The 59606-nt window shown below is 38.8% G+C and overlaps 1 protein-coding gene across 1 annotated transcript; it reads left to right on the top strand.

The window, feature by feature from the left end:
• Positions 1-23398: 23398 nt before the first annotated feature.
• Positions 23399-56986, top strand: LOC120503286 (sodium channel protein type 5 subunit alpha-like). Its single transcript, XM_039711679.1, has 27 exons — positions 23399-23653; positions 24648-24766; positions 26741-26845; positions 28400-28528; positions 29285-29376; positions 30101-30304; positions 32856-32913; positions 33600-33741; positions 34807-35004; positions 36126-36305; positions 36931-37320; positions 38027-38156; positions 39917-40155; positions 40499-40699; positions 41450-41803; positions 43520-43957; positions 44821-44967; positions 46101-46221; positions 47317-47471; positions 48138-48311; positions 48536-48643; positions 50073-50351; positions 51342-51395; positions 52308-52449; positions 53004-53104; positions 53531-53801; positions 55176-56986. Exons 1-27 carry the CDS (start codon positions 23399-23401, stop codon positions 56369-56371), a joined length of 5982 nt encoding a protein of 1993 aa, XP_039567613.1. The 3' UTR covers positions 56372-56986.
• Positions 56987-59606: the final 2620 nt, after the last annotated feature.

Here is a 59606-nt window from a genome sequence, read left to right as displayed (position 1 = left end):
GTTGTAGGCACTTATTTATAAACGCACAAGGATATAGAATAAGGTATATGTTTTTAAGGAAAACCAAATTTCCAAAAAGGCTTTATTGTAGCAAAATTAAGTAAGAACTGCACTTCTGTAAAAGAGCTCACTGAAGACACTTGGGTATAATCAGCCGCTAATTTTGATGGTTTTGGTACCATCCTCTTCCTCATATCTTTGAATAGATTTGTTTATTTCTAAGAATTTTTGAGGTGCACCTTAAGGGATTTAACAGATCATCCTCAGTTGCCTGTGCCTGAAAGTTGTACATGATTTGTTCTTTGTATCATTCAGTGTATGAAAATTGTTGTAATCACAATTAAAATCAAAGAGCATTGTGCAGGAGATATTGTTTCCAGAAAGGAATAATTGTACGTAAACTTCCATCATTATACTTTATCCCTAGAAAGCACTACTTACTAATCTGAAAAGAAGTTCATGGTGTATCTTGTGAGGTAGCATTTATTAAATTTAGAGAAAGCATTTATTTCATTGATTCTGAAAAAAAAAGTATGAACAATGTGTAATAATATTTTACTGGGTTTTTTTTTCAATTTGGAATATGACCGGTTTAGATTCTCCAATAAAGACTTCAGATGCTTAACATGTTTTTGTCTATTTTCTAAGAAGTATCTTCAATTTCATTTATTACAAGATAACCTATTATTGAGGGGCAGAACAACAGTAATATAATTTCCCCAAAGTAGCCACCTATTAGCACAAGAAAACTGAAAATATTTTGCTGTTCACAGGGAGGCAGAAAAGATTTATCATTTTCAGGCCAAGAATATAAAGAACAATAAGATAATGAATTTTTGCTGTCATTTAGCTTCTTAAATACTCCTAAAATAGGACAGATTTAGTCATAATGAAGCTATTTTTGGGACAAATAAAGGCACAGGCAAGCTAAGAGTTAAAGAGCTCAGATATAGTATAACCTGAACTAGATTTATTATGGTCCAACATTGGAACAACCTTTCCAGGGAAGTGGTCAAGTTCCTGCCCCTGGAAGAGCTCAAAAAATGAGTGAATGTGGCACGTGGTGGGCATGGACGTGTTCAATCAAAGGGTGGACTTGATGATCTTGGGGGTCTTTTCCAATCTAAATGATTCTGTGGTTGCTTTCAGAACCAGCTTCTGTTCATAAAAAAAAAATAAAATCTGCAGAGCTCTCAGGAGGACTCGGGGCTCAGTGGGATGCAGGGACACCAGGAGGGTCTGTCTCCTGTCCAGCCTGGATTGTTCCATGCACAGTGATGCTGGTCAGGTGAAACTATAAATTTTATTCAGTGTGAGATGGAGTGAGCTCTGGAAGGAGCCAACAGCTTTTGTTGAGTGATCAGGCTCCATTAGATGGCAGCATTTACTGTGGTTTGGGATGTGGCCACTCTTCAGTGGAGCAGGTAAAACTCGCCCACGTCAGCACACAGGTACTACATTCATTCCAAATTGTTCAGAAGAAAAGTGTCACAAGTCTTTTTTTCCCGTCCTGGGCTTTCAAGTTAGCCAGAGGTCTCAGTAAGTGGTTGTTTGCTGACTGTTATGCTGTCTGACAGACCTTAATTGTTGTGGGGGAAAAAAAAATAAAATATTGTTCTCCTGTGCTTGGAGTTTCCAGAGGGGTAGTTCAAGCATTTCTCTATAGCACTGTAAAATGAAATGTTTTTTAGAGAAGAGGTAAGACTGCTTTGTTCTTGCAAAATAAAATATACTGTAATAGAATAATTAGAAATAGGATAAAAATAAAAATATATTAATAATAATATTAAATATATTATTAATAATAATAAAATATATTGGAAAGGAAGGAAAGACTGCAAAAGCCATGTAAGAGAATTTTAAACGTTAATCACTCTGATCTTTGCAATTAAAAAATCTTTGAATGCAACACCGGGTTCTCTGTCCATACCTAGAAATACTTCAAAGATGAACACTTAGTTTCTCTTGCAGAGGCAGAAATTTTGGCAAAATCACACCTGGCCTGAACACATCCTTGGTGATTATGTCACCTCAGCAGCATACAAAACCACCTGAATTCTCCATAGGGATAATTTAAAAGTCTGACTAATTCTTTAGTATTGCTTAAGGATTAAAATTGCCTTAGCAGGCTGTTGCAGGGTTGGAGGGAGAATGGTGACATCCAGCTGCTGCAGCTTCTTCCTGCTGGATTTGTCCAAAAGCCAGTTCAGCTCCTGAGGGAATGCAGAGTTCCTTTAATAAGTCTGTAAGTGGTGATGAGTTAAAGCAGTGAACAGGTGGGAGCTTTTAACAATTCTGTTAATCTGGAACTGTGAATTCCTCCAGGTAAAACTCCCTGGATTTCTGTGAACTCTGTGAGAAATTCAGGAATGCTTGGAACACAGAGGAAGAATATTCCTTTCTGTCTGTGAAGTTTGATACTTAAATCAGAGAACAGCAGAAACAAAGGAATATTGGATCTGTCCAGTGAGCAAATACTGTGAATGTGGAGCTCCCGGGGAATTTCTGAGGGTCAGCTGTAGAGTACAAACCAGCACTGCCTCCTTACTGATCGTGCAGATTTCTGTTTTACATCTCCATGTGTCACTGTCCTTGTGTGGAAACAGAATGAAACAAACCCCTGGGAAATAAGAGTTTTTTCCACTTTTGTGGTAGCACTGTAATCCTCAGAGCAGGATCCCCCAAGGTTTTGTGGAAATTGTCCTTTTACTTTCTGTAGTTCCTCAGTTATTGCTCACCTTGCAATGTTTGCACTACCCACTCTTTCCTCAGGGCTCAAAAGAGACCCCATGTGTAAATAAATAAGTTATTTGACAAGAAATAACCTCTAATGGAAGGCTCCTTGCAGGGAGGTGGGAACTAGATGATCTTTAAAGTCCCTTTCAACCCAAATCATTCTGTGATTCTACGAAAGGTACCAGAAAGAGAACATCATAATTTCATCTTATCCCTGAACATACCAGAGGTTATTGTGCTTGACAAGTGTGTCATCTGCAATGTCACTGCCCAAAGCCATCAGGGAGCTGAACATTCTCTCTCAACATGAGAAATCCTCACAACTTAGGTGGTGCAGGAAGACATCCCAAAATATGCTTTTATAATTCATGTTTAGAGTGACTATTCCCATAAGAAGAGCACACCAAGCAACCTGAGACATTTAGGCAGAGGTCAGGGTCATGGCTAGACATGGATCTGTTGTGTTGGAAGTAAAACAAATTATTCAATATTTATGATAAAAGTTTCAAAGATGCAGGAACTGTATTTAAATACTTTCATCAGCTACCACCAGCTAAAAGCAAGCCTGACAGCAGCCAGATGCTTTTCAAACTTGAATATTATGGCTAAATAGACACTTTAATTAACAACCTGTGAGTCCATCAATTGATACTGTTTGGACATGCACTTGTATTCTCTAGTCTAAGGCAAATTACCAAGAGATTTCTCACCTGCCCACCCCTGGAAACTAAATTATGAGTCTTTGTGACATCTACAGCACATCAGATTTCTTTCTGCAAGTTTCTTCAGTACCCTCATCCATTAAATATATTTGGATGAAGGTACTGAGCAGTGTCAGAGCTGAATGTGGTGGCACAAGTTGTTACTCTTTTCTCTGCCAGTTCCAGGGAAAATGTGTGAAGGCATCAACTTAGTAAGTGATTTTATTGATCTTCAGAGACTTTTGAAAGAACAATAGAGACGTTTTGGCAACTCCTCAGGAAAAAATAGCTGTTTGGGCAAATCTGTTGCAGTTATCTGCTTTGTGGTTCCATGGAGTTAAGGTAAGGCAGGCCAAGCTGATTTTAATGACAGTCCTTACCTTAATGCAGAGCTGTTCTAGTTCTGGGCAGACTGAGAGCAATTGAAGTTTCCTCTCCAGTTTCCAGGGAAGTTGGGTTTGTGAAGGAGCATTCCAAAGTTAGTCATCCATAGGTTAGATTACAGACAACAGCCACCCTACCTTGCTGCCCAGACATTGGGTAGAATTTGTCCTTTGGGATAATTTAAAGTGGTCACCAGAAAGAGCAGCTCTTTTCTAAGTTTTCCTTTATATATTCATACCTTTCTTGAAATGCAGAGGGAAGAACTGGAGGCAGTGTTTTAGTAATGCTACCAGTCCCAGCAGAATTCATCAGCAAAGATTTCATACCCTAACTCAAATTATCTATTTTTTTGTGCTTGTGGCTGAAGTAATAACACAGACATGATGAGGCAAATATAAAGCCATCCCTGTGTTCTTCACCTGGGATATTTTTTGCTGTTGCTACCAGTGAAGCCTGTAACTGCTGCAGCCAGAAATCTGTGTTTGCATGAGAAGACAGTTTCTCCAACATCTGTGCACAGAAATTCACCAAAATATTTCCAGCTGTTCCTTCCCCCCAATCCCATCCTGAACGGAGAGTACAGAAAACTTCTCCCCCTTTCAATGAGGTAACAGTAAGCTTCAATAAAAACAGCAGCAACAGGATTCCACCACAGCATCTTCAGAGAATGACATTTCCTTCCTAAACATACCTGGTGCCCATCACTCATTTCTCAGGCTCTCTGACATCCCATTCAATAAAACACTTGTGCTTATGTCCATTATGTCCATTGCACTTATCTTCAGCTTCCTTCTATGAATTGTTTTGTCTTTCAGCTCTGCACAAGACAAATCCCATGGCTGCCAGAATATTAAATATGATAGGTAGTAGTTAATGTTCCTTACTCTCCTAATTGGGGGCTTACCCCTTAACAAACAGCCAATAATACAGACCCCCAAAAATCCAGATAGGAAAGAGAGAACTGGGTAAAGATTGGGTAAAATTTGGCACAAGATTGGGTAAAATGAGTGAAAGCTGCAGTTTCTAATACACCTGGGAATCCACCAACAAGGGGGCAATGGAGCTCACACAGGTATTGTGACTGAAGTCTTATGTCGCTGTATTTTGCTAAGTGTAACCTTATATTTGCACTGTGATTTTGCCATAAATGAGTGTTTTAGGCTGCTCAAAGAATCACTGGCAAAAGCAGGTTCAATATGAGAGTGAAAGCGTGATGAAGTTCATTAGCAAGGTTCTCTCTACTACTTAGTAGGTGGTTAAAGCACACAGAGAAAAATCAGGCTAAAATCTAAAATCAACCAGTCTAAAACTAAAATCAGTCTTAAATGACCAGTGTGAAGGCTGGGGATGGAAGAGAGTAAGGCTGGGAAAGCATAAGGATAAAAAGGAATAAGGGAAATCCTCCCACTGAGTCACAAGGTTCATAATGGCTCATCCTGCCAAACTCAGCCCAGGACTTGACCAACAGTTTAGGCCTAAAGGTTTCAACAATATTTGAATTTAGCAGGGTTTAACTGATAACCTAATTTAAACAATTTAACAAAAGATTATAGAATTTTCTCTAAGCACAACAGTAACTCATTTATGGGCCTACTCAGGACTCTGCTGAATCCAAGAGAGCTCCATTCTTGGTACATTTGTGTATCATATTCACAGTCACACACACACAAACCTAAAGGAGTCTGTACAAGCTGAAAATTCCCACTCTGGTTCAGTGAAGTGCTCAGGGCAGAAGCCTTTGCATCTTCTCAGAGGATGAATTGTTGAGCCTTGAGGAGTGGGGGTGTCAGCCCAGTCTCCATCATCAGCTTTCAGCAGTGATCCTCTGAGCACAGCAACCTTGAGAGTCCACAAGCTACACAGGGAGATCCTGGTCACAGCCCTCTGTGACCAGGAGAGCCCAAAGGGTCTCACTTTGGATGCTGCTTAGAGGGTTGCAAAAGTTTTACCCTCAGTCATAATGATTTTCTGTCCTGGACAAAATTGGGTTGGTAACTTTCTTGGAAAGTTCAATAGCAAACATGTTGTTCCACTTGGGCTGTTATCCAGGCAAGGTAAATAAGTTTCCAAGGCTGTTGGTTAAAAAGCAGGAGCTCATTAGACAGCCCAAGTTCTGGGAGCCCAACAGTGCTCCTGACAAGCTCAGCCCAGGAGCTCTTCATCAAGGCTGAGCCCTAATGAGCATTTCTGAGATCTCAGTGCAGCCTGAGGGAGTGGGAGGGGAACAGATTTCAGCATATTTTGTATCATTCAGGTGAATCAAAATCCCAAGTAAAATCAAATATATTGAAATAAATCAATTTGACATTAAACATCTCATGCTCCTTGCTTGGAACAGCTGAAAGAATCTGTTTGGATTATTGGACTCTGAGAACCAGGCATGGCTGTTCTTCTCTCTGAAATTATCCAGGGTCAAGAGTACAAATGAGCAAACATTTAGAGGAAAGGAACTCTAAACAAACATTTAGAGATAGGAACAAGGCATGGCTGTTCTTCTTTCTGAAATTATCCAGGGTCAAGAGTACAAATGAGCAAACATTTAGAGGAAAGCTTTTCTATTTGTTAAAGACAGGGCAATGGTAAAAGCAGAAATTATTATTTTAGAACCTATTTCCTCATCTCAATGCTTATAGAAACAGTGACAACAATCATTTAAGATTTTAAATTTTGCATGTTTACTTATGTACACAGAAACAGGTATTTTAATTGCAGTGCAATTAAATTAACTCCATAACATTTCATAGCACGCCATGAATAATAGATAAGAAGTAAATTGAAACCTGTCTCCATATTTCCAGGTTTGGTGATGAGAATTAATGGATTTGAATGCCACACTCAGCTGTATTAAAGGGGAAACAGTGGGCTGGGTTGGCTGAGGCTTTCATTTCCTGGTGCCACCTCATTGCCCCACTCCTCTCATGCCAGTGCTCAGTGCCCAGTGGAAAATTCACATTTTCAAATCTGGCTTTGTGGCCACAGTGCCCATCTCTCCTGGGTTAAAGCAGAGAATGGCTGTAAATGGTAAGTGAGGAGCAAAAGCCATTTTCTCACAAAACACTTTCTGGATTTCTGAAGCTGATTTAGAAAACCTGCTTCCCTGCATAATCAAGTGTTATTCTATCTTTCTATGGTGTGGAAGAGCATAGAGGAATTTACTGGGTTTGTAAGGCTGGTGACCTTTTTCTAGGGCCAGTTCTCCTAAATTCAAAGTTGAATTTTCATGTCCTTTACCCCAGTAGAGCAGAAAGGCTTTGAATGGCCTCAGACTCCAGGCAGCAAAGTAAATCCCCAGGAATCTTGTCAAGTCTGTCCTTCCCAAACACTTAGGAACCACATGATTATATATCATGTACCCCAAAAACGAATAAAGAGAGTCCTTAAGTTGCCCAGCACTGTAAGTGAAAGGTGGGAGCATGCTTGCATGTTCCCATAAATCCCAATAATTTTGAGATTTTTGCATGTGATCAAACCCAGCTATTAAGACCATACCTTTAGCTTTTGCTTGAATTTTAAACCAAAGACTTTTGATGGCCTCAACATCTCACAAATAAAAGTTTTTATCTACTGAGATAACATTGCTGTAAGGATTCCTATGGACCCTTTGTGTGTGTGTATGAAAACCGTGGGATTTTACTACCTTAAAAAGTAATCCCTGATGCACCAGCTCTGGCATTGTGAACTGATGATATTTTGCAAAGGAAAAGATCCTTTATATCAAAAGTCAATCTCACACTCAGAGAAAAAGAAACTGAATCCAGTTTCAGCAGAACTGAGTAGGGTCAGTAACTGAGTGGGATGTTGTACGAAGCTTGTGGATAAAAAGATCCTTTATATCAAAAGTCAACCTCACACTCAGAGAAAAAGAAACTGAATCCAGTTTCAGCAGAACTGAGTAGGGTCAGTGAGTGGGATGTTGTATGAAGCTTGTGGATAAGTACAGGCATTTCCTTCCCTTTCCCTTTCACCTTTTTCCATAGTTTTCCCTTTTACCAACCTTAATTTCTTTATATTTTATGTGTTGCAAGAAATTTCATGATGAAAACCTGATGGACAATATATGAGAATTAAACCAACCTCTACAAATCTTTTGTTGAATGTGTTTCATTTCTGGCACCCTTGCTTGCATTATTGAAGTATATAAGAATAAAAATACTAATAACATAAAAGTGTGCTCACAACTACACAGCCTTTGATTTATTTGGGAAGAAAAAACCCAGTTTTGGCATTTATAGGTGTAAATAGGCTCATGTGTCCATAGTATGTTATACCAGCTACTGACAACAGGAGCCTTGAACTTTCTCTTCTATAGGACAGTGAAGTTCAAATCTTGGAAGAAATGTTAGGATGACTTACACAGCTGAGGCACTGATGCTATTTCAGATTATTGCTTCCTCCTGCTTTTATATTATTTTGACACAAAATCACTTGTGGCAGGTGATTTGAACATTACATATTTCATTGTAGGAGAAAATCCCTTTGACCCTCAAGCTGTGTCTTCCTGTTGCCACAGACTCAAAGCTCCAGTTTCAGCTTGAAAAGGTGAGAGTGAGATGAGTAATGAAACAAATTCCAGACATTTTTCCCACTCTGTTTGCTGAATTTGATAGACTTTTAAAGCCTGGCTTCTGAGAGGCAATTTCAGACACTTCTCTTAGCATCATCCAATTATGCATTGGCTGCAGCTCACTTCATCTATCAAAGTGTCACAGATGCTTTCATGTAGGCAATATATTGCTTTTTCAGACCCAAGAGAGGGGAAAAATCAGGCACCCCAGCATCTTCTCCTTAAGTAGGTGTTGAGCAAATTAGCCCCATTACAATCCAGCCTGCATTAGTCCATTAAAGAGCTGGAGGAAGATTCCTTTGTGCAAATGGCTGGATGGTTTCACTGTATATTTGTATTAGTCATTTCCTGCTGTTCTTTAAAGAAAGTTCTTGATAACTGATGTTTAAAAGGTCTTAATTTCCACAGAAGCATAACTTCAAAAAAAAGAAAAACAAAGACAGGAAACATTCTCATATATTTTAAAAGGTAATTAATTATTTTTAATATAGCAAATTAAACTTTGTGGCTCAAAGGACATAACAGTTTGCAGATACCCAGAGAATTATCCTTTGATTAGGGTGTCTTCTGGTACACAAAACTTTTCTCCTTTCCCAAAGCATTTATGCTGCTGTTCCCAGATTTAATGGTAGATTATGCACAGCAGGTATTTGGGCTCTCATTTAGAGGATTTACACATCCCACCTGGAATGAACCTGCTGAATCCAACCCAGCAGCACTGGCTGGGGCTCTTCAGCTGTTTTGAGACACTGGAAAGATTTGTGGTAATGAACTGATGCCTTGAACATGAATTTGGCTTCTTTTCACACTCCTGTTACTCAAGAAGTTTAAAGACAGACTGAAAATGTACAAAAATTGAAAAAAAAAACTTTAAAAAATATATGCACACTCACTTCTGTTCTACCACAGACTACAAGAGCCAGCGAGGTCACAATTGGACAAGAAACCACAAAACCAGAGGTGGAGAAGCTGAAAAAAAAGGCCTCACAGAAACACGTCATAGGTGCAGAATTACAATATCAAGATTACTAAGAAAAAAGTGAAAATTCCTGCAGAAAACTGTTGAAAAGAGCAGGCAGGGAGAAACTCTTCTGTTCCAGGTAAGGTGGAAAGAATAAAGGGTGATCTATTGGAGGTTGTGCAGTTTAGATTTTCCTTTACAATTGTTCTGTGTTGTAAAAGAGGAGACCTCTTTTCTAGACAGTGCTTGACACTCAGGTTTTTTTCAGCTCTTCCTGTCTGATAAATAATACAGTCTCTGAAAAACCACACTCTGCCAAACAGATGCTTTAGTCCATCATCTTATTATGTATTAAATAGCTCATCCACTGTACTCTGTGTTTAGGTCCTTAAAATCTGCCTCTCCTGAAGGCTGTGGTTTATTCTCACTCATCTGGACCTTAATTTCAGGGTGTGATGTCTTCAAGTACCTAAAGCTGCCTCTGGTTTACCTCAGATAATCAAATTTTTGTGTTTTTCTTCTTCATTAAAAAAAAAAAAAAAAAAACCTAAAAAAAAAGATATATTGGGTATAAAAAAAAAAAGAAGGTTTTTCAACATGTAAATATCCAATGTCTGGGACATTGAGGGATTGAGGGAAATTTCCAGAGACACTTAATGCTCCTTGATGAAGCAATATTAGGAATATTAATATTACAACTTTATTTCCTTCACTACTCTAATTCTCTTCGTATTATTCTGATAGGCCACTGAGGAGAGAGAGAAGAGCAATCCATATTTTTCCATCTGAGTAGGTGATAAGCAAATTTCCCTGATGGAAACGTGCACTGGACCATTTAGCAAGCTGGAGATTACTGTGTGTAACAGAATGATTTTAATACACACTTACAGAGAAAGCAATTTCCTGTTACTCTGTAATAACAATTATCCATACAAAAGAGTCTGAATTTTACATCAGCATGAATTTTTTTAAAAATATAATTTCATCCTCTGACAAAAGGAAATGAGATTCCTTTATCCTAGGTCTTTTATTTTGACAAAAATGCCAATTAGCTACTTTATACCATTTAAGACTTCACTATTATGTGGGTCAGAAAATGGCTTCAGCTATTCTTTTGAAGCAAAATAGCAATGTAATGTATGATAAAAGCTATTCTAATCTCTGTGCAGTAAACAGCCTCCATAAATCACTGGAAGCTCTCTGCAGCATCATTCCCTCAGTTCTCACTGGGCCACAAATCCCACATATGTTAATACTCATCCCATAAACAGCAATTTATGGGGATTTCCCCTCTTGGCCAGGAGGTCTCAGTTTCTCTTGTGCTATAAAAAAATCTCAAAACATGGAAAAGCTTCAACATGCACAGCTGAATATAACTCCTGAGCTGACAGGCAGCATTCGGGAGTTTTCATACCATGATTTCATTAACCAAATAAAATCAACAATACATCTCCAAAAAATGGGAAATTTATCATAAAAACCTCATCCTAGTAAGGGGAAAAAAAAGCATAAGGTGATCATTACTGTGTCAGTTAAGCAATTCTAACTTTACCATAATTTTTATACTGAAATATTACTTGCACCAAAGTTGCAAAATAATTTGTTCCAGTCTGTGCTGGTTGGCACTGGAAATTACAATGCTTTCAATTAAAAAGCTATAATTTATTATTTTAGTTAGAAGGACGCTGTTCAGAATGTGAAAGATTCCTCTTGATTAAGGACTATGTAATTCTACATTGAATATCCCAAATAGCCAAAAGGGAAGGCAGGACATCACAACACTGATATTTTTCCTTTTCCAGATGATCAGAATTCAGGCCTGTTTTTACAAACTAGATATTAACACTTCTTATTTGGTTTTCATCACCTTTCTCCCACATCATGCAGTTGAAATGGCTCTGATTGATGAATCCTTATGCCATGAAAAATGAGGGTCAGCTACCAAACAAAACCCCACACTGTATCCTTAAAAGAAGGGGAATGTGAAATGTAAAAGGATTTTACAGCTGAGATTTCCAAATCATGTCTAACTTCTCAGGAAAAGCCAAAAATTAATCTTTACCAAATCTGGTGATGTTGTGAGAGTTCAGAAATATATTAAATATATTTCACTCATGAAACTTATCCTCTTTCTCCCAATTAAAGCTGCCATTATATTCACCATTGTGTTTGTTACTATAGTGATGAAATCTCTGTAGAAACCTGGAGAGATACTGATTGCTGCTTTTCATGTATAATTTTTCACAATCTACCTTCCATTCCTTACTTCCTAAATGGCCATAAAACAGCACCATTTATCATAACAGATGGGTGTGTACACACATATCAATTACAGCATTGTCAGGAATCACACAGAAATAAACTGGCAGTTATTTTTAAAAGAACCAAGAAATGAAATTATTTTGTGTTGGTTTCAAGTAACCATTCCCTACCTCAAAGTTATTGCTAAGCTGTGGAGGGTAAAACTGAAGGAAAATTTGACTCTCACTTGAAGCTGAGCAGCTTTATTTTAGTTTAATCTTCTTTACACTTAATGAATATTCTTTTCTAATAGCAAGCACACACCACATCAATATTTCACTTGTCTTTAAGTATTATTTTTCTTAAGTTCAAATATCCATTATCAAATATTTGCCCTCTTCCATTAAGCCATTTCTGTATCATTTGTGAATGCAGATATCTCTCAGCTCTGTAAATACCTCTCCATATTTTCCCTCTAAACACCTTATTTTTTAATGGACTATTTCCATATTTATTCTTCACAAATGGGGAATGCATTTTGGTTTTCTTCTTCATTTAGCAAGGTTTAGATTTTGTGATGGCAGCATTCACATTTCTACTTTTTAAAGTTTCTTTTAGCTTGAGGTTTATTTCCCTCCAGCTGCTCTCTGGACTTGAATTTGCTGGGGGTGGAGATTCTTCACTTTTCCTATTAATGGGGTAGAGGGGACTCAAACAGCTTTGCCCTGAGTCCAGTGGGAAAAAAATAAGGATTTAATTTTGAACAGGGAAGGAAAAGTCAATGCCAAAGGTTCCTCACCCTTCCCTGTCCAGCAGGGATTGTCTCTTTTCTCTCCACACATTTAAGAGGAGATGGGACACTTCTAAATTCCAGTTTATTCCCAAGGCAGATTTCACCAGCACAGCCAGGGGAGCTCAGAATTCTGCTTCTCTCACCTTCCACTAAATTTTTTTCAGCTCCTGCAGTTCAACAACTCTGCATTTTTCATGCATTTGCTGCCTTTTTCAGGGAGCTGTGACCCAGAGCTACTTTACCTGACAGAGAACACAAAAAACCTGCTTTTCCAGGGAGCCCCTGGGATAAACCAGGCAGAGAGGATTTAGTGACCTCCTCACCACGAGCAGTCAGTGGGCTTGGACAGCTCAGTGCACACAAGGATGTACCTGTAAAGGAACCTGAAAAAGAAAGTTCAGTTCACAAACACCCTGGGATGTTTTTAATTACTGAGAGCTAATCTTATCCCTGATTCAGTCTGGGCCATCTCGAGGTTAGCACAAGGACCTGGGGAAGCCAGAGATAAACATGAGAAGCCTTCCTGCTTTCTTCACCCATGGGTGACAATAATTATTTCTTGCCTCTTGAAAGTGCAGGTTCTGTTTCCCCCTCAAGTACAGGAGATTAACTCACAGGGAGGAGGCCAAGTCCAGCTGCTGCTTCAAGTCTTCTATTCATCTCTAACTTTGGATGAAATGTAAGGGACTTCAGGGGAAATCTCTAAATTTATGTTAAGTGTAATTTGAAATTAGCACTGGAGACGGATAGGAAAGCTGTCTATGTAACTGGTGCTAGAGACACTTTATAGTCTCATTCTCAAAAGTGTTTAGGAGCTTAGGTCACATTGATTGCAATGCCATTCTCACTGAAAATCCAGTTTGGCATCTATGTATTTCTTTGGGGGGCATAAATATATTTTAAAATCTACCCTTATTGTCTGTTCTTTTCCTATGAATGGAGGGTGCAGATATTTGTACAAAGGAGGTGAACTTAACCCACCTTCCTTGATATCTAAGCTTCAAGCAGCTCACACTTCATAAAATTAATGTCAGATGGTTTAAAAGCTATATTAGAGCTATGACAGCTTGGAGGGAACAAGAGATGATATGAGTTGAATTTGTTCTGTACCTGAAATCTCACTTTGAAGTGGGGTAGTGGTGCCAATTTGGAAGTCAGCAGGATTAGTAAGTGTTTTATCTCTTTAACCTGCCACAAAATTTCCTAATTTCATTTGTGGATAGTCTTCCTCACCATCTCACACGTGCATCTTCCAATGAAATCAAACTTTCTGTGCAGTGCCCTGCCCAAAGCCTCCTAAACAGAGTTTAACTTTCTACAGCAACACTCATTAAATTTAGAGCCTAATGAAGCAAAGCTCTGCACAAAAGACAGCAATTTTCCACAGCACATTAAAGGTAGAGATCTGGTGTTTCACCATGAGTTCTTTCCCCCCTTCCTCACAGCCCTGGGTGTTTTGAAATAAGGTAACTTTAAAGATTCAGCAACAAGCCAAAATTCAACAGAAAAAAAATAGAATTTTTCTCAGGATATTCCAGAACTACTTCTTCCTTTGAAAGTTTCCCTTCTACCTCAACCTCTACTTCAAAGCTGCCAAGGATTAAATAAGAAAGAATTAACAAATTATTTTATTGATCCTGAGAGTGTTTGTTATAGGGAAGGATCCAGCACCATGACCTTCTTTTTCAGAACTGTGCTCACATTTTTAATGCATTCTCTTGCTGGAGAGGCAGCATCACAAATTCCACCCAGAGGTCAGCTGGCTTTCCTTGGATTCACCTCATTTTAACTAGTGTTGACATCCTGAAAGGGAAGTACTATCTGTAATGATTGTATCATTCTTAGCTTCTCTCTGTAGTGTCTAATAATTAATCCTTTTCTTGTGCAGCCAATGCTTAATGCAGAGACAACATTTTTCTGTCTCAAAAGTTCATCAGCCAGGGTAATTCAGAAATACTGATCCTTTGGACCAGACTAACCATGAGATCACACTCTCTGTCCCTAAGCAAACCACATGGAGAAACAAAAAGAGAAACCCTGGTTCCCCTGCAGGAGAGGGAGGACCCTCTAAAATTGCTGGAGTTCCTCCTTAGAGAGGTGGGCTCTTGCTTTCCCCCTGTTTTTGAGGGATAAGAAAACTTAGTTTTATGGGCAGAAATTTACTATGCTATTAACTCCAGGGCCAGGGCATGAGCCCTGTCCCATTTTTCTAGGAGAGCAGGTACAGCTGTAAAGACAAAGATCTCTCCCATCCTACCCAACAGGGGCTTCAGCCAGGAGGAGTTGCAGGTCCCAGGAGTGAGTGAATTTTCCCAGGCTTCTGTCCTACATCTTGTTAAAATCCTCATCTGCATAAAATTAGCATGAATCTCAGAATCATAGTATGGTTTAGCCAGGTTGCTCAGAGCTCCATCCAGCTGGTCTTGAACACTTCCAGGGATGGGGCAGCCACAGCTTCTCTGGATAATCTGTTCCAGCTCCTTATCACCCTCACAGTAAAGAATTTCATCCTCATATCTCACCTAAACCTGTCCCTTCTCAGTGTGAAGCCATTTCCCCGTGTCCCATCTCTCCATGCCCTTGTCCCAAGTCCCTCTCCAGCTCTCTTTAAGCACTGGGAGAGGCTCTAAATCTTCCTGGAGTCTTCTCTTCTCCAGGCTGATCAACCCCAGAACAACCATTTACACCCTGAACAACCCATATATATAAATCCTACATATATACTGACATTTTCTTTATATATGTGTAAATGTTCATGCACACACACATACATTTACACACACACAGAAAGGTAACAGCCACCAGTTTTCCAGTCTTCCACTCAGCTCCAGTCATAGTTGTTTCATCCACTTTAGAGATCCACCCTTGTATATTTTTGGACTAAAGCAGAGAATTGAAACAGAGATAATCAAAGAAAATACAAAGGCCAACACCTTTAACAGACAGTGTGTTAGAGTGCAGACATCCCCCACTGTGAGGCTGACAAACACATCCTCCTCCGTGTTTCCCACCCACTTTGTCCAGCCTCACTCCTGATTTTCTGCGAAAGACTCTCAGAAACCCAGGGATGAAACAAGAGCAGGGAGAAACGCTCAGCCTGGAGCCTCCCCAGCTGAGGCTTCTGCCTCTCCCAGGAGACCCTGTGCAATCACTTCAGCTCCTTCCCTGGCTCACACAGACACCTCCCTCAACTCCCCCATGTACAAATAGCAGAGTTCCTGGAGGAGCAGCATCTCCAGAGTGGTGAGGGATCACTACAAGGGGATGGCAAAGCCAGTGGGGAGGTTTTTCCAGCTGGGCTGAGATCATGCTCCTCTTGCACAGAAAGAAGTGACTCCTTGAACCTTCACTTAGAGGGATGGAAAATAATGTAAGTCCTGTGGTTTACTGCACTTTCTCTTCGTAGGAAAAAAAAAAGGTGGTTTGTGGTAGGCTCTTCTATAGGATTCAGTCACCTTTTACTTGCCTAAAAATCATTTAAAAACCTGAGCAGCAAATTTTTCTTCCTGAGTGGCATGAAAAAAAGTGGAACTGGGGAGGAGTGAGTATTTATTTATTCCTTTGCACAGGCGTTTCCCCAGTGTTTTTGACTTGTTACTTTGCTGAAATAAGTTAACTAGGGTAAAAAACAGAATCCTACAAAAGTGAATAGGCATATAAGAAAGTTTTTTTCTGAGCATGAAAATTGCAGATATGTATATTTAATCTACAAACATCAGATTTTCTAGTTATAATATTTATTTCAAAGCAAAGACAGAAAAATTTCAATAACCTTAAGTTTTATAACATTATTCTCTCTTACATAGGTTTATGCTTAGTAATATTGTTCTGATACAAACTAACATTTGGGTTTTTGAGACTTAAGAATGAGAGACTGATTTTAAGACTTTTTGAGACTTATTTTAAATAGATTTTTGTGTGTGTGTGTGTGTGTGAATAAGGCAGAATTGCATCTGTTTTATTTGTGGAATATGCTGTACTGTGCCTTGTGAATGCTTTTATCATGATAAACTGTGGGGCAAAATAAACTAATAAGTGAGACCTGGGAAAACTAGATGCTCTGGAGGCTCTTCCTGTGGTACAGGTGCTGCTCCTCTTCCATGTCTCAAAGGTTTCAATTTTTTAGTTGTTTGTGTTTCTTTGTAATCATTTGACTTGATCTGAGATTATTTTCCATATCCACAAAAAAATTTTTTTTGAAAATTTGAGATTTCAAAATTTCAAAAGGGCAAATAGTGAATTTAATAAGGAAAAGTGAGGAACTGAGTGACATTATGTATGTCCTTATTAAGTGACACTATTAAATGACACACCTAATGCAAATGGTTTGTTCAGAACTTACTTCTGATTAGATGCTTCTTTAATATATTTAGAAAACTGTCAGACAAAAGACCATGTAATTTGAATATTTCATTAAATTATGGAACTAAATTATTGACCTTTGTCAATCCAAGTTAGAATTGAGATTGTGCATTCAAAATAACTGTTTTCAAAACTTATAGTTAAAAGCATTTTTTCCACTGTGTTTTTGTGATGGATGAGGGATTTTCTTTCAGGTTTTCTTTCATGGACCAGCTAAATTTTGTTATGGTCTTGGGAGAAATATTTCTCTTGCACTTGTTCCTAAGTTTTTTCCTCGATATATTTAGCTGCTGAGAGACCTTTCTATATGAAAATGTACACAATTAAAGGAATCTTCAAAATGACAAAATGGCAAGTCTGTGATACTTCTGGTGCATTTACCACTTTCTGTTAATGGTAACAGACCAAAATCAAACCATGACTTTCTAAACTTTTGTTTGTAGTAATCAAGTCATCTTAATATGAGTTATAAGTTTATAGAACCATTAATCACTTTTGAAACACTGCTTACATGTGGAAACACAAAAAAATCTGACTTATTGTCAGCCTGACCTATAAAAACCTAAATCTCAAAAGCAAAAAAACCCTTAAGTTAACATCTGCAGTTCTCACATGGATGTGCTTTAGCTCATGGATGTCAGAGGCAGCAAGAGCATAGCTCTCATTCCTTAGAGGTGAAGACAACTCAGAGTTCCCCTGTTTGCTTCAAAGCTTGGGTATCCATAAAATCTGCAGATGGTTCAGTAGAAAATATATGGTTAAAAATCAGAGCTTGCCCCTCTCCTGGCAGCCAAGTGTAACCTGCAGCACGTTCTCCTTCCTCCCACTGTCATCCTTGGGCAGGACCCTGCCTGCCAAGCTTGGTGAAATGAATGAATTTCCCTTTCTCCTTCTCTTCCCCACTTCAGAGTGATGAAAATGAGTGATTCACACTGTCTGGTCACACTTCTTAAATCAATATATATTCTATTTCTTATTCAAGTTGAGAGGGCTGGGTCCTGACTTGTTTCTTCTCTTTGTTCTGTAAAACCTCACACCTGAGGTTTACCTCCCTGCCATCTCACCAGCACCTGACCAGTTTCCTCGATAACAGCAGAGGAAAGAGACTATCTCAATTAACCTCAATAAGAGATTATCTCAATTCTTTGTGCAGTTGCCACCATATAAAGCCACAGTGTGGAGGATGAGTGGATTCAGATATTATCACATTTTAACCACAAATACATGCAATTTTATAAATTAACTTTCCTTTAGGACAGCACCAACCGTAGCCCTGAGCTGTGGGGATTCCTTGGGTTCTTCTCCACTCCCCGGGCTCCTCAGAGGTTGGAGAGATAATTCCAAATCCTGCTGTTGGCTCATGGATTTTCTTTCCTTGTCTTCTGATTACACCCACTATCCTTAGGGACAGGGATGGGCAGGGAATGCCTGGATGATGATGATTCAGTGCAAATCACATTGTCACATTTGCTGTTGGCTTTTACAATTTTGTTCTGGCCACTTTTGGAAGCTTTTGTGCTTCTCGATGACCAACAGATTGTTTCCATGCTTTGGTTATTTCCTTGGGGACACCAAGGCTACCAGTTAGAGTTCATGGGCTGATGTTAATGGCCAGGTGATTACACCTAACTCATCCTAACTCCAGCAGCAATGGACTCACCCATGGGCATTAACAGCTTTTCAGCTCTTTTCTCTCAGGTTCACTCCTGTCCTGCCACTGAGTTTCCCTGCTTCCTCAGTGCTTGCAACTGGCCATTTGACAACTTGTCAATTGACTGCTCAAGCACTTACAGAAAGTGATCTCTGCACAGATTTAAATTATTTATGATGGCAAAGTAGCTGAAAATTAGTGCCCCCTTACCAGGCAAAAGAAAATGTGACTTAACGCTTCACTAATTGCTAAGAAGGCTTGTGCTGGAAGTAATCATTAATGAGACAATTCAATATTAGGCAATCATAGAATTTTTATGTGTTCACAGTGTGCTGGTGACTAATGATGTTTGCCCAGTCCCACCACTGACTGTAGAATCACCAATCTTTGGAAGTTTAGCAGGTGTCCATTAGTAGGGGCAGTGAGAAGAGTAGGTGTAATGGATGCAAAGAGTTTAATTTATCTCGTCTCACTTGAGACATCTCAGGTCATCAGTTGTAGTCAGCTGGCATTTCTTTCCTGAAATAAATGTGAAAAGGGGTCTCAGCAGGCAGCTTGGGAGCTCATGGAGCTGTAGCTGTGTAACTCCAAGATGTCTGCACTGAGGTGAAATGAAACCCACCCAGAGGGGCTTTCTGGATGAATGCTAACTGGCTTTACCAGGTGAATTATTTTGTGAATCTCCACACTGTTTGCTACCTTCATTCCCCAGCCCAGAACAGTAAACTGTAAATCCCAGTTTGAAGAGTGGGGATTTATCTCATACTAGCGAGAAAAATCTGTTTCATTTATTTTTGATATTCTCGATGTGTCTATGTTAGTCTCTGAGTTTAGTCATCATTAGCTGCTCTGAATTCACAGTTTTGCTGATCTCAAGGAGGGTGTAGGGTCTGCCTCCCTTGGCAATCTCAGTGGAGCTGCACAGGGTGGTGGAAATCAGAGCTGGGAGAAGTTCCTTGAAGGCTGCAATGGAGGAGTAACTAAATGGGCTGAAGAAGGGGTAATGTGTGCTCTCCTTATGGAGAGGCATTTTGGGGGGTGCCTTTTACCTTTCAAATAAGAGACAGACTGAGAGAGCTGAGGCTGCTCAGCCTGGAAAAGAGAAGGCTCCAGGGAGATCTTAGAGCTCCTTCCAGTGCCTAAAGGGGCTCCAAGAGAGCTGGAGAGGGACTGGGGACAAGAGAATGGAGTGACAGGACAATGGATTTAAACTGAAAGTGATTTAAACTGTAAAGGAGGGAGAAATTCTTTCCTGTGAGGGTGGTGAGGGCCTGGCACAGGGTGCCCAGAGAAGCTGTGGCTGCCCAAGTGTCCAAGGCCAGGCTGGATGGGGCTTGGAGCAATCTGGGATAGGGGAAGGTGTCCCTGCCCGTGGCAGGGGATTGGAACTGGATGATCTTAAGGATCCCTTCCAAGCCAAACCACTCAGTTTTTCTATGAATACAATATTTTCTTTCCTTTTTATTGTGACAGTTTTGTGTAGTGGGAAGACAAGAGGGAAGAGGTACAAATCAAAACAAGGGGGATCCAAATGGGTTGGGACAGTCAAGTATTGAAACAGGCTACTCAGAGAGGTTGTGCCAACTCTGTTCCTGGAGATTTGTCTGGGTAAAGCCCTGACCACATTATTTACCCATTTGGAGGAACCTCCTAAGTTCCCTTTCAACTCAAATTATTCTCTGATTAAAAAGTTACACCTGTTAAGATACAAGTGTATTTTAATATGTATCTTAAGAGCCATTAAGAAAATGTCAGCTTGGTTTGATTAAATCATCTGCCTCCAAACACAGAAATGTTTTTGGAGGAAGAGTAGAACAGTTCTACAGAAACTTTGATCTCCTATAATTTACATTTTTATTTATTTAGTTCTAGAAAAATTTGACTTCTCCTCTAGAAATTCAGGTGTAGAAAGATGCAACACAGCCCAAGTGAAGCATAGTAACATCTGCCAAGTTATAAAACCAAACAAACAAAAAGAAATAGGGTAATCCTGGCCACTCTGATCATACTAATTATTTTGGTCATGCTGAACACAGGAATAATCAACATTTTTTACCTCTTTTATAACAGATGATGAAGCCATAAAAGCAAGTAATTGAGAACAATTTTGTTCATTAACTAGGATTGAATTGGGGTGACTGTTATCACAATTAAAGGAGAGAAAACATCTTTGACAGTAACCATGTTTCCCAGTTTATTCACAAAGAGTATTCCTAAAGAGGAAAACAAATTTGGAAGAAGGCATCTTTATTCACTTTGGAAATATATACAGCTACATATTTTGGTATTTGAGAAATAATGATTATAAAGTATGTTTGATAGCTGATAGAAAAAATCATGAAAGGGTTTTTTTTGTTTGTTTCTTTGTTTTTTTAAATTTAAATAATTATTCTTTGATCATGATGATTTCATTATCGGTGTTTGGTCTTCAGGAATTCCAAGGATAAGAAAAATTTTCATTTTCAAGAGATATTAAATGTCACACTGTTTTGTAGGTATTTCAAGTCTTGAGAAAAGGCCAAAATGGTACTTTATTTCCTCTGTGACATGAAGGAGAAAAATGGTTTTGAATTAACATTTTTTTCTACTTTAGGTCAAATTGCTCCATTGACACCTGCTCACATAAAAATTAAACACATCTCAACTGTCTTTGGTGTGCCACCCTCCCTGAGACTATGTGTAACAGAAATTATTTTGGGGATATTTTTAAAGATGCTTGAATGGATCAGGGACATTTTTTCCCCAATTACTCAATTTCTAACAATTGTTAGATTTTATTCAGCATTAGGCTGATTTGTTCAGAATTGCCCATGGCTGAAAAGTGTAGTTTTAGCCTTTTGCTCCATGGCTTGCAGCTGTTCTCATGGAAATTTTGCTGCTGACATGTGAGACAACAAGCTCAAGGCTTGGTTTCTTTCCCTTAATGTTTGAAAAATTAATTTTTCCATAATTGTTTGAAGCAATTTATAAAACCACCAGGAAAGATCTCCCTGCCTGCTCTCCAGCTCTGGCAAAGGACTCCAGGCTCTATGTGCCCTCGTGCTTCCTTCTAATTCCCCGTCCTTAGCCAGCAACCTCTTGTTTTCCTAGAATCTCCTCTGCCCAGAAATGGTCTTGAGGGAAAATGGTGGGAGAATCAAAGTTTATTTTCTGGAAGGTTACAAGATGGTTTCTTGGAAGGGAAGACATAAAACCACAATGAAATCTGCAACAAACACAGAATTTTAATGGTCAACTTTTGAGATCAGGTAAACTTTTATGGAAGTGGAGGGATGGGTATGTTTGGAAAATTTGGCACAAAACCTAATAAAGTAATTATTGTATTCCCTCTGTGCATTGCACAGAAATTGCATCTTTTCATGCATCATTCACAGCCCCCATTACTGATACCACAACATCTGAATTACTCTGAACATCAACAAGACAAACACTGCTTTGTCCAGATGAAGGCTTGAAATCTTGTCAGTTGTAGTTTTTGTTGTTTTGTAGTTTTGTTTTGATGTTGTAGTTTTTGCTTTTGCTGTAACACTACACACAGCTTCCAGACTGTTAACCTGATATTGAAAAGTATGGAATAATGAATATTCTTGCCTGACTGTCCTATTTCTCTTCCAGAAATGATGTTAATTTGTGCTGGGAGCAAGGGTTACTTCTCATATTCATAATTTCTTGTGCTGCTTTAATGGGAGAGGCAGGCAGACTGCAAAAATGGAGCAATTTCACTGCAGTTAGTTTGTCACTGGCCTCCAGCTGTTGTTCTCACAGCAATGGTTTCCTACAGCTCAGCAATGTGAGGTCAACTGAAATCATGTTGTATCTGGGGAGAAATGAAAAGGAAGACACAGGCAGTCAGCACATACAGAAAAATTGTTTACAAAGTAAAACAAAGCCTCTTGGCTCAGGCTGTGTTTTCCTGGGGTGTTCCATGTAGTGATGGAAAGGAAAGGTGGAAGAACAGGTTGTCTGGCAGCAGGACTTAAATTTCAAGATTAAGCTCTCACTGCTGTTATGGAGTGAAATTTGAAGCACACTTGAAGGGGTGATGGCAGCTCCTGAATGAAAAATTCTGACTGTGCCTCTAAGGTGATCTTCTGTGCCTGCTCAGCACAGGGAGAGCCCTTGACCAGGTGGGGTCATTGCACAGGGTGCAGGTGGAGCTGCACTGGCTCAGGAGTTCCCTGACCCCTTACTGAATTAACGCTATCTTCCCAGAGATCATAAGCAAAGAAAATATTTTGGAGAAATCTCCTTGCAGAGCATGCACTCAGGTTGTGTGTGGATGAATTCTATCCAAAACCTGGCCAGATTTCTCAATCAAAAATGCAAAATGTTTTTCTAGCTTATTCTCAATATTTTTGTTCTGAGAGGAAGGCATAAAATATAAACTCTGTCAGATCAAGCATTTCTGTGCTCCATGCTCTGTGGGTCACAAATTAAATCCTCTTGGATGCTACTTGTTCCTGTGCTGGCTCCACCAGGATGGACTTTCTGTCTGAGTATTCCCATTGCATTATTTAATTCAATACTTGATCCTCCTGTTGCTGACAACTTCCCCACGTTTGATGTTGCAGTTGGATGAATTTTACTGTCACATTTCCAAATATTGGGCTGAACCAGAAGAGTAGGGTTTTGTTGTTTGGTTTTTTTTTTTTTCCTGAGCAGCTGAAGAGCATTTAGGATAATGTGTATCTTACATGAAGTGCTCCAAATACACTCCTAAGTTTACAGAGGTTTGCTCACATCCTATCTGTGCATATAATTCAAAAAATACGGAGATGACATCTCACTGAAAAAAGTATTTATCATATATTTTCTTCCTTTTAATTTTTTTTTTTAAATTTACTTTTGTAGAAGCTGATGGCTTAGAAAGTTGATGTTCTTAGCCATACATGAGCTAACAGTTGTTTCATTTCCATAACTTGTCTGTTTTGGACTTACTTGACTTCCTTCCTACTTGTTTCTATTGTTTGGACAGAATCAGTGACAGGAAGAGAAGAATGAAAAAATGGCTGAATTCTTGCTACCTGGAACCAACAACTTCCACAGGTTCACTCAGGAATCCTTGGCAGCAATCAAAAAGAGAATTGCTGCCAAAAAGAAATGTCAAAAAAATACCACAGAGCAGAAACCTGAGGAGAAGACACGTCCCCAGCTTGACCTAAAAGCTTTCCAGAAGCTGCCAGCTCTCTATGGAAATCCTCCTCCAGAGCTCATTGGGGAACCACTGGAGGATCTCGACCCCTACTACAAAGATCACAAGGTTAGAGCCAACCAAGATACTTGGATTTTATTTTTAATTAATTTAATTTAATTTATTGCATTGCCAAAAGTTTCTGTGGGCAATCTGTCAAAGAGTTTTGCTTCCATCCCTTTATACAAACCCTCATCCCTTTCTAGGTTAAACAATGCATGCAGTTGGCACAGCTGTAATCTTTTGTGCTGTAATCTTTTTTAAAAAAGCTTAACTTTAAATTTTAATAATGAATCATATGAAATCAATTAAGATTTGAAGCAGAAAAGAAGCAGAAAAAATAAACTGGATAAAGGAAGAAAAGGGGAGTTTAGAAAGAAATTATAATAATTAGGAGTTATAGTAATTTTGTACATTTTCGTAAATTCCACACTTTTGAACAACGTGTTTCACTCCATCTCAATGCTTATGTTCCCCTTACATATACAATAAATGATACTTAAGTACAAAGATTATTTTAAAATGATTGCTGATGAATCCTTACAATCTTCTAACTCAAGCTCCATATTCCAGTTGTGACATATTGAAGAATATGATTTTCAATAACAAACAGAGAAATGGAAACTAATCCATTGGGAATTAAGATTTTTTGCTTGAGAGGAGGTTAGACATTGAACTAACTTCTACAGTCTAAGAGCTAGAGGATCACTGTCAACAACAGCAAACAAAGGAAAAAGCTGCAGTTCTTCCTTGCACCTCTTGTATATCTTGACTCAATGAGGGGTTTGTTCTATTTTAAGAGAATAATCATAGGCAAGATTAGTAATGTGCACAGCTCTTTGCAAATCACAGGGTTGAAAAAAGAAGTTTGTTCTAAGGAATATTTTGCAGCCTGAGAGTTAAAGTTTCTGATGAAAGGATAGAAAATTTATTCAGCCTTTCCAGTTAACCAGGCTAAAGTGAAATTCAAGCTCTTGCTTATGACTGACGCAAGAGGATATAGCACAAAAATAAGTTTTGTGTTCAACTTCCTGATAAATTCTTGTTTGTTTATTTTTAAAAGGTTTTCATAGTGCTAAACAAGCAGAAAACAATCTACAGATTTACTGCTACACGTGCCCTGTGGATCTTCAGTCCCTTCCACCCAATACGAAGAAGAGCAATTAAAATTTTGGTACATTCATATCCTTTTATCAGCTTTATTCACTCTTTTTGATTATAAAACCCTACATAATCCCGTATTTTTGTATTTTACAGCATTGAGTCAGTCTGGTCTTTTCTTCAATACAGAGAGATTCTAATTATGAATCACCTTAGATATTATTAGTGTTTTGTTTATCAGCTTTATTCACTCTTTTTGATTATAAAACCCTACATAATCCTGTGTTTTTGTATTTTATAGCTTTGAGTTAGTCTGGTCTTTTCTTCACTACAAACAGATTCTAATTATTAGTGTTTTGGTGCTCTTGTGATATTTGGAAATAAGTTTTGTGAGTATTTTGCTTATTAAGCCTGATTTTCTACAGGTTTGTATTTTGAGCTCTGATATTGATTTCTTGATGTGTCATAAACAAGTGTCTCATTCTGAAGCCTTTGCCAGTGAGAAGATTGATAAGATCTCTATATTGATTTCTTGATGTGTCATAAACAAGTATCTCATTCTGATGCCTCTCCCAAGCAAGAAGATTGCTAAGATTTCCATCCTCTTTTTCATCTTCTGCTTAGCCAAATGTGGGAATTAAATTCAGCTCATGTGCCAAAGCTGATCAACCATTGGCCAGTTTTGAGAGAAAAGGTTGAGATAGGCAAGCACACACAGGAAAACACATAGAAAGAAACTCATGTAAACTTAGTTTCTCTGGGAAATAAGATTCAAAAAGTGTACCTGAGGTATATGAAAGTAAATCTTTCCAGGAATTCTGTTGCAGGGAATGCCTTGGGAATATAAAGGTAATATAGATCCCACATCATATATCAAATTTAGGGGATGGGAATCACAAGTGTATTACTCCAGTTTGGCACTGGGGAAGGACACCTGAGCTGTGGCTTCAGACTGAATCAGACCCAGAGTGGAGTCTGTGATGTCCCTGTGTGGATTTCAGATTTCCAGCCATCTCCTGGCCCTGTGGTGGGAGGTAACTTCAATAGCTCGAGGTTGTCATCACAGCAGTGTGCAGACATCCCTGGAACAGCAATGCCTCTCATCTGGGGCTTTCTCTGGGCAGAATTTGGCTGACATTGGCACTTCCATGAGTGGCTCAGCTCCTTCTAACAGCTGGACCATGCCTAGAGCTAAAGCCAGGATTTATTTTTTTTTGTGAGGATGGAGATGATGGATAATGGCAAGGATGGATGTCTTTCCCAAACTCCTCTACCCTATGGATTGCCCACATGTGTGATTGAGGGGAGACTCACTGTGGTCTTCAGCTTCATTGTGAGACACAGTGGAGGGGCAGGCCCTGATCCCTTTGCTTTGGTGACCAGTAACATGACTTGAGGAAGCAGCTGGAGCCAAGCCAGAGGAGGTTTAGGCTGGATATCAGGAAAAGGTTCTTCACCCAGGGGTGGCTGGGCACTGCACAGGCTGCCCAAGAGAGTGGTCACAGCACCAGCCTGAAGCAATGCTCCAGCACATGATGTGACGTTTGGGATGTCCTGAAAAGGGCCAGGAGCTGGCCTTGATGAACCTGATGGGTCCCCTCAAACTCAGCATATCCTGTGATTCTATGGTCTAGAGTTGTTTGAGACTCCTGCAATCACCTTGTCAGATTTAGTGCTGTCCTTTGGAAGAGAAGAGCATTGCCAGGTCTGAGGTAGGTTTGGGCTCCACCTGTGTGATTGGGCAAGTGTTTAACTTGTAAGCCATAAAATGAAACTAAAATTGCATCCTTCCACCCAATCCTAAAGTGGTTGAGGGGACTTTTTCCAGGCTAGAAACACTTAGAGCAGCAGATCTGTAATCAATACAGAAATCCCTGAATAACAGCAGTAGTGTGTTGTCATCTAGCATGGCTCAAAATCACTGAATACCTGTGCATGCTGTTCTTGCATGTGCTTTAAACAAAAAGCCAGATACTGTCAGCCAGTGACTGATGCAATATTTAGTTACATTTCTGAATCCATGTCATATTCTTTGCCTTCACTCCCATGCCTTACATTGTTCACCTGGTTTATCATGTGCACCATTATAACTAATTGTGTATTCATGGCCCTGAGTGAGTCATCCAAGTCTTCATCGCCTTCATGGAACACATATGTTGAGTAAGTATCTGTGGGTATGTATATTTTTTTTATTTATGTAGTTGTATTGAGTTATTGAGACTTGCCTCTTTCACTTGAGATAATTTGTGGGAGATTAAAAAGGAAAGTTCCTGGTCTTAAGGGTTTTTTTTAAATTTAGATTTTATTTGAGGAAGTTTTGTCTTTAAGCCCAATATATACAATAATTTTGATGTTATAGGAGAGAGTAAGTGCAGATTAAATTCCACTGTTGAACTGGCTTCATGTCTGTTCTGCTGCTCCAGTTTTCCCACTTTCTGAAGTTATTCAGTAATTATTAACTCTCTATCAAGATGTATTTCCTGTTGTTACTGATGCTGATTTAGAACATGAGAGTTGCTGTCTTTCAAAATTATGGCTAATTATATTGAAATGCTGAGTTTTGCTCTAATAAAATGTTCTGTCAGAAGCACTTGGCCTGCAGAGTGCTGTTAGAATGGAAAGCTTTTATCTTCAGTGCTGCCAACACCTGCAATGTTAAATCACAATAAACCCATGTTTTGCAGTCAGTCTTGAAACATATAATGCCATGAGTTTGCTGGTTTGGGGTTTTTTTAAGAGACTATTTCAGCTGTCACTTTTTCACTTTGGTAAAAATGCTAGAATATGAATACTGATAATTCTAACACCTAACACAAAGGAGAAGATTCCTAAATACTTAGTATTAAAAACAGGTTTTAAAGTATTTTTTACTATATCATGTTAAATGGCACTGAAACAGCTTGGAATGGCAAAGTGTCATGCAAGCAGGAACAAGACTCTGCGTGGTATAAAACACCAGAAGATGCTGAGGAGCTTCTCTACCTGTGAGAGAGTTAAAGCCTGGATCAGAGCTGTATCTGCTGTTGACATCAGCTACCATTCAAATGCATTTCAAGAATAATTTCAGAATACTTCTTTCCAAATAAAAAGGGAAGCATTACATCCATATAATTTCTTAGTGCATTTGCTGACTACCAAATGAAAGCCTTTTGAATTCTGTAGGGATATCACTGCCTCCTTGAAATTATAAGTGCACTCAGTTAAGTCCAGAAGAGCTTTTACTGTTAATTTTCCACTAATAAGAATAATTGCCATCTTAAATTGAAAACCCTCTACTCTTGTATTCCTCTAAGTGTTTTAAATAATCTACACAGAAATGGTTGCTGTGTGCTCAAAGGAAATAACACAACATATCACACATTCACTAGGCCAGTTGAAACTGGAGGAAGATAGAAATTTGGATCTTTATTTTAGCTAGTAACTGGGAGTCTGGTGTTTCTGAAATTATGGGGTCTCACATGGAAGAATTGGGAAAAAATTGTTGAATTCCAATAAGTGTGTCATGGGTTGCACATTAATAGCCATGTCCAGGTTGCAGTCAGCTGCTTTCTCCAGGTCCATGTGTATACTGATGGAATACACTGAAATCCAGCAGAAATCTGTTTGTTCTCTCCAGCACTGTCTCAGTTTGCTGGCCCAGACATTAAATAGTCTGACTGTGCCTCTTCTGTTGAGTGCTAATATTGCTCTTTGGCTCTTTTCTCCCCTCCTCAGATTTACTTTCACTGGCATTTACACTTTTGAATCATTGATAAAAATACTGGCAACAGGATTCTGTCTAAATGAATTCACTTTCCTTCGGGATCCCTGGAACTGGTTGGATTTCACCGTTATCGTCATGGCGTAAGTGGGAACAAATAAAATATGGATTACCTGCCTTCTTTCTCTGTGCTAGAAATTCTCATTGCTGTGGTGCAAAAGGCTGTCTGTGGTTTAAAAACCAGCCCATGGCTCCTAATTGCACCTGAAACTATCTAGAACATTGACTTTTCCCCTCGTTTAGCACTCCCTGTATTACGACAATGTTTTAGTCTTTCAAGAAGGGAACAGAGCTGTGCAGAGCAAGATATTCCCAGTGGTGTGTATCTGTGAATGGATGTGGTGAGACTGGTGAAATGTAAGAGCTGGGTGTAAAGAGAGACCTGCTGACCCCATGAATGAAAGTATAATTTTGCAGTAAGGGTGATGAGTATAGACACCGGAAGAGTGGATTAAAATCCACCTCCATCTCCAAAAATTGTAGTTAAAGCCTGATTTTCTGGTAATTAGCAAGTTTCTATATACTGGTTAAATGCAGCTACAGAAGGGAGATCAAAACAGCTCAGCCAGCATTTGTAAATTCATAATATTGAGTGGTACCTTAGTATTTTAAATGAATGATGTTTAAAGATGCTCACAGAAAAGCAGCTGTGCACAAGCCAGGAGCCACCTCAGAGGGAAACTCTAATCATGAAGAAATGCATTTCTATTTATTCAGACAAATCCTTGATATGTATCTTTTTAATGCTTGGAAAGACTGACATCCAAGAATGACCACTGGAAATAACTGCCCTGTTAACTCTGTTCAAGCACTTGGTGTTTCACATCTGCTCTTTACAGGTATGTGGGAGCATTCAGTGACTTGGGGAGTGTGTCAGTCCTCCGGACTTTCAGGGTTCTCAGGGCTCTGAAAACCATTTCAGTAGTCCCAGGTGAGAAATCTTACTTGCTGAGTACGTTCTCCTACTTACAACTCATTCTTTGCTTCATTCAAAAAGGCTTTTGCTTTTTTTTTTCCTGTGTCTTTCACAAGTTGCAGGCACAGCTGAATTTGTGCACACAAAAGGTGTCTCAGTTCATCTGTCCCAGTCAGAATGAATCAAGTGTTAGAAAGAATATTGAATATAGTTTGTTTTTATTGTGCTTTTCAAGATACTTCAGAGTTTATAATGTCAGTTTTACAGAGTGTGCTTTTAGCTGATGCGTGTGTTACGGGTCCACAGAAATAATTCTGGATATTCAAAGGACCTTACCACCACTAATGATTTTACATCATCAATCCCTGCCAGGAGAGGTTCAGATTGGATATTATCTTCACAAACAAGTGCTGGAAGTATCATTATGGAATTATGCATGAATAAAGAAAACTAGACTATCTCTGGTTTGTCACCTTTGCATGAATATTTTTCAGAGATTAAAATTAATTAAAACTGTAGGGTCAAAGAAAGGAGGAAAAATATTTCTCTCATATTAGTCACCCTCACCCTAAATATACTTGTAATACAAATATATTTGGCACATATCCCAAAATTCTTATACTTATTTATCTCATAATTCTTACACTTTGGCTTTTATACATTGTTTTAACTCTAATCAAGTGTGGTATTTGAATCTCAGTTTTTCATCTTGTTTTTCCTTTTTATATTGTCTTTTTAGGGCTCAAGATCATTGTAGGGGCCCTTATCCAGTCTGTTAAGAAGCTTGCTGATGTGATGATCCTGACTGTCTTCTGCCTGAGTGTTTTTGCCCTCATAGGCCTCCAGCTGTTTAAGGGCAATCTCAGGCAAAAGTGTATCAGGAACACTACAGAGTTTTGTAATAAAACATGGGAAAGTTATGAAAAGTTTATTAATGATTCAGGTAATTTTTTCTCAATAATTCTTCTTTAGATGATGCCATAGACACCCATGCACACATGTATAACCACTGCTGTGAATTAGGATGTTTTGATTTATGTTTTGATGAGTAACTACCTGATAATGGCCTTCTGATTGCCAGAGCAGCTCACAGGCATCCAGGAATGCTCTCCTTCCCTTCATTATAAGAAAAAGCACTCCCAAATTTTCCAGTAACATCCAGATCTGTTTCCCTGAATGATATGACAATAACTGAAACATGCATTAGCTCGTTCTCTGTTGTAATTCCCCAAAGTTCACCTTTTACTACAGGCTGAAGAGCCCATGCATCTTCATTTTCCTGCTCAGTGAGAACTGCTCCTCAGCTTAAAGCAGAGGAATTTTTTGAAAAGACAAATTACTTACTTCTTGACATCAAATATATCTTATTTTATGTCTTATATTGAGATATCTACAGTACATGTTTCATGTTTACACCTTGGCTGAGACTGGTGATGGAACCATGGAGCAGAGATCTGAAAATGCATCAAAGCATTCTCAGATGAACAACTGTAAGATGCAGTTCAGAATAGCAAAGCAAACCCTTGTGTTAAAGGAGAAGCCTCAATATATGTGAGAAAACCAGACTCAATCAATGTCTGAGCCAGAAATATGAAGAAAGCTTCATCACTGAAGAAAATCTCCCCCACTGAGTTCAGACACACAGCAGTTGCACAGGGAGAGAAGAATTTTCCCAGGGGAACTCTAGAAATACATGAAAAGTCACCCAGAATTGAATTGCTGTTTGTCCACACTCTGTGCTGGAGATTTGTTCAGACAGGATTTCTTCAACAACTTCACGGTCCAGGGGAAGAAAGTACAGAAAAGATTTTTGAGTGAAACCTTTTTTTTTTCCTGCTCCTACCAAAAGACTACAAATAAAAACCAAATAATTTACATGTACGGAATGCTGTAAAAATTGTAATTGAAAGCAAACTTGAACAGGAATAAATCAGTGACTAGAACACCATAGCAGAGACCATGGATAAGACAAAGCTGGGCTAAAAATGCTGATTTTCTGTGCTGAAGAACAAGAACCAAAAGGATCTATATTTAGTATATGCAAAACATTGAAGCTGTACAAAGGAAATGATATGGAGAAAACAGAGAAATATAAAATCTGTGCTGCTTCACAACCTTTGTGTTGTTCAAATCCTATGCCAAAATAACAGGAGAGCCCAGACAGGTTTAATGCTTGGTAGATGACTTTCTTATAGGATTTAGGATGTGCAGCCCTATAAGCTCAGTTTTCTGTAAAACTATTTTAATATAGTTTTATGGACTGCTTTCTTCCTGATTTTGTGGGAAGTTCCCATCTCCCACATGGAGAACTATATGTTATTGTGATTCTCTGAAGTTCAATCACTGAATCTTTTTTAAAAACCTTTTTTTTTCCAGTTTTCAGGAGTGGAGCTGAGCAAAATTCCAGTGGAAAGTAGCTCAGATAGGATTAATTGGTTTATGGGGTATTTACATGGTATGGCAGAGCTGATATCAAAGGTTCCTGGTGCCTCTGAATCATGCTGACTTATCTGATGAGCACAGGAGAGGCTTGAGAAGCATCAGGGAGATGTGAGACCTCCCTTACATCTGGGATAATAAATCCAGACCTTAATGGAGATAATTAGCTATTAGCTAAAGCTTTTACTTTGATTCTGCTGATAACAGAGTAACTAATGCTAAGAGAAATAGGAGAAGAGTTCAGAGAGGGCACAGCTCCAGCAACCTAATGGATAAATCTGCATTTCTCAGCTAGGTGGGGTTAGGCTCAGCAGTGGTGGATATTCACACAACCAAATACTCTTTCTTCCCCCTCAGAACTGAACTTTTTTATTGCTCATTGGAAACAGAACTGGTCTATTCTACTCCTAGCAATGTTTGCACACATTCAGAGGGGTAATTGTATGGGCCAGAACTCTGCCAGTTTGTGCCAACATTTTAAAATATTGGAAAATATTTTAGCAAATATTGGATTGGTTTAACATTTCAATTAGATATTAGGGAGAAATTCTCTATTCAGAGAGTGGGGAGGCCCTGGCACAGGTGCCCAGAGAAGCTGTGGCTGCCCCTGGATCCCTGGAAGTGTCTCAGGCTGGGCTGGATGGGGCTTGGGGCAACCTGGGATAGTGGAAGGTGTCCCTGCCCATGGCAGGGGGTGGAATGAGATGAGTTTTACAGTCCCTTCCAACCTGAACCACTCTGGGGTTCTGTGACTCTCTTTGAGCCACAGAATTCTTAATTTCCTTTACAGAGACGTAGCCAAAGTGATAATAGCTGTAAAAATTCATCATTAAAGGAGTGCCTTCAGTCTGAAATTCATGCATACACATATGCATGTTTATAAATGAGGCCAGGGCATCCTGCAATCTGGTGCAGTTAATGTGAGCATGAGAAACCTGTGTACTTGCTCTTACAGGTCACTGGTTACTCATCACTACTAATATTAAATGATAGAGGATTCAGGCTAGAAAGTGCTCTGGGTTTAATTTCCCACCCCCCTTTTTTTTTTTTAATAGATGACTTTGCTAGGAAAAATGGTACTGTGGACATTTTGCTGTGTGGTCCTGGTGCTGGGTGAGTGATTTAAGATTATTTTTTCCTTGGAAGTTTTCTCTGCCTCAGTGCTCCTGTATTTGCTCAGTCATGTGAGACAAAAGCAGAAATTCCAAGCTTTCCTTGAATGCAGAAACAGGAATACAGAAAACAAAGTATAGCAAACAGTCATACAATTTAAGTCTTGCAGGGAATGAAGTATGAACTTGCAGTTGGCTTATTCAGATCTAGTCTTTTAGACTTTCTTGAAGTGTTGTCTTCCTTTTCTCCATGGATGTATGAGGCAACTGAAAATGTGAAAGTATCTGGGGTATAGCACAGGACAGACACTCCTCTCTGTGAAGGCTCATGAGCATTAAACTGGAGAAACAAAACATTAATTTTGGAGGGCAGGTTTGGGCAAGGAGGGAGATGTGGCTGCTTTGCATGAGGGGCAGGGGATGAGGATTGGTGATGAGGGGGCTGTCCTGGGATGGTGGTCCACTCCAGCCTGTCTTGCTCCTTTGTATATTTTTTTTTTCTGTATTCTGGATTATGGGTGCTGCTTTTTCCATCCCTCCTTCCAGCCAGTACTACCTGGAGTAGAAAATTTTTTGCACTCTAATGAACTGCAGACCTGAAACATAATCAGAACTCTTACATAAAGCTGAAGTTTTCCTTGAAATCTGCACATTTATAAGAGTTCCACTTTTTGCTATTAATTCTAGGGACTGTCCTCCTGGCTATAAATGCTGTAAAATTGGGCCAAATCCTGATTATGGTTTCACCAGTTTTGATACATTTGGCTGGGCTTTTCTCTCCTTATTTCGCCTGATGACCCAGGACTACTGGGAACGTCTGTACCAACAGGTACCAATTTCTGTGCATAGCTCAGAACTGATCTTCATTAGTTGAAGCAGAAAATGTGTAGAGAGAACAAGACACCTCAAATAAAAGCAATAGCTGCAAGTCATTGAGCCCATGTCTTCCCTTCTGCCCATGACTCCTGGAAAAAAGAATGCTGAAGTGCTTCCCAGCCCTTTTGCTCTTGGAAAAAAGTCCTAGAAGGTTTCTGTACTGTCCTTCTAAAATGTAAAGATGCCTGCTTGATTGTCTTATGGGATGTACAATCAATGACTCATCTGTGAGGGTGTTGCTGGAAAAACCTCGATGCCAGTGGCAGGCACAATCCCAGGACCGGGTTGGCTGGGGGCATGGCAGTAACTAAAACAGGGACAGGTACAACAGGAGTGCTAGAAAATAAAAGTTTAATAAAGGAAAATAAAAGGCGCACTAACAATAAATGCACGACAAAAACATAAGCTGTACGCTGTAGAGAGCTACTCCAGAAGACCACAAAATGAGGCAAACACAAATTTATTTAGAGGGCAGGGAACCAAAGAACAAAGAGAAACAGAAACTATACCTTATATAGAACACAAGAGTAACCAATCAGAAAGCAGGGTTCATAACAGCACCTTATATGGAATAACCTAATCTGCATAGCTGCTCCCATCATTCCTTTCTTCTCACCCTAACTTTGGGAATGTCCAGAATCGATGGTGTACTCTTCCAGGGCATGGTTCTGGTAGGTTCACGTGCCTTCCTTCTGCCTGCAACTCCTGGGAAAGGGATGCTGAAGTGCTTACCAGCTCTTTCACTCTACTCTTGGAAAAAAGTCCTAAAAGGATTCTGTATTGTCCTTCAAAAATGTAAAAATGCCTCCTCCACTGTCTTCATAGGATTTACAATTTGAGGGTAACGGAGGAGGGAGGAAAACTGGGAAGAATAGCAAAGAAATTTATAATTCCATTTAAGCTTCCTGAAGCATTGGGTGTAGGAAACTCAGTGCTTTTGAGGAATTTCAGAGACACATTGAAAGCCTGCCTGGTGCTTTTTGTGGTAATGTTTATCTCTGGGGTGTGTTGCTTGCAGACCCTCAGAGCTTCTGGGAAGGTGTATGTAGTCTTCTTCATGATGGTCATCTTTCTGGGCTCATTTTATCTAGTCAACTTGATTCTGGCTGTAGTAACAATGGCATACGAGGACCAGAACAAGGCCACCATTGCTGAAACTGAGGCAAAGGAAAGGAAATTTCGGGAAGCTATGGAATTACTGCAGAAGGAGCAAGAGGTATGTAAATTATTCACTTGCAAGTGTTTGTCTCATTGTTCTGTTTTTGGTCAGGTTTAGGATGGAAGGGCAGGTTTAGGTTTGGTCTCTTCCAACCTGGTCATTCTGGGAATTTTGTGAATTCTGTGGAAGGGACCTTAAAGATCATCTCACTCCAAGCCCCTGCCATGGGCAGGGACACCTTCCACTAGACCAGGTTGCTCAGAGCCCCATCCAGACAAGAAAAAGCATTGCTCCCTGTGTACGGCTGTATATAAAAACCACTTATGGAAACAGGAACAAGTGGAAATTTATTGAAATTAGTGATTCCTGGAGCAGCAGAACAATTCCTTGTTCAGCTGTGAACAATATTTCCTGTGAAACAATGACTCTTGTTCTGCACAAAAAGCATTAAAGAGTGATGTTGCTTTAAGAAAAGCAGTATTTTTAAATCTGGAAAACATAAAATTCCATCAACCAGCAGCTTCCGAAAGAAAATTTAGCTTTTTTTAAAATTAATTTTTATTCTATTTTGTCAATTGGGCTGCTGAGCAAAGAAACATACAGTAATTCTGCTGCATTAACATCTGAGCCAAAAGCTATTGTAGTTGAATGAAAAGTCTCTTGGTAACTTAAATGGCATAGAAGCTTCTGGAACAAGACACTCCTGTGTTTTAAAAATATCACCCTAAATTCAGCATTGGAAGGAAAATCCTCCACACTGTGAATAGAGTCCCAAGGATCCCCAGTGAAAAGAAAGCCTTTTATTACAGTTTGAACATTTCTTTTGGGGAAAGGAAATAGTCCACTGCATTATTTTCAAACTGAGCATTTTTTTTGTAAGCAAATTTGCCATATGGAGGAGTAGGAGCTATAATGTGATTATTTTGCCTCTGGCAGGCCCAGTACTTGTAATCATATAACACACTACAAATAGCAAATTGTTCAGTGCTCCATATGTTGGGGAAATTCTCTCCTCTTTCTTTTAGTATTATCACGTATTTGAAGATTTTTAACGAGTTTTGTGAAAGACAAATTGTTATCAGGAAATAATAATATAGAGCATAGAAGAGTTTTCTTTCTGCTTTTACTCAAAGCACCCAGCAAAATTATTATCCATGTTTTTTTTTTTTTAATTTCAGTCACTGGGTATTAAAGGGATTGATATCCTGTCACTTAGCTCCTTTGAAGCCTCTTCTCTGTCACCCAAAGAAATCAAAGAAAGGAGCAATAGGAAAAAGAGAAATAAGTCATTGGGGAGAGAAGAAAATGAAGAAGAAGAACTTCCCAAGTCACAGCTCCCAGACAGTCAACGAAAGTTGGTAATCTATTATCTGAATCTGAGATCCTTACAGCTTTTCTAATTTTAATTTAAAATTAATGGCTTGAAAGCATAAACAAAATTCCATTACAAACACAGATCACTCTTAAGTCTTTAAAATAAACAAATGTTGAGATAAAGATGAATTAGATGAAAAAATTAATTTGAAAAGGAAGTGTTATAAATGAAGGATGAAAGCAAAGTTAAGATAGTTGAATAAATTTTCTATAACAAAAAGAAATAAAAAGAAGTGAAAGACTACCAGAACTTAGCTTTTATGCCGTCATTCTCTGTGAAAAAAATATTTAAAATGTAAGTATAAAATTTCATACTTTAAATGTAAGTACAAAATGTAAGTATTATCTCAAAAATACTTACATAAATACTTACTTACTTTATGAGCTGTACCAGCAATCTCAAAAATAGCTGGTACAGCTCATAAAGTTTTATTATCTGCCGTTGAGAATCTAAACATAATCCTTCCCAGAAAATCTAAATCAAGTAGGAGTTTTGGACTTGCAGTGGTCGACAGTAAACATTACAAAGCTCTAATAATTTACAGCTCCCCCAGATTTTCTCTACGATGTTACCCTGCTCTCTCTGTTTTGCTTTCCCTGGGCTTCCAGTCTCTCCTGGGCCTGGTGTACGGCCCCAGCTCCAGCCAGGCCAAGCGCCGGCTGAGCCACGGGAGCGTCTTCAACTTCCAAACGCCCGCGGTGGAGGTGGCCTCCAGAGCGGATCTGGGCGACGAGGACACCCCGGGAGCTGGGGGACACAAACCCCGCTGCCAGTCCCTGTCGGGGGCGCAGATGGGACGACGGCCCAGCCTGCAAAGCCAACGGGGCCCCAGCTCCCACCCCGCCACCCCGAACTGCGCGCGGAGCGGCAAGGGGGGCAGCCTGGACGACCACCTTGGGCTGGGAGGAGGGAGCAGCAGGGTGCACAGCCAAGATCCTGTGTCCTCTGAAGGAGCCGTGCTTCCACCAGTCATGGAAGATGCGGGAAAGGGGAATCTGGTGAGGAAAAATATAATATTTTAAATATATGCTTTATACGGTGCTTTGTCGATCAGCGGCAGGGTTGGGTTTTTTTGTTGTTTTAAGGGTTTTTAAACAGTGATGTGAACTCAAACATGCTGACGTGGGAATTTTTCAATTGTCTGTAGAAACTGGTTTTTAATTAGTCTGATTCTTCCTGAAAATTAGATTTTGGTCTTCCTGTTGTAAACCTTGTTTCTGCTATTCATTAATTGCAGTAACATAGTTTGAAAGGTTCCTAGTGCTGAAATTACAAGTCACCCTTTTCATCCCAAATGCTGCTCAGGGGTGTAATTTTGAATAATACCCATGATTTTTAATTTTTTTTTTTTTTTTGTTCATAGCCCCTTTAGCATCATGCAGCAGCTTTGTTTGTAAGTTCCCTTTATTTATCCTTCACTACTCTCCTATTCCATTAGTTTTTTTAATAATTCTTAGGCCTATTTCCCCTCATACATTCATTTCCAAGGCTGTGCTTGCCCCATGTCACATGCTTGCAGGATCCATTCACTGCAGCCCCATAAGAGAGCAGGGCCTTCAATCTCACCATCTATTACATCTTGTAAAAATGTACATTTATTTGGCTGCCTGTCATTGTTCCTATTAACTCTCACAGTTACCCATCATCACATCCTGGCTCATTTCACCCCCGTGGTATCTCCCTAATCGTGTTTACTTCTCTGAGCAGCCAGCTGTGCATGATGAGAGCAGCATGATGCATTTACCTCCTCATCTGTCAGTGGAGTACTTTAATGAGGCTCTTCAGAGACAAAGGGCAGCAAGTGTAGTCAGCATAATTACCAGTGTCTTGGAGGGTAAGTGGTTCCTCATTAAGTTTATTTCAACCCTAAAGTAAGTCTGCCATGAAAGAAAAAAAACATATTTCTTAAAGGTTAGCAGAGATTTGTAGGTGTGTATTTAGGAATTTCATTGTTAATTTGGACTTATTTTAGAAAAAAAGGTGTTACACAGTCTGTGTGTTTGGAACACATTCTTTACCTATTGTAAAAGCTCATTTTGTAGGACAGAGAGTGAAGAGGGTTGGGGTGAGAATGGGTGGAAGATATTTCTGATCATCTGACCTGCAGGATTGGGACACTTTTCTTCTGATTTCTGTTGTGTCAGTGGCAGAATTCAGAGGATTCACAGGCATGCAGAATTCAACAATTAATAAGATTATGAAACTAAAATTAGTTGTGGCAGTTCTTGTATTGAATACCTTTAATTTACCTTCCCAAGGAAATTTTTGGTGGGAGTTAATCAGTGACAATTATTTTGATGACTGGTAGTTTTGTTGCAGATCTTGCTGAAAAATTTCAGTCCAAGTTACTCAGGATGAGTAACTTTTGTTTTCTTTTGGCCCTTTTGAGGAGCTCTACCACCAGTTCTTGGACACAAGTGTGGGATTGAACAGGGAGGTATCTGTGACAGGAAGGTCCCTTTCCTTAATTTTTTTAAAAGATTTTTTTCCTGGGAGAATCACAGTTGCAACACATCCAGTTGAGCTTTGCCTTGCAGTGTAATTCATCAAAGATCTGGGGTTTGTTGCACAGTTTCAGCTGTGAACTGAGGGGGAACAGGACTTGTAGCCCTAGTGGAAGACAAGAGCTAGGCCTGGAGTGAGGATTGAGTCAAAGTGATCACTCTGGACTAAGTGGTGTAGGGTGCAGATGTAGGTATTGAGCCTTGGGGAATAGAAATTAAAATTAAACAGAGGGAAGAAATAAGGATAGGTCCAATTAAGAAAAGGATATGAGTCAGACCCAGCTCATCTATTTCTGAAAAGCTTCCAGGTCCCTGAAAACCAGATGAGTAATTCCTACTGTGCTCGTATTTAAAGCTAGTTCCAGGTAGTCAATGAATTTGCACAGGAATTAAGCTGGGTCAAAAGTATTTTGAAGGGCTAATTAATTATTAATGGTGAAGAAAGAAAAGCTATGAGATTTAGATTTGATTAAAAAGATGAGAATGACAAAGACAAAACAGCTTCTGTCCCAAGTTCTACTTGAGGAAAATGGAGATATGTTGAACTTTCATCAGCTGGGAAGTGGTGGGTGTGACCTTTCCCATAGAAAAGGCCAAAGGCCAAAATTCAGGAAATTTGGATTTGCCAGAGTCAGAATTCTCATATCTACCATTGATTCTTTAAACTGCCTTGAAGGTCAAGGGAGACAAAAAGTTGTTGGTTGTGACACAGCTGTTGTCCCAGACACCCATGTGAGGACAAGGTGGGAAGTGCTGTAGCTGCTCTGTTGTCCTGCAGGAGCATGAGAAGCTCTTGGTGAGGCCCCTGAATCACAAATATCTGTGTGATAGATGGTTGTAGTACCAATCTGAGACAAATAAAACCCTTTCCATAGGCTTCTGAAGGAAGTGCTTCACAAAAGAATTTTCTCTGAGTTTTTATTTTCATGTTTATCAGCTGATGTTAGAACCACATGAATGGTAACATGTGCAGGGAGGCTCTATGAGAGATGAGAGATTTCCTTTGCTGGTCTTTTGAATGCTTCAAGTTGTTATTTCACTATCTTGTTCAGTGATAAGTAATGATAGAATGATTTTCTTTTTCATTTAGAACATGAAGAAGCTCAGCAGAAATGCCCACCACGCCTGAAGAACTTTGCTTTAAAGTATCTGATTTGGGACTGCTGCCCACTTTGGTTGAGAATCAAGGAAAAAGTGGCTGCTTTCATAAAGGATCCTTTTTTTGATCTCACCATCACAGTTTGCATTGTGATGAACACTCTGTTCATGGCACTGGAGCACAATAATATGTCACCTACTTTTAAATTCATGCTTAAAATAGGAAACTTGGTAAGCAAATTCTCAGCTATGTGGCTTTTTATAGGATTAATTAATTGGCTGGTGTGTGTTTTCATTTGAAACATAAAAAGTAACAGTAAAAATTAAAAATGGCTAACCCTGCATTTATAAACTTTGTTTCTAATACAGACAATTCCCAGATTTTTTTTATACACTTTGTTATGCTCCTGAAAAGCCAGAAAATAATCCTTCCATTTACATTAAAAGTGCACCAGGACTTTATAAATATGGGTTTTATGAACCTGTCTATGAATGGTATTTGAGGGAAGGTGACCTAGAGATAAGATAAATTCTTGGCTACTTTCAGGCTGATGCTACTGTTTCCTTGTCACAGGTTTTTACAGGAATCTTCACTGCAGAAATGATCTTAAAAATCATCGCTCTAGATCCCTATTACTATTTTCAGCAGCCCTGGAATATTTTTGACAGTGTCATTGTCACACTGAGTTTAATTGAACTGAGTTTCCCCAAACACAAAAGCAAGAAAGAAAGGAGGAAAGGAGGAACCCTGTCAGTTTTACGATCCTTCAGACTGGTAATGCTTCACGCATGCTCAGTTGTATGAAACTTTATCTTGTGAATTTCATAGAGAATACTTCTGCAGTTAGGAGGCAAGAAATTATTTTTTTTTTACCCCAATTATTTTACTGCCTCGTCTTGGCTTTAAGAAACACACTCAAACTCATAGTGATGCTAGAGTCAGAGTTTAAGAAGTGTATTTCTTTTGAGTTCACTGAGAAATATTCAAAGGAAAAAATATTCCAGAATGGAGATGTTGTAAAACTGATGCAAATAATTAAAAACTAGCATAGGAAATTAGGAAAAAAAAGTGTTGGAGTACAACAGAAATAAACAATATTTAAAGAGAGATGTGAAATTATGTTAAGGTATCCACTTCATATACCAGGGACTGATTGAAATTGCTTTTTCAAAATATAGACTCTTTTCATAGTGCTCTGGCAGCAATCCCTGAGCTTTTGGTCCTTTGTTTTACATTAAATTAAGCACCATAATCTACATCAAGAGAATTGCATGGACACCTGCCTGCATTTATCAGGGTGTCAAGTTAGTTTGGTCCTCTGTGAGGTGATTCGTTTATGTGTGCAGTGTTGCCAGCCAAGACAAAAAAAATCTATAAATATTTTAAAAAGTATTAATGTGCCACAAATGTTGCATTGATGGAGTAGTTCAGAATATCAGTAATTTGGTTGTTGTAGGATCTGCATGGTGCAAAGATGAGTTATCTCTACCAATGTCTAACACTATGTTTTATGTTGCTACGCAGCTGAGGGTCTTCAAACTGGCAAAGTCCTGGCCAACTTTAAACACTCTAATTAAAATAATTTGTAACTCCCTGGGAGCACTGAGTAATCTGACCCTCGTCCTGGCAATCATCATTTTCATTTTTGCTATAGTAGGGGTGCAACTTTTTGGGAGAAGTTATGTGCTCAACTGCACTAAAATAAGCAAAGACTGCACGCCACGCTGGCACATGAAGGACTTTTTCCATTCCTTCCTCGTCATTTTCCGAATTCTGTGTGGAGAATGGATTGAGACCATGTGGGACTGCATGGTGGTTGCTGAACCATCACTGTGCCTTGTTGTCTTTCTGCTGGTCATGGTGATAGGAAATCTAGTGGTAAGTTGCACAATGTGTTCTTCTCTTCACCCTGTCTGTGGTGGACTCCAGTTAATGGCTGTTCTGACAACAAAAGGTAGCTCCCCTAAAAACAGGTGGGAAAGTTACCTGTGTATGTTATAGTCTCTGAAATCCTCTTTTTCCTTTCACCTTTGAGCCATTGTCTGTATTTTCCCATTTTGTGAGCTTTGCTCACAGCACCACTTGACCTTTCCATGTGACAATGTGACAAGAAACACCTTTGCAGTAAATACACCACAGCTAAGTGGTGTATTAGCTTTGCAGTAAATACACAGCTAAGTTCCTCCACATCTTGGGATTTCAATGTAAATAATCAGTGAGGCTTATGGCTCACCTGCTTGAATTAATTAGGCCAAGTGCTTAAGTCCCTTTATAAATAAATTTTATTTATTTTATTAAGACCTCATGCAAGTACTGAATTCTTTGTTAGCAAATGGCAGAATCCACAGTGCTACCACAAAAATCAGGATTATTTTTAGGCATCTCAAAGTACATTTATATCCAAGAACTAGATCTTGCAATGGCATAACCTACACAGCCTCAACACACTATGCTGGGACAAAAGGGACAGCCTGCCTTCCTTGGTCCTGTGCTGTCCTTTCTTGATGCCCAAATCATAAATATCTTCTTTTAGAACTTTGTTCCTCATGTCCTTCATTCATATGCCAAGCTCCTCTTAATTGTAAAAAAATTCTGAACATATTAAACTCTAGGCAGACCTTTGTGGGAAATCTCTGCTCTGTGGCTGAATCCTAAAAATGTATTTAATGTCCTGTCTGTTCCACACTGCAAGGATTGATGACAGTGATGAAATGCTGTGAGGGAGATTCATATTGCAATTTAATGTTAACTGTCAAGCAATGAAGTGTTTAGCCCTCACTTTTTGTCCAGGCTTTCTTTTGGTCCAAGGAAGCAGAGAGAGGTATCTGGGACTGAGATTTATTGCAGCCTGAAGTCAATAACTAAGACAGATGGGATGAATTGATCTCTGGAGAGCTGAGATTCTCCATTGCCTGTGGTCCTTGGATGGCTTGGGGGTGTTATCTGCCCAGTTCTGCCATGACAAAAATTAAGATACACAGATCCCATTAGTAACCCAAATACTAGTGAAAAAATTGAATTCTCACATTGCCTTAAAAGCAAGCAACAACAAAGAAAAAAAAAAGGATATTTAAAAATTCCTTTATCTGAAGGTATTTAAAAATGAAAAATTTGAGCTTCTCTTGGTTTTGATTTTTGTGATAACGTGGCAGATTTGAGGAAATTTCTGGGTCTGAATCTGATCTCACAGAATTTTGGAAGTTGCTCCACAGAGGCCTGATTTAATTCTAATTTGAAGAATGAAGAGACAATTACAAAACTGACAGGACATGAGTCAATGTTACTGCTTTAACCTTTGAAAAGTTGCTTTCACCAAATAATGCATTTGGCACACAGTTCTGTTTTCTCCTGTAGATTAAATTACATTTTTTTTGAGAAGAGAGGAATGGAAACATTGAAATTTCTGGTAGAGAAGTTGGTTTCACCAATCACAATGTCATCAGTCACTGTCATTTCCTTATCACCTTGTTTTGGTTTGCTCAGGAGAGACAGAACTTTGGTAGCATTTGTATTCTTCAAAGCTAGAATTCAGAATTTCCAATGCTAGTCTCCGGACTTTAATTTTTTTAATATTATTATTTCAATTGCTTTCAGGTTCTCAACCTTTTCATTGCACTGCTGCTGAGTTCTTTCAGTGCTGACAGTCTCCAGACAACAGAGGATGATGGAGAGATGAACAATCTTCGGATTGCCTTCGCTCGGATCCGCAAGGGATTCCGCTTTGTCAGGAGCGTGACGTGGGACGCCTGCTGTAGGAAGCTCAGGCAGATAAAGAAAGTGCACAAGAAGAAAATCAAACTGACTGCACAGAACTCACTTGGGTTCAAGAGTGAAGAGCCAAAAACTCGTAAAGAGAATTACAACAATGAATGGATTGAGAGAAACGGGGACAAGTGCCCAGGTCTTGAAGATTTTGTTAGAAGTCCCAATGTGTTTGTTTGTGTCCCTATTGCTGAGGCAGAGAATACAAGTGAGGGTTTTGAGGATGATGATAAACTGAGCACATTTACTGACACAGAATGCAGCAAGCAGGTAATGGATTTCTTCATTTGTGTTGGAGCAGTAGAATTGTGGAGAAAGATGAGGGGAGGGGGAGGGATGGGTGGGAGAAGTGTTTCTACCAGAACAAGGTGGGAGATGTTGATCCATTTCCAGAGTTACAAAGTTCTGAAGTAGAGCCAAAAGTAAAAATATTTACAGCAAGGGTAAATCCTTGGAGCCTTTTCAAATCAAGATTCTTTCGTAGTTTTAAAAGAAGATTTTTGCAGGATTTCTAGCTGATGTGCTGTGGTGCACACACAGGTAATTGTGGCAGTCCTTGGTGAACTTGTATTTTTAAATGTAAATATTTATGCATAATGTCAACTGTTTTGGTATTATTTGCACAAAAGAGCAAAAATTATGTTCTGCATATCATGGATTCAGAATATGAATTGATAGCTCTGATCCTTACTTTGTATTTTTCCTTGCTGTGTGTAGTATGTAGTAATTATTATAAGTACATGGGATTAAGTATGGAGTGGCTCTACTAAGGACATATTTTTGATACTACATCATATCTTTACCCTATTTCTTTGTGCTCTATGAATTTTTCAGTTCTGTTTCAATAACAATTGTCATTCTGGTATTACAATTTCCCACATTAAATTTCCCCCTTAATTCCTATGTAAGAATTCTCATTTAAGTTTTGAATGGATCACTAAAATGCATTCATTTGCTCTGTTGGGGAAAAATTATATCTGTAGGTAAAATCAGAGACTCAGAATGATCCTTACAACTCTTGTCTGAAGATTGCCACTTTAAATGAAATTTATAGCTTCTTGGTTTTTCACCTCTGACTTGTGCATTCCCTTAAAATCAAAAGAAAGCCCCTCTAATCCAAAGATTAATTTCAGGATGAAAATCACCTGAGGCAAAGGGGAGACAGAGGAAAAAATTCAGGCAGCTCGAGTAAAGGATCGGGATTTTCCTCTGAAGAATTCAGTGTGCTTTTTCTGGGAAAGGACAGGAAGAGTGAACTCTCATCACCGGAAGAAAAAGAGGTAACAATTTTAATTTTTTTAGTGATGTTAATTTTCCAATACTGGTCAAACACAGGCATATTTCTGTTCAGGGACAGAGAGAAGTTTAGTGCCAGAAGCAGCTCTGAACTTGCAGTACCTGGTCTGGCAGGACAAGAGCCAATACTGGAGCTGGAATTCTGTGAGCAAAATCAAAGGTTTTTTAGGTATTTATTTTAAAGAAAAAAAAAAAATATAGTATAGGAAAGAGAGTGTGCAGAAATGGGACAACTATGATGTAACTTTGGTAGTAATAATGAATAATTTATAAAATATTCTCTGATACGTTCCATTTATTAAATTCTGACTACATGAAAAAGGAAAATTAAAAAAAAAAAAAGAAGAAGAATTAAGAGAGATAAGCTTCCATGTGGGAAATTCCGTCAAGTCTGCTTGTGTCCTAAGTATCTTGGATTCAAGAAACATAATGCTGGAAATGAGTTTCTCTGTCATTAAAGATTGTTGTTACCAGTTTACAGTGATTTTAAAATAATGTGGAATGTAGAATACATTCAAAGAAGTAAAATGCAGCATTATGGAACCATGAAAGAACAAAAGCATAAAGTAATTGTTAGCTGACTCATAACATTGTCTTTGGTTTAATGGGGGGGGCAAAAAGCTTTGTAACTGAAGAATACAGGGTATGATTCCAATTTCTACTTCCTAAATACTGTCATGGGTGCTCAGTTCCTGGCATGATAATGGATTTATTTATCTGGGTCTCCTGTGCAAATGCATCTTTCCATAAATCCCTTGATTTCTTTGAAGTGGGATGTTTCATGGTTTTAACCCAAGTAATGTCTCCTGCTCTGAGAGCTACATTCACTAATATGCAATTTAAAAGCTCTTCAGTTTCCCAGCTGATTAGGCAGTTACATCTGGCTCATGTAGATAGATATTGTAATTATAGAGCTTTGGCCTCTATTTGAATGCACCCATTGGTACTTCTAAGCTTATATATTTTAAAATTAAAAGTTTTATTCCATTACCAACAATACTTGTAGTATTAGTGCATACCAAAGCTTTAATTTTGAGTTTTATTTTTTCATGGATTAATTTATTCATTTGGACCCAAGTTAGAGAGAATCAATAACTGATATTACCATGCTTGCTAGATGGATGGTGTCAGCTCTTCTGAAGTCAGTACAGTGGATCTGATGAATCCTGAAGATCTTTTAAAACAGATTCCAGAATTTTCTGAAGACTTCAAGACTCCAGAACAGTGTTTTCCAGAAGGTAAGACTCTAATGGAAATGAGATCAGTGAAAACTCATCTTGTTTCTCTAGTGATGCTGAGCCAATAGGGTCAGATTATTTTCAATTAATTTTAGTTATCTGAAAAAAAAGCTAAATAGTTGTCCCTATCTAGTCAACACAGAGACTGAGACACCTGAAAAATGAAACCCTTTCCTCTAAAAGCCAGTTGCTTCCAAGTGAGATATGGGCAGTGGCATAGACCCCATTCTGAAAAATGGTATTGTGAGATGAATTTCACTCAGTTTGACACAACCAAGCCACTCTGGGGGTTTGACATAAGAGAAGGGTGTGGGATCACCTCTCACGTGGCAATGGTCACCTGGCACATCAGATTTATTCATACTTTGCAGCAGTAAAAGTATTCCTTGAATAACATTTCATAAGCAATCTAAAACAAAGGAGTGAAATAAGCAAAAGAAGCTGCTAAGATGAATTGAATTTCTGTAGGGTGGTGATTAGAGGGAATCATAGAATGACTTGGGTTGAAAAGGACCTTAAATATCATCCAATAATCTGTGGACTCTTTTCAAATTGTCCAACAATATCTAGCTTTGCAAGTTTTTCTAGGGTGTGTTCAGTGCTTATAGAATTTCTTCCTACCCTAATATGTAACAACACTGGCTTTTGTATCAATCCTGACAAATTTGGTGGCTTTCTCTGCTGGGGTTGCAGCATCTCATCTCATGAGCACCTCAGCTCATACAGCATTTCCAAAGAGTGTGCAGAAACTGAGAAGGACTTTTGTGACATCAAAACTTTTTCCCATGGCCTTGAAGTTTTGTGTGCCCCAACAGCAGGCCAGTGAGAGCCTGCCCAGTGTCTCAGAAATGTCTTGAAATAGTGGAAAGTTGTCAAAGGGGCTCTACCTACTGTGTATATAAATAGGAGCTGCAAGGCAAATTAAACTAGAAGTATCCCCATTTGTTTTTTTCTCTCGGTAAAACAGGGAAAGCCAACAATAAGGATGCAACAACTGTGACCACTGACTTTTTCCTATCCCCAGAAGTTTCCTGGCCATGCCTTCACATTCTCCTGCCTTCCTTCCCTGCACTCATTGCTGTCTCTCACTTTCAGGCTGTGCTAGGTACTTCCAGTGTTGCCTGCGTGGTGCTGCAAAGTTAGGAGGAGAAACCTGGTGGGATCTGAGGAAAACCTGCTACCAGATTGTGGAACATTCTTGGTTTGAATCCTTTATCGTGTTCATGATTCTTCTGAGCAGTGGAGCCCTGGTTGGTGTAGCACAGTTTCATGTGTTCATGAAGGAATTTTTTGCTTTAATTTGCACCCAGAGAAGTTGTTTTTACCAACAAACAAACGGAATATCTTTCAACTCATAAAGAGGGAAGAGTTTTCAAATAGCAGTTGTTTATTCACCATTTTAATGATTGCGAATCTATTATTGATATTATTAAAAATTATAAGAGAGCATAAGCTAAGCTAAGAATACATGAATCTCAAAAGCTGTTTCTCTTCTGGTTGTATACTAGATTTTTCTCAGGAAGCTATGTCACAATTGTGAAATATTAAGGAGATTTTATATCATTAAAACAGACACATGACTTTTAATACTTGGGGAAAAAATACTTAGTTCTGTTCAACATATAAACTTTATTATATACTTTTCTAAAAATACGTATATATTTTTATCCTATCCTGCCAGGATTTCATTGTGCAGGAAGGATGCATCCACAGGGCTGTATTATATAGAGAAAAAGAAAGAGAAGGCACAGGGAGAATTACACTTTCATCAGCTGGCATAGATTTGAGTAACAAATGCTGTTCAGATCTGTATTAAAACAAACTTAATGATGAAGGGGTCTCAGTGTTGCTTGACATTAAATGTGCAAGATTAATTTCTTGGTTTTGCTATTTTTCTATATCTATTATGGTTTCAGGCATTTGAAGATATCCATATACACAAGAGAGAAAGAATTCAAGCGATATTGGCATTTCTCGACAAAATGTTCACTTTCATCTTTGTTCTGGAGATGCTCCTGAAGTGGGTGGCTTATGGCTTCAAAAAGTATTTCACCAATGCCTGGTGCTGGCTGGATTTCCTTATTGTAGATGTGAGTTCTGCCCTTGCTGTTCCTACAGAGCATTAGCACAGAATCCCTGATTATTTCCTGGATGTAGATTTCCGACCTTAACCCCTGTAGCAACGGTGTCAGGATATTGTACTCCTGGCACAGAAAGCAGAGTTTTGTTTGTTAGTTGGGTTTTTCTTTTAACAGAAATAAAGGAAACGGATGACAGAATGTTGTTAATACATTTCCTTTGTCTCCCCACTCAGGTCTCTCTGATAAACCTCTTTGGCAGCACCTTTGGCCCCATGAAATCTCTCAGGACTCTGCGAGCTCTGAGACCCTTGAGAGCACTGTCAAGGTTTGAGGGAATGAGGGTAAGACTGCAAAGCAAAGCTTGTCAGAACTGATGAGCACATAACAGGTTTGACTCATCACTGTGTCTTTATGAAGTTCACATATTCACCCTGAGTTCAGCTTAGGAACTATAAAATAAATTTTTAAAGAGACCCTTGGTTGTGCTCTTCTGTATTTGGGCATTCCTTATAGACTTTCCTGGAGTGATTGATCCAAGTGCTGTTGAAATTAAATCTGGCCTAGGTGGAAATTTGTTCCATTGCTGCTCAGACATTCTTGTGTTCCTGTCTTACTGAGATAGGCAAAAATAAAGTAGAGAATAAGAACTGTGAGCGCAATTATAATTTTTGAAATCTGATAGCAAGCTAACTCAGAGGAAAGAGTCACTTCAATTTTGAAAGATTTTACTGGATTTACAAAAACTGTAGCCTATTAAAGAGTACTTTGCTCAAATTATGGTTTCAAATAGAGTTCCTTCAGAAAACAAAAGTGTTTGTCTGTAGAACATTAGATTTTCTTTTCCCATCAAAAGAACACATTTATTTATTATTTTTTATTCTGCAAGTGAGACTGAAAACTCTGTGGTTGCAATCCTGACACTGTGAAGACAGAGAGAAATGTCATTAAATTAATCAGCAGAATGTATCAAAATTTCCATGTCTGGAGTAAATTTTGATACTGAAACAGGTAATGTCATATTTTCTGTCTTGCTATGAAGAATGTGTGTGGCACAGTCTCAAAAAAGTCTTCACAAAGCCTTTTAATTTTTCTGCTGGTCCATCAAGTTTTTCTTTGCTACCTCACAGATGAGTTCACTGCCTTCACTATGAAACTCAAAAGAAATGTTTCCACCGTTCCCTTCCCCAGTTTTTTCAAAGCAATCTTCTATGTCTTAGCATGCATTTACAATCTGCATGGACCACTTTTCTGTGGTTGCACAGCACCTAGCACAGGAAATGCACCTGGCTTATGCTTATAGACCCCAAACACAAGCATAATCCACTCAAAATAAATGAGGCAAATTACTAGTGGAGAATTATTACTTCCATTTAAGAACTACTTTTGACAGTCTTAAAAATAGTCCTCTGCACAAGTGCTCATGGATGAATACTTCAGAAGTTTTATGTTAATAAAATCAAAAACAAAGAGACAAATGGACTCTGTCCTATTCCAAAAATAAGCGAAATAATAATAAAAAAGGGTGGACTTACATTTTAATAGTGGTAGGGTCTCACAGCAGACCAAGAAATATCAACTATTGCTTTGAAAGCCTAATAGATACTAAAGATACTGTTCAAGGTCCCCCTGCCAGCTGTGACTATTGTGACTGTGACTATTTACACAGAAAACGTCAGGTTTTTGTTTGCAGAGATGACCAGGTGGCTGCTTACAGATATCTGGGCACATCCTTTTTCTGAAGGATATTTTTCCTCTCCCTTTTCATCCCAGGTTGTGGTCAATGCCCTCCTGGGAGCCATCCCCTCCATCATGAATGTTCTGCTGGTCTGCCTCATCTTCTGGCTCATCTTCAGCATCATGGGAGTGAACCTCTTTGCTGGGAAGTTTGGAAAATGTGTCAATATGACAGATGAAAATGCCATACTAGATAACAACATCAAGAACAAAACAGACTGTGGCATGTATAACAACACTGGAAAAATATTCTGGGTCAATGTTAAAGTCAATTTTGATAATGTTGGCTCTGGCTACCTGGCTCTTCTTCAGGTGGTAAGTGCTGCTTGTCCTCAGTAGCCAGCTCTTATCAGATGGGCTTGACCTTTTGTTAATTCATAACTCATCTCTGAAGGTGATGCAAAGAGTGAAATATCCTGCAGCTTGCTCTCCCCTTGTATTGTAAATCAGGGCAACCCCAACAAAGGGGAGAAATGACAAAGACTCCATTGATATCAAAAGGCTAATTAATTACTTTATTATACTATATTATTCTATACTATGTACACTGAATCTGCACAAGCACCCAACTCAACTGCACAGAATCTTGTGACTGTCAGACACTCACACACATCCAACCAATTGGTCAATGAATCAAAACACTCACACCAGAATCCAATTACCAATTCCCTTCAGGTAAACCATCTTCCACAATGCATTCCACTTGTGAACAACAAGAGGAGCAGCAGATGAGATAAGAGTTGTTTTTTTCTTTCTCTGAGGTTCAGAGAATGTGAATCCCATAAAAACCTTGGCAAGTTGTGCCTTGCTTTTCTCTGTGAAGAGAAATGCAGCCACACTTGTAGCTGGCTGTTCATGCACACAAATGGGGAAAGGGGGACAGATGAGACCCTGCCATGACTTTCCAGGTGATAAAGGAGCATCTGGTGGGCAAGTGCCGTAGCAGGCTCCAGCAGTTTCATAATTCTGAGAGCTTCCATCTCAGAAGGAATACTGGGGCAAATAGTGAGATTTCTGTCAAAATGTGGATTTATTCAGACATGAGGGTTGTATGGCCTTTAGTGGCATGCTGGTGAAGGTTTGCTCTGTCAGAATCCTAGGACAAAGTGTTCTGTCTCCCCCTTGAGAGCTTTCATATCCTAATGAGGCTGAGAATGCCACACACAGCAGCAGCCGGAGCTGGGTGCTTTGTGCCTGTGAACATAGCAAAGGCTCTTGATCCAGTCACTGTCATTTGGATTAGCAAATTATGTGAAGACTTTTAAGGTCGAAGTTCAACACATTTTCCATAATCTCTCATTCCAGGCAACATTTAAGGGTTGGATGGACATCATGTATGCAGCAGTAGATTCACGAGAGGTCAGTCATTTCATTCAAACCATATTTTTTGGGAATGCTGCTGCTTCCTGCAAATGCAGTATTCATTTTGCACTTTCACATCTGCTGTTTGTCAGTGCTAAATACTACCAGTAATTATTTTTTGTCAGATGATGTAAACATTTAATCTACAAATGACTCATCGTATCCTAAATCTCATCTGTTGCAATGGGGAAAAGTGTTTCAGCTCTAGATCCACCCACTTAAACAGAACAAAGTGGTATGACTTAGTAAGGAAAGAAATTGAAATGTAGAGGATGTCTTCATTTCATCAGGAGTTCAAAGGAATAAAAGAATTTTAAAAGTATTTTAATATTATAATATTAGCAATATAATATTTGAAAATATAAATAATATATTAAAATATGAAAATACTAATAATAGTATTTTCATATATTGATTTTTTTTATACGTGTGTTTTAATGTTTTTCTGCTTTGTTCTTCAATTTGAAAAGTTATTTTTTCTTCTTCCAATTTTGTTTTTATTCATAATAGCCATCATAGAAGTTTTTTGCTAAAAAGAGTAAAAAAACAAGAACAAATCTAGGCCAGGAATTTTAATGGCAAGAGCTTGGAATTTGACTTCTAAGTAGTGTGTTTGATTTTTCATGTACTGAAAAATTTACAGCTCCTGTCCTTATTGGAAGGAACTGAACTAGTGCTTCTGCAGTGCCTGTGGAAGTAATTTCAAGAATATTCAAACAAAATTTTGTGTTATGCACTATTGGTAGTTTTAAATTTAATTAATTTAATTTTGTCGCAATTAGCAGTAAGGCTGTAAATCTTAGTTCCTCCTGGAATCCATTCTTGAGAGGAGCTTCAATATGAAGATTATTCTCGATTGGGCCCATGTTGCTGTATTGTTTTTTCTTAAGTTGCTTCTCTTTCTTTCAGAAAGATGATCAGCCAGAGATGGAGAACAATCTCTACATGTATCTGTACTTTGTGAACTTCATCATCTTTGGGTCTTTTTTCACCCTGAACCTCTTTGTTGGTGTAATCATTGACAACTTCAACCAGCAAAAGAAAAAGATAAGTGTATTTGTTGTGCTTTGGAGAACAAGGTCCTATACAGGGAATCTAAAACTTCAGTTGGCATTTACCAGAGTTTTAATAATTAAGTTACAAGAAATAACTTTCTCCTTTCTTTTCCTTGTAACCTGAATGCCTAGATCTTCCCCAAACATTTCAAAGCCTCCTAAAATTTCAGTCCTTTTGGGGAACTCAACATGACAGGAGGCTCCTTATTTAGAAAGTGGTCTGCTATGTGATTTGGATATTCAGCAAGCCCAGCACAAAAGCCCATGGAAAGATTTGGATATTCAGCAAGCCCAGGGAAAGATTTGATCCTGTCCATGTTTTTTGTTTGCATGCCTTTTGAGTGAGCTGAGTTTCACACCAAGACTTATACTCCGTGAATGGCTGGTTTGTGCCACTGATTTTGTGGACACAGTTACATGATATGAAATAAGAGCCAGTAACAGCAAAGTGTAAAAAAGGAAGGAATGTCAGTTTCCAGAATTTTGGACATTTTCAGTGCAGTAGTTTTGCTCTTCGCCAAATAACAGTGACATTTCTTTGTATACTTAGGTGGGGAAGATATCTTTATGACAGAAGAACAGAAAAAATATTACAATGCAATGAAAAAGTTGGGATCCAAGAAACCTCAAAAACCCATTCCAAGACCCTTGGTAAACTGAATTCTTCACTGGAAAAATGCATTGCAAAAATGAGATTTAATTCACTGGAAAGTGTATATATTTATATATTGCATATAAAATATTCTTATTGGCTTTACATTGATACTCACACGGTGCTCTAAAGTCAGTTCCACACCAAAAAGATGACTGAATTATTTTACAGGTTAAATATTTATTGAGTTCTCTGCCTAAATATTATTGGGTTTTATATTCCCTTTGGAACTCATAACACTTCAGGATGAGAATGGATTTTTTATGTCATTTTTGTATTCTGCCTTTCTCCAGTTTCTCCCACATCATTGTAGCTGAGTGACTTTGCAACGTAAGAATTGGAAATGTTGGAAGCATGTATGGATGAGTACTCCTTACTTGCTTAACTGATGTCAGAAGTTTTTTTGTTTTTTTTTTTCCCTCTAGAACAGATACCAAGGTTTCCTTTTCAACATTGTAACATCCCAGATGTTTGATGTTGTCATCATGGGTCTCATCTGCCTCAACATGGTCACAATGATGGTGGAAACCTATGAGCAAAGTGAAACGAAGACAAACATCCTCAGCAAAATCAATATACTCTTTGTTACCATCTTTACTGCAGAATGTGTGCTGAAATTACTGGCTCTGAGGCAGTACTATTTCTCAAATGCCTGGAACATATTTGATTTAGTTGTTGTTATTATGTCACTTGTTGGTAAGTAAAATTGTCTTGAAAATTCTTTACTATATAAATTATTATTTTTTGAAACAAAAAGATAGTTAAATTTTGTTAACTGCAAATAGTCATTGAAATGTAAGTCATAATACTGTGAAGTCTTAAGGAAAAAATAAGCAAGTCCCCTCAAGATTATATTAAATAATATTAAATGAGATTCAAGACAATTCCTTTAGTAAAAGTGTGTATATATTTATAATGGTTCTTTAGGTTTTTTTTCTTCATCTGAAATACAGAATAAATAACTCATCATAGCAGTATCACATTACATGATAATTTCCATCGTCACAGATTTAGTACCAACTAAGAAATATTCAATCAGATCAGTTGTTGGGTTTTGTCATCTGTGTTTTTTATAGATGACTGAAATATATAGAAAAATAGGAATACTGGAATATGTATAAAGTGGGAAGACTGGAATTAGATTATAGCCTGTAGAATTCAGGCATTGCTGACTGACAATAAGGTTCTCACTTTGTAACACAATAGAAAAGATCACCAAAAATGTATCAGTTTTTACTTGAAAGGATTGCAGTGGAAGAATGGGGTAAAGAGGTTGCAAATTTGAGCTTCCTGCCAATTTAACTATTTCCAGGGCTAGTACTGCCCCAGCAACAGGCATTTAGGGCAAGAAGGATATTTCAGTTCTTTACTATGACTTGTGCCTAGAGTAAGTAAGATTTCAGTAAAACTATGGCTCTTCCTTGAGAAATTACATTTCTGGATTGTAAATACAGAAAAATTTATCCAAAGCAGCTGCACTTAGAAGAGACAAGCCTCTTCTAGTGCTATTAGATGTCATTTATTTCATTGAAACAAAGAAAAGATAACATCCATGTATAGCTCTGTCCCTGAATGAACCAAAAGCCATTGTAGAGTGGCATGCACATCTTCTATGTTCATCACTCTGTTTGCTTCCACATGTCATGCCTTTATTATCTAAATGATAACCATGACATTGCATTATAATTTTTCTTAGTTTAGCTTTGTAGTGTATTTGAAGACAAATGTAGAAGGTAACTTGAATTAGTTGAAATATTCATCCAACCAGAGTCAAAGAAAACCATCAGTCATCAAGTGTCAACTGATACAGATATTTGAAGCTGTGCACAGAAGGTTCCTTGTCATCTTTTGTGCAACAGGGACTGTCCTCTGATGGTTGAAGAATGTAGTTCATAATTGCTGATTTCAACAACTATTATTTCAATTCAGCTTCTCCTAAAAGTTATTCTGGTAGGGCTTAGTAAACACACATCAGATATTTTTGAGCTGTGAATATATTATCATTCCAGCCTCTTTACTAGTTAAGGAAAAATATGATGTTCTAATGAGTTGTTATCCTCTCCTTTTCAGCCTTACTGCTTTCCAGCATTGGCAAAGCCTTTGAACATTTTTTACCACCCACACTCTTCAGGGTCATCCGCTTGGCCCGGATTGGCCGGATCCTGAGACTCATCCGGGGAGCCAAAGGAATTCGAACTCTGCTCTTTGCCTTAATGATGTCCCTTCCTGCTCTGTTCAACATTGGCCTCTTGCTGTTTCTGGTCATGTTCATTTATGCCATTTTTGGCATGGCTAATTTTGCCTATGTGAAGATGGAAGGTGGCATTGATGATATGTTCAACTTCCAAACCTTTGCTAACAGCATGCTCTGTCTCTTCCAAATCACCACGTCAGCTGGCTGGGATGGTCTTCTCAGTCCTATTTTAAACACTGGGCCACCATTCTGTGATCCAAACATAAATGGTACAGTGGGTGAATGTGGTAAACCTGCCATAGGTATTATTTATTTTGTAAGTTACATCATTATTTCATTTCTCATTGTTGTAAACATGTATATAGCAGTTATTCTGGAGAACTTCAATGCTGCCACTGAGGAAAGTGCAGAGCCTTTAGGGGAAGATGACTTTGATATCTTTTATGAAATATGGGAGAAGTTTGATCCTGAGGCAACTCAGTTCATAACTTTCTCTGCACTTTCAGACTTTGCAGATGCTCTGCCCAAGCCTTTGTGTGTACCAAAACCAAACAAAGTTGAACTCACAGCAATGGACCTGCCTCTGGTCAGTGGGGACAAGATACACTGCTTGGATATCTTGTTTGCTTTCACCAAGAGGGTGTTGGGAGATTCTGGGGAGCTGGATACTCTGAAAGTACAAATGGAGGAGAAATTCATGGCTGCCAATCCATCAAAACAATCCTATGAGCCAATATCCACTACGCTCAGCCACAGGCAAGAGGAAGCATCAGCCACGGTGATCCAGCGCGCCTACAGGAGCCACCTGCTGCAGCGCTCCGTCAGACAGGCTTCCTACCTGTACCAGCACAGAACTGGCAGCTCGGACACTCTGGGAGATGCTGCTCCAGAAAAAGAAGGACTCATTGCGTCTATGCTGCGTGCAAATTATGGTAGGAGTCCTAACAGGTCTGAAACGTCGTCCTCGGTGTCCATCCCTCCGTCGTATGACAGTGTCACAGGAGAGAGTAGTGGCAATCTCATGGTTGAGAATGGAGAAATGGGCAATCAAAAATCTCCAGACATTAAGTAGTTAATTGGTGACAGAGCTGTTAAGAATATTTTTAAATTTTCACAGAAGATGATATTGTAAATACTTGTCAGCAGAGACAGCTTCCCTATGAAACCAGGTCCGTTGATTATGGCAGCTGAGAATCGTGGCCCTTGGCTCTGCTGTGCTCAGTTTTCTTCAATATTTTCCTAATCAGAGAAAGGTTTTGGATCTGTTTGATAGATGCAAAGTGGGTCCCGCAGTACCTGGGTGCTGTGACATGTTCACAGCAGTGACAGGCAACCTCAGCTGATATTTCCTCTGTACAGGAAGCAGAGAAAAGTCCAAGCACCAATGGATCTTCTGGAGAACAGAAAGTGAATGTCAATATGAGTATAAATTGAGGAATGGAAAAGTGCTAAGATTTATTCCATTCCGAATTGCTAGTATCATTATAAACCTGTTTAGCAAATCACTGATGATTTTTTAATTTTTTTTTTAATGTTTGGGGACAGATGTACCACAAACATAGACCCTGCATGATCCACAGATATTCCACAGTGTAGTGGACTTCTTCCCATATGATCGAATTACAGAATAAACCATGGCATGTATGTTATCATAGTTGTGTTACTGAGGTTTAATTAAATAACAATACAACTCTTAGTATTACAGAAGTCATACTGAGCAGAGAAAAACCTTGCTTTATGTTTTGCCTGTGAGGATTATTTTTTTTTAACCCGATTTCCTCTGGCAGTGAGGTGAAGGCAGCTGTACCATCAATCACCCCATAAAAATTTGTGTTTATCTCATAATTTCCTCAAACTTCTCCTAAAGGTTGAGTTTTGTTCAAGTTCATTCTTGACAATGTGGCAGAGAAGAGAAACACAAATAACATAACACTGGCTGGAAATTGGTAATATTACTTCAGCCACTCCCTTAGACACCAGAAACCAAGGCCAGGGAGCTCCACATGGGACCCACCATGTCCTTGGTCACGGTGATGAACATCATCCATGACCATGGATGTGTCCCTTTGGATGTAGGAGACTTTCTCCCTCCTGCCTGTGTTTCTCTGATGGAGAACCAGCCTTCTCTCTCCTGCAAAGCTTAGAAGAAACCAAATTATGAGTAATGTAGGCAATTAGGGAATCTGGGTTGAAGTACTTGGGTCTGGGATTCAAATAAGCCTAAGGATGTAATGAAAAATTCTTATGGAACTATGTGTGTAGATGGGCTGTCATGGTTTCTCATCTCACCACATTTTCCTGATGAAGTCCTTTAATTTCATTTCTTTATACTTCTCAGAAAAACACACTCCCAAACACTATTTACTCTTTTGTCCTTTGTACATTTACTTTGGAGATACATCCAGCTGATGAACTTTGCTGTCTAAGGACTGTTGTGTTTCCCTTTGTCATGTACTAATGTAGTCACAAATTACCCCTGACATTTTAATTTCTTATGTACACTAATATCTTTAAGGTTTAAGATGCTTTTTATTTTTCTTAGTTGCAAGGTTGCAGCTCTGTGATCACTGTTGGGTTTGGCAGGTTCTGGCAAGGCTCAGGTGAGCTTTTCCCTCCACACTGATTTCAGCCAGAAAAGAACCCAGTGATTGAGTGGGACCTGCTGTGCACTTCTTTGCAACCTGCAGCAAATTTTCTTCTCTCTTGAATGCCCCTTCCCTGGCAGCAGTTACATTCTTATGTCTTGCGTTGCTTTCTCTTGTCTTTTCCACCTCTTCAGATTGTGAGCTTTTTGGACAGAAATTCTCTTTTACTATGGATGGTAAATTACACTGAGACTTTGTTTTGAGTTAATATTGTCTGAAGACTGATGCAAATAAATATTTATAGTACCTTTTAGTTTCATCTGTGGTATTCCCTTAACTTCTCCCTAGCCATTCGTGAAATGGTAGCACCTTTAATTAGTTTTGACTAATACTCCCTCAGATTTTAATGTAGATGCACAGTGAATCTGTGTTATACCAGAAAAGTCAACAGCTCTGTGCCTTTAGGATCCAGGGGCTGTATTCCTTCAAATAAAAAATAAATCTAACAGCTATAAAAGAATTAATGAAAATAAATGGATTTATTTGGCTAAAATGATTTTTAACCACTTTCACAGCATATGAACAACCACAGCTGAGGAGCTGACTACATGGCACTGGTGGGATGGTGTTTCCCAGCTCCAGCCTGTTCAGTGTGAGCTTCCCAAGATGTGCAGGATGCATTGAGGAGCAGTAATGAGCCACATGCATCGTTCTCATGGATTTGGGTGTGCACTGAACAGCCCTGGTATCACATCCTCCCAGGAGATTGCATTAAACACATCCATACCTAAATGTGGTGTGACTCATCTTTGCCAGTTTGTGTGCCAGGAGAAGTATTTTTTTTTTATTGTAAGAGCAGTTAATTGTTGGTCAGATATACACAAGCATCACTGATGTCCTTCTCTCTGGAAAGGCCACCCTGAAACGGAGCCAGAGTTCCACCAATGCAGGAGATCAGATGCCAAAGTTCATTTGGTACCCTAAGTGAATTGTTTGCTGGTGTAGGACATGATAAGTACCCTCTAGGATGAATTTTACGTTCTGCAGAAACTCTGAGTAAAGCTGATCCTATTTTAGGGAAGACAGTTCCCTTGCCATATTCTTTAGTCACAGAATCAAGGAATGGGTTGGGTTGGAAGGGACTTGAAGACCATTCAGTTCCACCCCTTGCCAAGGGCAGAACATCTTTCACTATCCCAGTTTGCTCCAAGCCCTGTCCAACCTGCTCTTGGGCACTTCCAGGGATGGGGCAGCCACAGCTTCTCCTGGCACCCTGTGCCAGGACATCACCATCCTTTTAGCAAAAATATCTTATGTCAAAGATGAACCTACCCTCTTTAGTCTAAAACCCTGATAAAAAGTCTCCCTCCATCTTTCTCATAAACCCTCTTTATGTAAAGAAGGGCCACAAGAAAATTTTCCAGGCTACAAAGAGGTCCCAACCATTTGGGAGATAAAATTCTGAATATAAGCATGGCAGTTAGAAAATGTGCCCTTGGAAACAAATAAGAGAACCTTCTGGTTCTCCTCTGAACCTCCTAATTTTGGATTCTGCTGATGTCCTTACAAACATCATGCTTTTCTGCAGTGGCAGTGTGATATACTTATTTCCAGATGAATTGCTTTCATTTTTTGGTCATTCAGAGCAATATTTCATTTGATTTTAGTCATTATTTAATCCAGGCTGCATTAACAGCCTGATCTCTTTAACAGTTACATCTT

This window comes from Passer montanus, unplaced genomic scaffold, assembly GCF_014805655.1.
Source record: "Passer montanus isolate IOZ18808 unplaced genomic scaffold, ASM1480565v1 scaffold10, whole genome shotgun sequence".
Classification (NCBI taxonomy): domain Eukaryota; kingdom Metazoa; phylum Chordata; class Aves; order Passeriformes; family Passeridae; genus Passer; species Passer montanus.
The sequence above is the reverse complement of the archived record's forward strand: the minus strand, read 5'-3'. Positions and strand labels throughout refer to the sequence as shown.

What these genes read in the sequence shown, in the direction of transcription:
- LOC120503286 (XM_039711679.1), top strand. Translation starts at nt 23,399, where the DNA reads ATGGCTGAATTCTTGCTACCTGGAACCAACAACTTCCACAGGTTCACT. An exon ending in ACACAGAATGCAGCAAGCAG is followed by an intron (nt 43,958 to 44,820) that starts GTAATGGATTTC and finishes GATTAATTTCAG; the next exon opens with GATGAAAATCACCTGAGGCA. An exon ending in ACCTGGCTCTTCTTCAGGTG is followed by an intron (nt 50,352 to 51,341) that starts GTAAGTGCTGCT and finishes CTCTCATTCCAG; the next exon opens with GCAACATTTAAGGGTTGGAT.